At 37.8% G+C, this 72,089-nt stretch overlaps 2 protein-coding genes and 2 pseudogenes across 3 annotated transcripts; 2 read left to right on the top strand and 2 right to left on the bottom strand.

Annotated features, from left to right (window-relative positions):
- Positions 1-2,239: 2,239 nt before the first annotated feature.
- LOC114209181 (U2 spliceosomal RNA) lies at positions 2,240-2,407 on the top strand (annotated as a pseudogene).
- A 22,079-nt stretch (positions 2,408-24,486) lies between these two features.
- Positions 24,487-26,822, bottom strand: SERP1 (stress associated endoplasmic reticulum protein 1). Its single transcript, XM_028103165.2, has 3 exons — positions 26,364-26,822; positions 25,984-26,059; positions 24,487-24,771 (listed from the first exon to the last, which is right to left on the bottom strand). The coding sequence occupies exons 1-3, from the start codon at positions 26,445-26,447 to the stop codon at positions 24,731-24,733; spliced, it is 201 nt and encodes a 66-aa protein (XP_027958966.1). The 5' UTR covers positions 26,448-26,822; the 3' UTR covers positions 24,487-24,730.
- Positions 26,823-27,060: 238 nt separating this feature from the next.
- Positions 27,061-62,864, top strand: EIF2A (eukaryotic translation initiation factor 2A). 2 transcript variants are annotated; one of them, XM_028103130.1, is made up of 14 exons: positions 27,061-27,158; positions 37,155-37,224; positions 40,853-40,927; positions 44,047-44,165; positions 45,008-45,107; positions 45,455-45,537; positions 47,055-47,128; positions 47,264-47,408; positions 47,588-47,704; positions 50,588-51,159; positions 54,490-54,603; positions 60,898-61,026; positions 61,798-61,863; positions 62,468-62,864. In XM_028103130.1, the coding sequence occupies exons 1-14, from the start codon at positions 27,107-27,109 to the stop codon at positions 62,531-62,533; spliced, it is 1,782 nt and encodes a 593-aa protein (XP_027958931.1). In that variant the 5' UTR covers positions 27,061-27,106; the 3' UTR covers positions 62,534-62,864. The 2 variants fall into 2 exon arrangements, with proteins under 2 accessions (XP_027958931.1, XP_027958932.1); XM_028103131.1 differs by lacking the exon at positions 40,853-40,927.
- Positions 58,890-60,386, bottom strand: LOC114209010 (glycine cleavage system H protein, mitochondrial pseudogene; annotated as a pseudogene).
- Positions 62,865-72,089: the final 9,225 nt, after the last annotated feature.

Here is a 72,089-nt window from a genome sequence, read left to right as displayed (position 1 = left end):
GGAGTGGTGAATCAGGGCAATTCCTGCATTTGTCACTGGTTACCATTGCCCACCGCCATTGCCCACGGATGGGCATGCAGGGAGACCAGTAAGCAACGGGTTTTGATGGCAAAAGTGAAGAAGTGGTTCTCTCAGCCAGTGGTTTAATGAAGCACCATCCCACAGAGCAGTTGGAATCCTCATATAATGTTGGTGGGAGTGTTTATTAATAGAAGCACTTTCAAAAACTGTTTGACAGTGTCTATGAAAGCTAAGCTTATGCATACCCTATGACTCAGCATTTCCACTTCTTGGTATGTACACCACAGAAGTGAGCGCTTAATGTGTACCCAGGTTCAGCACAAGTAATGTGCAAGAATGTTCATAATTTCAACAGCTCTTCATGATAGAAACACTCGCTCTAGGAATGGAAGGCAACTTCCTCTACCTGATTAAGGACATCTACAGAAAATTCACAACTGTATTCTTAAGGTGAAAAACTGAATGCTTTTCTCCTAAGACCAAGAAGAGGACAAGGATGTCCACTCTCAACACTTCCATTCAATGCTTTATTGACTGGACCGCTCTAGCCAGAGCAGTTAAGCAAGAAAATGAAATAAAAGGGATACAGGTTGGAAAGCAGTAGAATTATCTCTATTTGCAGATGACATCATCTTGTATGTGGAAAATCCTAGGGACTCTACTAAACTGTAAGAATTAATAAATGAGTTCAATAAGGTACAAGATACAAAAATCAATATACAAAAAGTAATTATATTTCCATACAGCTGCAATGAGCCAACAGAAAATGAACAATTTTATTTACAATAGCATCAAAAAGAATAAAATGCTTATGAATAAATTTAACAAAAATGCAAGACTTATACTCTGAAAGCTGCAAAACACTATAGAAAGAAATGAAAGAAAACCTCATTAAACCTACCTAAAGACGTCATGTTTTCATGGATCAGAAGACTTAATATTGTTAAAATGGCAGTGTTCTCCAAATTGATCTACAGATTCAATGCAAAAAATTCAAAATATTAAGTGACTGCTTTTCAAATATTTAAAAATTCATATGGAATTCCAAGGGACCAACAATAGCCAAAGCAATCTTAAAAAAGAACAAAGTTGGACAAGTCAAACTTCTAGATTTCAAACCTTACAATGAAGCGACAGTAATCAAGACAGCGGGGTCCTGGCATAAATGAGACATGTTGGATCAATGGAACAGAGTTGGAGTCCAGAAATAAACCCTCACAGTCATAGTCAATTGGCGTTGGACAAGGGTGCCAAAAAGTCTAAGTAGGAAAAGGATAATCTTCAGTAAATGATGCCAGGGCATGTTGGTACCCACATACAAAAGAGTGAAGTCTCACCCACTACCACACAACATCAACAAAACTTAACTCAAAAATGGATCAAAGATCTAAATGTAAGAGCTGAAACTGTAAAACGCCTCAAATGAAACATAGGCATAAATCTTTCCGGCTGGTTTCTTAGACATGACCCCAAAAGCATAAGTAGCAAAGGGAAAAAATAAACAAGGTGGACACCATTAAAATGAAAAACTTTTGTGCTTCAAAGGATATTATCAAGAAAGTGAAAAGAAAAACCACAGAGTGGGACAGAATTTTGGCAAATCACCAAATCACCTGATAAGAGACTTCTATGCAGAACATACAAGAAACTATTACAGCTCTGTGATAAAAAGGCAAACCACTAATTTTTTTAAATAGGCAAAGGCTCTGAATAGACACTTCTCCAAGGAAGATACAGTAATGACAAACCAGCACATGAAATGATGCTCAATATTATTAGCCATCAGGGAAATGTCAGTTAAAACCACTGCTGTACCCAGTTACCTCTTTGTGTAGGCAAGGCCTTTATAGATGATCCAACATTTCAAACATCTGGTTTCAGCTCGAAAACACTGGACACAGACTCTCAGACTGTCACTCTCAGTGGGCCTGGGTGGGGTGGGGGGGGGGCAGTCTCAGCCTCCACCCCTTGCAAGGCGTTGGGCAATCTCCCCCAGAGGGTCCCTTCCAGCCCCAGGGAACCCAGAGAGCTGTGCCTCTGGCCTCTCCCACCCTCCTTAACCCCTGGCTCTATTGCTTCTCTAGGCTTTTACAAAAGAACAGAAGAACGTTCGACTTCTGGTTGCTTCTGCATTATCCTGAAGAGGTCCCTGAAGCCTCAAAGCCCTAAAGACCCAAAATTTAGAGAGAACAAACACAACTTTAAAATTCCGTAAGTAATCGCTTCTCGGCCTTTTGGCTAAGATCAAGTGTAGTATCTGTTCTTATCAGTTTAGATAAGAACTTTATCCGTAAGTTATCTTGCCATAGGTATTGCTCACTCTCCCTTGAATAACCTGATATTTATTATTCATTATAAGGGCAAAATGTGAAAGATTGCACTCTAAGTCCTAATTACAATAACAATAAGCAAATACATATTTTTTTCTCATGCTTTACCTTTGCTTTTTAAAAAAATTATCCAGTTATTATTATGGTCACATTGATCAAAATATAAACAATTTTTTAAAATACACAAATGACCCTATTCTGGTTAAAAAAACAAACAAACAAGGGGTACATGGGTGGCTCAGTCGGTTAAGCGTCTGCTTTCGGCTCAGGTCACGATCCCAGGGTCCTGGGATGGAGCCCCGCATCAGGTTCGCTGTTCCTCGGGGAACCTGCTTCTCCCTCTGCCCCTTCCCCATCAGTCATGCGCACTCTCTCTCTCTCTCAAATGAATAAATAGTATCCATATTTCTTTCCCATTTTAGTATGGATATATCAGTCCACGTGTTATTTTACATCCTGCTCTTCGCACTTACGATTTCCATGTTACCATATAAATGTTGTTACATTTATATGGTCTGCGTGAAACTGATGAAATTCTACACAGATCCTTCAACCTCTTAATTCCGTTCCTCAGAATTCTACTTCACACAAGTGTTCAAAGCAAACGTAACGGTCTTTCCTTCCTTGTAAGTTTTCCATCGCTCCCCACATTTAAGAAAACAGGCTGCTTCCGCCTTTCCCCCCATCCCCTTAATCCCTTCTACCTGAAACCCCAACTGCCTCTGCCAAGCGCCTCTCTGTGCAGGACATGGCTGTTGCCTCACGGACAAAGGCATAAAGTCAGAGCAAAGCAGTACCAGTTGCCTGCCATTGCTGGAGGAAGAGGTCATCTTTCCCAACTTTTATCCCAGCCCACAAAGACTTTTAATCCCTCCAACTCTTTTAGCGTTCCCAGCGCTGGGCAGGAAGGGTTGCCCCCAAAGTGCTCTCAGCCCTCTGATAATCATCCATGAGCCAAATCTGCTTAATCTTCTTTCCTAGAAACAGAAACCAGAAACCAGAAGCCAGCCCTGGAATCCAAAGGAAAATCCTGAATGTGATTTCATCTCTCAAACTCTTGTTGTGGTTTTCAAAATATGCTCCACAAGGAATGGTTTAGAGTAGTAGGTAGATGGAGAATGGCTTGTAATCCTAAAGTATTTGTACCCTGTGCATATTCTATAAATCAACAACTGCCCCCCTGCTACCTATCACCCACTCTTCTATAAATAAAGAACTCGATACATTAAGGTCCCAAGGGTGACTACAATCCAGTGTTTATTTATGGCCCCTTATATCTGCTCTGAAACTTCAGGAGAGAACATGGAGGAAATATTAATTTCTTTTCTTTCTTTCTTCCTGACTCCCACCCCCAAGTTAGGCTCCATCAACTGAGCAAGAGATTGAAGAGAAAATGCTGGGTTTTTTATTATGAAGATAAAGAAATCATTGTGAAGGCAGGGTCTTCTCTGCAAAATTACTTTAAAATCCAAGGTTGTGTTTACAAAATGTAATGTATTCATGACACTCGTTAAAGAACAATAAGGCACACTTCATTCAGGACCATATCTATAGATGTAGGGACCACTGAAATGGGGTTTTGCAGTGGGGGAGAGAGATCAGGCTCAATTCCAAATACAATAAGGAAAAGTGGGAATTTATAGCCAAGGATGGGGCGGGGGGGAGGGGGGAGTCAGTGAATGGAAAATTACTAAGAGGAAACATCAGCGGTCAGGGGGACTCTGGCTAAAATGACTTGACTGGCTGGGGAATCAGACATTACCTAGGGGATGATGGAAGCTGAGGAACCCAACCCCACATCAAGAACAGGGGACTCTCTGGGCGCCTGGGTGGCTCAGTTGGTTAAGCGACTGCCTTCGGCTCAGGTCATGATCCTGGAGTCCCGGGATCGAATCCCGCATCAGGCTCCCTGCTCAGCAGGGAGTCTGCTTCTCCCTCTGACCCTCCCCCCTCTCATGCTCTCTATCTCATTCTCTCTCTCAAATAAATAAATAAAATCTTAAAAAAAAAAAAAAAAGAACAGGGGACTCTGGCCAAACTAACTCAGCAGGATTCTTGCTAAAATTGAACAATGAAAAGGCAAACATAGAAGCCCAAAGAAGCCCAAAAGTCAGGTCCTAGTTGAAAAGAGATGCCTTAGTCTGAGCTGCTACAACAAAAATATTGTTACAGGATGTTTTCTCTGTTGGTGCCTGAGGTTCTTGGTCAGTCAACTTAGAAGAATGAAGAGGTAGACCAGCAGAGTGATAAATAGCAAAGCAAGGTTTATTGAGCGACAGCAAAGTGAGGGAGGGGACTCGAGAGGCTTGCCCCCGGAGTTTCTAAATCTAGGGAGTTTTATGGGCTTGTTGACAGGTTGTTTTTAATCTGATTAACCCTCCCTGCGCCTGTCATCCCATCAGGTTCTTGTCATCTATCTACTGCAGGGGAAAGGGTGGAGGACTCCTTCCAGCACCATGTAAAATCCTTTTAGCGGTGGTTTCCTCTTAGGGTGGGGGCCCCTTGTCCCTGCCGACTTGTCTTCCAGTTATCCTTCATCAGTATCACAGACTAGGTTCTGGAGTCTGGAAAGTCCAAGATAAAGGTGCCAACGTATTTGGTGTCTGATGAGAGCTCGTTTTCTGGTTCATAGATGGCCTCACATGGTGGAAGAGGTGAGGGGACTCTCTGGGGCCTCTTTTATAAGGGCACTAATCCCATTCACAAGAGCTCTACCCTCTTTTCCCTAATCACCTCCCAAAGGACCCACCTCCTAATATCATCACCCTGGGGGGTGGAATTTCAACATATGAATTGCAGCGGACACAACATTTAGCCCACAACGAGAGACTTGAGAGGAGGCTGATTAAAGCTTGGTCAAAGAGAGACTGGCAGTTTTAAGACTATTTGGAAATAGCAGAAAAGATTCTTGGGATTCTTCAAGGCAAAACTAGCCCTATTTAGAGCCCACTTTTGCAGGTACTCTGATTCCAGCCTTTCACTGCCTGTCAGCTATGTTACAATTCTGTAAATTTGTGGAGGAGTGATAACCAAAGTGTGTCTTGTCTATAGATGTGCAAATGTATTCTGTTGGTGGATGTTTGCGATTGACTTCCCGCCCATGGAAAAAGCCAGTTTTCCTGTTCATTTGTAAATTCATTTCAGCATTTCTTTATTCCGTATAAATTTGTGCTCCTTTGACTTCTCCTTTGAACTAGTTAACATCCTACCGACTCTTTTATTAACAATGAGTTGAATAAATCTTTAATACACATTCATATTATATCAGCATGAAAGTTCTGATTTTAACCTTGTTAAAAAAAAAAAATCACCCTGTAACAAGGTCAAGCCTCCCAATTACAATTAAGAGGACTAGAAAAATCTACACTTCCATTCAAAGAATTGCTAAATAAAATATAAAAATAATCCCCTCAAGAGAATAAATTCACAGCCAAAAGGGACCTGGTCCCACACGGGTTAAGGAGGTGGAGGTAAGTAAATTGAGCCCTTTAAAGGTCTACACCCTCAGTTAAAGAGTGGATCAGAATGAAATGTGTCCGCCAAGTCAGGAAGATGTCAAGGAAGTTTGTCTCTGTTCTGGACTCAGAAAATGCAATCCCAGCTAAAGATGAGTTTAATGTAAAAAATTGTTAAAGCATGAGAAATCATTCCACCATAAGTGACAGTCAGTGAACGCAAGTACCAGAAGTTGAAATAACTAAAAAGACAAACTGAAGCAGAGGAAAATAATTATCTTCGAAATTATTTAAAATATTATTAAATAGTCCAAAACTAAATAAAACAAGACCCTATTTTTAAAAAACAGGGAGATTGAGAAAATTTGAGAAAGAATTAAATAGAAATTTTAGAAGTGAAAAAGAGTTATTGAAATTAAAATAATTCACACAACTGATAAGTGAAAAAAACCATTAAACAAAACTAAACAGATAATTATCAAGCTAAAAGACAGATGTGGAAAAAATGATCCAAAATACTACAGAGAGATAAAGATAAATACAGAGAGATAAAGAGAAGAGATTATGACCAAAAAATGAGGAGACATAGAAGACAGTGTGAGAAGTCTAAATATAGTTGGGATAGGAATTCTAGGAAGAAAGAATGAAGAGAGAGAAATGTGAAGAAATAGATGGCAGAAAAATGTCTAGCTTTGGTAAAAGACATGAATCCAGATTCAAGGATCACTATGATGTGGAAATCGGGAAAAATAAAAATAGACCCACTGTCGCAAACATCTTAGTGAAACTGAAAAACACCAAACACACAAAGGAAGTCTTTTGAGACTTAAGATCCCTGAGAGAAAATACCTGTAACTCACAAAGAAAAAGCAATAAACTGATAGCTGTCTTTACAACAGCAATACTAGAATGGCCAGGAGATGACAGAATACTGTCCTCTGATTGCCACTGTGGACAATCAATACCCAACTCATTCAAGAGAGAAGAAAAAATTAAAAACATTTTCATATAAACAAAAAGAGAATTTATCACTCACCATTATTTGCTGAAAGAATTACTGAGGGATGTACTTCAGGAAGAAGGAAATGGAACTCAGAAGGAATGAGATACGAGAAAGAACGGTGAGCAAAGAAATTGATAAACATGGAGCAATGTAAAAACATGCTCATAAAAAAACAATAATGGCTAATTTGGGGGAAAAAAATCCACTATACAACATTAGCATACAATATGGAAGAGGGAGATGATTGAAATCAAAGCATTCTAAGGTCTTCCTTCAAGAAGGAAGATGAATTAAAGATGAATTTTAGACTTCATCAAATATACCAGTTAGGTTTTTAAAGGGTTCGCTTAGACAATAGAAAAGGAATGTTTAATTCTGAGAAACGTGGAGTGGCGCAAAAGGGAAATAGGAACCCCTAATCAGATGCTCTCCCACATGAGGGTTCCTCATGCACCAGGGAGAGAGACAGAGATCCAGACCTCCATTGCAACCATGCCCAAGAATAAAGGTACAAAGAAGTGCAGCGGTAAGGATGAGAATGAACCTGAAATAAGATAACTAGTGTTTAAGGATAGTGGACCAGTAGGCCCACGTGACCTAAATGTTGGGAAATGGGCAATTGGAAGCAATACGTTTTGACAGTGAGAAGAAATTGAGAAAGAAAGGTTAGGATAAGAACTTCAGACATGTTGGGGCGCCTGGGTGGCTCAGTTGTTGAGCGTCTGCCTTCGGCTCAGGTCATGATCCCAGGGTCCTGGGATCAAGCCCCGCATCGGGCTCCCTGTTCGGTGGGGAGCCTGCTTCTCCCTCTCCCACTCCCCTGCTTGTGTTCCCTCTCTCACTGTGTCTCGCCCTGTAAAATAAATAAATAAAATCTTTAAAAAAAAAAGAACTTCAGACATGTTATTGGGGAGTTTACAAGATTCCTAGACAGCAAAGTTACATATGTTACATTATATTGCTAATAAAGCTGGAGAGATGAACTTCCAGGACAAGCTACAATCAAAGCATGTTACATTTGTTCCTGGAGATGGTGTCAAGATCCAACCGGGATGATGATGAAGACACTGAGCATATGCAAATTGAACTCAACATTTTACATTCTGGTCTTTCTGAGAGTCAGAATTTGGATCATAGCCACAATCCATGAGGAAGCCTAAAACATTGCTAGCGTGAGTGAAGTTTGTTCAACAGATTGATTTTCGATGTTTGTTTTGAAGTATTCTGTGTCTTTAAAAATTGATACTAAATTAACTTCAATCAAACGTGAAACCTACTTTGTTCTTTTATTATAATGGAATTTACTTGGGCCCAAACCCCACAACATCTGTCATTTAGAAAAAGAAGAGAACATATATTACCAGTTTCCCTGCTGTGGCCACTTCACCTCGAGTATATGGATGTTTTGAAGAAATTCTATGCCATGTAATTATCATGGATTATGTGTAAACCTCTAGTTTTGACTAGTCTGTGCACTGATCAGAGTCCTTCTGAATATTTACTTTGATGTCTTCTTGAGACTTGGTTAAAATTTAAAGGAGGCAGAAATCTGCATTTGATATCACAATCCATGGCTCTTTCCTTCATAGTTTAGTACTTTGAGCTTTTTCTTTTTTCTAGTAATTTTGATATCACACAAATTCTTTGCGTAATCTTATGGTGCCATCGTAAAGAAATCAACAAAAGCTATTTCCAAAAACAGTTTTAAGAAATTGGGTTTCAATTTGTTAGTTTTGTAGTTGCAGAAATTGAACACTGGGTGGCACCCAATCATCAAAAGTGTTAATGTATTAGTTTTGTTTGTTTTTTTTACTTGTTATGAATGAAAAATTTCACAAAAGGAACTACCTTTTTAACCTTTTATTAAATATGAAGTTTTAAAACTCCTCATTTAGAAATAATGTCAAAGCTATAAAATATTGCAAAAATAAAAATAGTATCCAAAACATACATACATCCTTTACCCTGATTTACCTATTGTTAGCATTTTATACCATTCCCTTTTGTTTCTTTTTAAAGTAACACTTTAAAATTTTTTTTAATTAAAAAAATCATTATTATTTTAATTCCAGTATAGTTAACATACAGTGTTATATTAGTTTCAGGTGTACAATATAGTGATTCAACAATTCTATACATTACCCGATGCTCATCATGCTGAGTGTACTCTTTAAACTCCACCCCTATTTCACCCATCCCCCCCTCCCACCTCACCTCTGGCAACCATCAGTTTGTTCTGGATAGTTAAGAGTCTGGTTCTTGGTTTGCCTCTCTCTTTTTCCCTTTGCTTATTTGTTTTGTTTCTTAAATTCTACATATGAATGACATCCTATGGTATTTGTCTTTCACTGACTGACTTATTTTGCTTAGCATTATACTTTCTAGCTCTATCTGTGTTGTTGCAAATGGGGATATTTCATTCTTTTTTATGACTGAATAATGTTTCATTGTATCTATATACCACATTTTCTTTATCCATTCATCTATCAATGGACACGGGCTGCTTCCATAATTTGGCTATTGTAGATAATGCTGCTAACAACATCGGGGTGCATGTATCCCTTTGAATTAGTATTTTTGTATTCTTTAGGGAAATATGTAGTAGTGCAAATTGTATTGTACATTGTAAGGTAGTTAGTTCTGGATTGTAAGGTAGGTAGTTCTATTTTTAACTTTTTGAGGAACCTCCATACTGTTTTCCACAGTGGCTGCACAAGTTTTGCATTCCCACCAACAGTACAAGAGGGTTCCTTTCTCTCCACATTGTGGATTGTAAGGTAGTTAGTTCTATTTTTAACTTTTTGAGGAACCTCCATACTGTTTTCCACAGTGGCTGCACAAGTTTTGCATTCCCACGAACAGTACAAGAGGGTTCCTTTCTCTCCACATTCTCGCCAACATTTGTTGTTTCTTGTATACCATTCACTTTTATCATTCCCTCTCTCCCTTTCTTTCTAATAAATCTATGTATGTGTAGTTATTTTCTTGAACCATTTGCAGATATGTTACATATGTCCTGAATCTTACCCATAAGTATTTTGGTGTGTATTTCCTATAACAGGAATACTCAAAAGAGTCTGTTTTGATGGTAGTTATAGAATATTTATAGAGTATAAAAGACTAAAATAAAAATGTTATTTTTTTCCAAAAGCCTCATACACTGTAAGATGTAGGTTTGTGTGCTTTATGTACACTTAAATTATGACTTGGAAAGGAAAATAATTTCAAATTAACTTCTACAAAGTAAGTTTTTCTCAAATTTCCCTAAGCTGGAGGAGGAAGAAGGAACTAGAGCTTAATGGAAAGCTTAATGGTCTCCAATTTCAAAAACAAAAAAGTCACAGGTAAAAATTATAATAAAGAAAACGTCATGCTGCTAAGGTATATTTTACCCTTAAAAAGCCCCAGAAATCTGAAGTCCCAATCAATCCAACAGAAGGTAGGAGCGGACGTTGAAAGTAAGCAAAATAAGACAACGATGGTGGTGATAACAAAAGTTAAAACATAATCAAAATCCAAGCATATGCTATTTAAAACTAGACACGAAACATAAATGCCATAGAAAGATTGAACTTAAAGGGATAGAAAAAGATACCACAGAAACAACATCCAAAAGAAAGGTGAATATATAAAATAAAATATAATGCACTAAGTCAAGAAGCATTATTAGGATGGATACTACATAATGAAAAACAACTATCAAAAAAGATATTCCCAAGGGGCGCCTGGGTGGCTCAGTTGGTTAAGCGACTGCCTTCGGCTCAGGTCATGGTCCTGGAGTCCGGGGATCAAGTCCCGCATCAGGCTCCCTGCTCGGCAGGGAGTCTGCCTCTCCCTCTGACCCTCTTCCCTCTCATGCTCTCTATCTCTCATTCTCTCTCTCAAATAAATAAATAAAATCTTTAAAAAAAAAAAGATATTCCCAAACTAAAATACACCTAATGGGGTGCCTGGGTGGCTCAGTCAGTTAAGCGTCTGCCTTTGGCTCAGGTCATGATCCCAGGGTCCTGGGATCGAGCCCCGCATCGGGCTCCCTGCTCAGCAGGAAGCCTGCTTCTCCCTCTCCCACTCCCGCTGCTTGTGTTCCCTCTCTCATTGTGTCTCTCTCTGTCAAATAAATAAATAAAATCTTTAAAATAAAAAAATAAATAAAATTATAAAAAATAAATAAATCCCAGAAATAAACGCACAATTGTATGGTCAATTAATCTTCAACAAAGGAGGAAAGAATATATGATGGGAAAAAGTCTCTTCAACAAATGGTGTTGGGAAACTGGACAGCCACATGCAGAAGAATGAAAGTGGACCACTTTCTTACACCGTACACAAAAATAAACTCAAAATGGATTAAGACCTAAATATCAGACCTGAAACCATAAAAATCCTAGAAGAGAGCACAGGCAGTAATTTCTCTGACATCGGCTATGGCAACATTTTTCTAGATATGTCTCCTGAGGCAAGGGAAATAAAAGCAAAAATAAACATCAAAATAAAAAGCTTCTGAGCAATGAAGGAAACAATCAACAAAACTTAAAGGCAACCTACTAAATGGGAGAAGATATTTGCAAATAACATAACCAATAAAGGGTTAGTACCCAAAATATATAAAGAACTTACAAAATTCAACACCCAAAATATGAATGATCCAATTAAAAAATGGGCAGAAGCCATGAATAGGCATTTCTCCAAAGAAGACATTTCTCCAAAGAAGACATGTCCAACCAACACATGAAAAGATGCTTGACATCATCCATCATCAGGGAAATGCAAATCAAAAGTACAATGAGATATCACCTCATACCTGTGAGAAGGGGGCTAAAATCAAAGACACAAGAAACAACAAGTGTTGGCAAGGATATGGAGAAAAAGGAATCTTCTTACACTGTTGGGAGCAATGCAAACTGATAAAGCCACTGTGGAATACAGTATGGCGGTTCCTCAAAAAGTTAAAAATAGAACTACCTTACGATCCAGCATTTGCACTACTACGTATTTTTCTAAAGAATACAAAAATACTAATTCAAGGGGATACATGCACCCCGATGTTGTTAGCAGCATTATCTACAATAGCCAAATTATGGAAGCAGCCCGTGTCCATTGATAGATGAATGGATAAAGAAAATGTGGTATATAGATACAATGAAATATTATTCAGTCATAAAAAAGAATGAAATATCCCCATTTGCAACAACACAGATAGAGCTAGAAAGTATAATGCTAAGCAAAATAAGTCAGTCAGTGAAAGACAAATACCATAGGATGTCATTCATATGTAGAATTTAAGAAACAAAACAAATAAGCAAAGGGAAAAAGAGAGAGGCAAACCAAGAACCAGACTCTTAACTATCCAGAACAAACTGATGGTTGCCAGAGGTGAGGTGGGAGGGGGGGGATGGGTGAAATAAGGGTGGAGATTAAAGAGTACACTCAGCATGATGAGCATCGGGTAATGTATAGAACTGTTGTACACCTGAAACTAATATAACACTGTATGTTAACTATACTGGAATTTAAAAACTGAATAAAAATATATATTTGCAAAAGGCATACACTAGAAGGCAATTTATTCCAGTTCAATTTTTAATAGTAAGAGACTATAAAACAAATATCTATGAATAAGTTATTGGTTGAAATTGAATGAATCATGGCACATCCTGAAGAATATCTCTATATACTGATATGGCCTGATGTCCAGCATATGTACTTTTAATTTTGTTTTCCTGGATATATTTTATTTATTTTTGTAAGACTTTATTTATTAATTTGAGAGAGAGAGAGTGAGTGAGAGAGAAAACATGCAAACAGGGGCAGAGGGAGAGGGAGAAGAAGACTCCCCTGATGAGCAGGGAGCCAATGTGGAACTCAATCCCAGGACCCTGGAATCATGACCTGAAGGCAGATGCTTAACTGACTGAGCCACCCAGGTGCCACATTCCTGGGTATATTTTAAATGAAAAAAAGAAAGTGAAGAAAAGTGTCTGTCTACAATGCTACCATTTACCTAGGGAAGTGGATGTGATACATATCTAGATAGGTAGATGGTAAATAGACAGACAGAAAGATAGGTAGGTAGGATTAATGGAATAAAACAAAAACTCTTTTTAAAAAGTTGTTTATAACCAGCAATTCCCACTTCCAGACATATACCCAAGAGAAAAGAACACACATATGTTGACACAGAAACTTGAATATGAATGTTCATAGCAGAATTATTCATAATAGCCAAAAAAGGGAAACAACCCAAATGTCCATCAATTTTTGAAAGAGTAAACAAATTGTGTTATAGCCATGCAATGGAATATTACTCAGCCATGAAAAGGGAACTCTGACTACATTATGCTAACTGAAATAAGTAAGTCACAAAAGGCCACATACTCTATTATTCCACTGATATGAAAGGTCCAGAATAGACAAAATCACAAAGAAACAAAGTAGATTAGTGGTTGCCAGTGACTGGGGGCAGATGGTGATTTGGGGTAACTGCTAAAAGGGGTTTCTTTTGGGGGAAATGAAGTATTCTGAAATTAGATAGTGACTGCTGCACAACTTTTAAAAATATACTAAAACCCACTGAATTTGTACTCTTTAAAAGGGTGAATGTTAAAATATATTAATTATATCTCAAAAAAATTTGTTTTACTTTATCAGTAGGCAGAGGCAACAGAGTGGAAAGGGCAGGAATAGGAATGGATTTCTCTGAATATATCTTGTTCAATAGATTTAAGTTTAGAATTGTGTAAATATGTTACCTAGTTGTACAATCATATTAAATTTAAAAATTAAAAAGCAACCATTAAGGGTGTACTCCTGGCACGACAATATTAAGACCTCTGTGGTCCCTCTCCACAGTGAAATTGGTGGAAATCACTTTTGAAAATTCATTCTCTAGAAATGGTCTTGAGGCCACTTAGCAAATGAAGAAACATTTATTCAAGAAAACCTACTAAAGCTTAGTAAGAACAGTAAGAATCTTGAACTATGACCTTCTCCCTCTCCTTCACAACTCAGAATGTAAACTCCAGTCTAGATGGATACAGCCAAAAACACAGGGTTCTCTTCTTCCCCCCCAGGCCCACTCACAAGACAGAGACTCTACGTTGGGTTTGGCACCCCGAAAGTTGGGTTTGGGTCTGATTCCCCTTGCCCCAGCTCATTTCAAAAAAGCAGAATTTCCATGCACAGGCAAGCAAGCCAAGAATACCAGTGGCTACAGAGCAGAAATGAAATAAGTAGAGAATAGAGAAATAATAGAGAAAAATTAATAAACCAAAAAGTTGGTTCTTTTAAAAGCTCAACAAAGTTGACAAACCTTTAGCCAGATTGATCAAGAAAAGGAGAGAAAAGGCTCCGATAAAAGAGGGAACATTACAACTCACCTTCCAGAAATAAAAAGGATTAGAAAGGAATATTATGAACACTTGTATGCTAATAAATTAGATAACTTAGATAAAATGAACAAATTCCTAAGAAGACAAAAACTGAGTCAAGAAGAAATAAGAAAATTTGAATAGAAAATAGATTGAATTTGTCATTTTAAAACTATCCACAAAGAAAGGTCCAGACCAAGATGATTTCATTGGTGAATTTCCTTTTTCTCCCCCACTTTTATTGAGATATAACTGACATAGAAGATTTCCTTTTGAGGTTATGAAAATCTGACCATGGTGATCATTGCACAGTTAAAAATCATTTAAGTGCATACTTTAAATGGGTGAATTGTATAATATGTGAATTATCTCAATAAAGCTGTTTAAAAAGAAAAATCCTGAAAAGCAAAGTCAAATGGAACAAATGAACTTAACTGGATAACAAGTTAGTGACATAATCACACAGAGAAATTTCAGATGATTTAAAACCTAATAATTTGGCTCTATATCCCTCACAAAATATTGCCTAAGGACAAAAAGAACTTCAAAGACTTTTTTTCTTAAGAAAACTGCTTTCAATAGTCATATTGTTAATAAAATTGTTACATTTTGAAACTATTGCATATTTAGTGGGATGAAACAACTAAGTAATCGCGTTATTGTTGTTAGAAACCAAGGGGAAAAAAACAATTTTTTTCTTAATTTTCAAATTAAGAAAAAAAAGAATAAAATATAAAATTCAAGAAATAAGTGAAAACATGTCATCTTAAATTTGAATTGGAAATACCAATATAAAATCATGATGTACTTTCCCTTAAAAATACCAATTTTTTAGTTTCGTTCACTAAAAGTCTTAGTAACAGTGAGAACACAGTTGCAATAAGCTCCCCTAAAGTTTAGATTGTAATCTCTAAATACCATATCATGGTAAAAAGAACCATGGCTGATGGTTCCACGTCTAGGGAAGGAAAATCTCAGGTGAGTTTGGGGCATCTTGTTATGCCAGTCTCTTTTCTATGTGCTTTACCTGTATTTGCTCATTTAATTCATTTGTAATTGAAAAAATAGAATTAAAAAGATTGCCCAAGGTTCCCAAAGGAACAAAGGGGAAAAAAAAAGAAAGAAAAAGAGATAAAAATCAGGCTTCCGAGCCGGCACTTGAAAAGTTGCTCAACCTTGCTAGTAATTAGAGAAATGCATATTAAAACAATTCTGAGCCAAATTTACCCTCTTATTAGAAAGGCAAAAGTTAATGTCTGTTGAAATAAAATTTTAGTGAGCTCTCAAGGAAATAAAAACTCTTATATATTGTTGATGCAAACTTAATTTTTCAGAATCTTTTTTGGGTAGTTAATTTACCATACCTAATACATTTGAAGATGCACATACCTCGTGCTCAGAAATTCCTCTTCTAGGGGCACCAAGGTGGCTTGGTCAGTTGAGCATCTGACTCTTGATTTTTGGCTCAGGTCATGATCTCAGGGTTGTGGGATAGAGCCCTGCATTCAGCTCCACACTCAATGGGGAGTCTGCTTGGAATTCTTTCTCTCCCTCTGCCCCTCCCCCTTCTCTCTCTCTCTCTCTCTCAAATAAATAAATAAATAAAATCTTTTTTAAAAAAAGTTCCACTTCTAGACTAGAGAAATTCTCTATATATTTTATACAAGGAAACAATGTATAAACCTTCACATTCATTGCAGTCCAGAGTACAACAGTGAACAAGTAGAAACAGCCTCAGCATCTCTCAGGAGTCTGGATACATAAGTGTGGCTTATTCATAATAGGTATACTCTATGTGGCAATTAAAATGAATGAATCAGATCCACTGGAGAAACCTCAAAATTATGTTAAGTAAAAAGTAAAATTGCGTATAAAATGTACAGTTTGACACTGCCTATGTGAATCTTTTTTTTTTTTTTTGACAGAGACACAGCGAGAGAGGGAACACAAGCAGGGGGAGTGGGAGAGGGAGAAGCAGGCTTCTCGCCGAGCAGGGAGCCTGATGCGGGGCTTGATCCCGGGACCCTGGGATCCTGACCTGAGCTGAAGGCAGATGCTTAACGACTGAGCCACCCAGGCGCCCCTGCCTATGTAAATCTTAAAAGTTCACAAGAGTATGTATTGTTTATGAATTTATATATGTGTAGTGAAAGTACAAAAATGCATATGAATGGCCTACACTGACTTCATAAGGCAAAGAAGGGGTGTTTTTGTCATATCTTTAACATTTTATTTGTACTTAAAAAAAGAGATTTAAAGCAAATATGGCAAAATTTTAACAACTGTGGCATTATTGATGGCATGTAGACATCTCATGTTACTTTGTGTATATTTGACATTTTTTATAATTATAGTATTTAAAAATCCAAAGCACAATATTCTATATTAGGCACAGTTTGCTCATAAAAAAAAGGAGTGAAAGCTAAATTGCAATGTGGTAGCTTGGACTGGATTCTAAAACAGAGAAAAGACATTAGTGGAAAAACTGGTGAAATCCAAATAGAGTCCTAATCTAGTAAATAGTATCACTCCAGTGTTAAAGTCTTAATTTTGACAAGTGTACCGTGGTTACATAAGACGTTTATATTAGGGGAAGCTGAGTGAAGGTACAAAAGCACTTTCTGTACTATCTTTGCAACTTTTCTGTAAATCTAGGTTTATTTTTTTTAGTTTAAATTCAATTAGCCAACATCTAGTACATCATTAGTTTCAGATGTAGTGTTCAATAATTCATCCGTTTCGTATAACACCAGTGCTCATCACATCATGTGCCCTCCTTAATGCCTATCACCTGAGTTTATTTTAAAAACAAGTGAAGGTATCAAATCCAATTCCACATATTTTCTCTAAATGTGTTTTCTGTTTTCTTTTAACAGGGATTTGGGTGTTTTCTAAGGACAAATTTCATGAGCCTGTATATTTACCAAGTGCCCTTTTCAGGTCTGAGGTAGCATTACCTATAGTTGTGACCGCGGCACTTTCCGAGCAATGGCAATTTTGAAGTTAGGTAATAAAAGGGATGCCACAAGAGCCTCTAAAGCAGGGATAACTGTGTACAAGCAGTCTTTGAGACCAGTGTATCCCCTGGTTTCTCTTTAGCTTTCTAAATGCAATACATCTTCTTATTGCAATCCTAATTAGCTGGATAGGATTCCCCGTCCTGTAAGTTTTGAAAAGCTATTCAGAAGGCAGAACTTTGGGAAAGCAAAATTATAGTTCAAGATATATGAATAGCAAGAGACCCTAAGAAATATGTGAGTGACTTCCTGCCAAGTCAAATACAGAGGCTACTGTTACTTTCTGTTTTCAATGAGGAAAGCCCCTCACCCTACCAGAGATGTCTTGTTTTTGCAGTTCATAAAGTTAGTGGATCTTATTTATGTAGAGCATTTTAGCTTTTCAAAGTGCTTTTGCTCTCAAGATTTCATAACAGTTGCATGAAACAGGAGGGCAAGTGCTTTCTTTTCTGTAGACAAAGAGAACAAGGCCCAAGGAGGTTAGGTATTTGTTTAGGAACCAGAACTCTGAGACCTCTTCAACACTTCTCAAAGTTTAATTTGTATATGAATTACCTAAGGACTCTGTAAAAACGAAAATTCTGATTCAGTGGGCCTTGGGTGAGGCCCAAGATTCTGTATTCCTAACAGGCTTCCAGGTTAACTGTGGGTCCCCTGGCCACACTCTGAGTAAAGGATAAGACCATTGACATAGGTTGAGTATTAAACTCTGTTGGACCACATTCCCTGGGTGTACTTGTCAGTGAAGATGGGCTTTCATATAATGTTTAGCAAAGAAAGGGATCTGGCCTTGGAAAGCATTCTTTTTTTTTAAGTTTTTACTTTATTTTGTTTTATTTATTTATTTATTTGACAGAGAGAGAGAGAGAGCAAGCACAAGCAGGGGGAGCAGCAGAGAGGGAGAGGGAGAAGCAGGCTCCCTGCTGAGCAAGGAGCCCGATGCGGGACTTGATGCCAGGACCCCGGGATCATAACCTGAGCCAAAGGCAGACGCTTAATGGACTGAACCACCCAGCGCCCCTAAAGGTTTTAAGTAAGCTCTACACCCAATATGGGGCTGGAACCCACGACCCTGTGATCAAGTCGCATGCTACACTGACTGAGCCAGCCAGGCGCCCCTTGAAAAGCATTCTGATGCTGTTCTCAATCAAGCAGAAATGACTGTTAGACCTTCCTTCTTCATGTAATCCATCTGTAATTAACAGGAAGTTGTGCACAAGTAGAGGGTGGAGCTAGGCAGAAATATGCTTGGATATTGCCAGTGTTTATTTATCTTTATGATTTGGGCTTTGTCAGATCTGTCTCAATCCCAGACGCATTTGGACCTTGGCATCTACAGTTGTTCGTTAATTGGTGCCTCAAGCGTCAGAACACAAACTCGTAAACCTTGGTGATTCATCTTAGTCTCATGGCGCTCCTGGGTGTCAGGAGTTAAGTGATTTTCCAGAGCTCCACATGGCTGCCTGGATGGCATTTTCCCAGGTGGGCCCTGAGAGTTTCCTTTGCCCAAAGTATGAGATCTGGTTTGGTAACCACATGACATGATAAATGCTAGTCAGTGTGGTGTAGCCTTGCTGTAGGGAATTTCTTTGTGAAGAGAACAAGCTGTCCCTTTCAGGGACTGGATCTGGTTTGGGAGGAACAGAGCCATCTGGGTTTGCGGTCTGGTTTGGAGAAAGGTGCACCCCTGTGACATCCTTGTCCCTTCCTATGCTCTAGGATGGGGCCTGGGACAGAGGGCAGCTAACAGCCCACAGGCACCTGCTCTAACAGTGTGGTTGTCAGACTCTCCTTATAACCGGACAGACTGGTGTGGTGAGGTGTCAGCTTTCTTTATAAAGCACTTTTTATAGTTTTCTCAATGACACTTATAATGAACGGTTCTCAAATATGCCTGAAGGACAAATACCACTGTTGATATATTTCAAACTATCAAGCCTATCCTGAGAGAGTTCATTTCAAGGGTAGACTTGGGTTATGGTGCTGAGCCCAGCCATCAAGCAGAGGTTGCCAAGACTGGAAGTAGTTTGGATGGCTGTTGTATCAGGGATGGATTATTTTACAAGACATGTTCTTACTTTAAAGATTATTCTGATATGATAGCGCATTTGGTGCTCTTTTTTTTGCCATTTTTTTTTAAAGATTTTATTCATTTATTCATGAGAGAGACAGAGGGAGAGAGAGAGGGAGAGAGAAGCAGAGGGAGAAGCAGGCTCCCAAGGAGCAGGGAGCCCAATGCGGGACTCGATCCCAGGACCCTGGGATCATGACCTGAGCCGAAGGCAGACGCTTAACCATCTGAGCCACCCAGGCGCCCGCATTTGGTGCTCTCTTTATCACTCATCTAAAATGTTGAGCTCCCCTTATGTGTGTAAAGTTTCATGCTAGCCTCAAGGCCCTTGGATGGCTCAGTTGGTTAAGTACCTGCCTTCAGCTTGGGTCATGATCTTGGGGTCCTGGGATCAAGCCCCGTTATCAGGCTCCCTGCTCAATGGGGAGACTGCTTCTCCCTCTCCTCCCGCCCTGCTTGTGCTAATACATAAATAAAATTTTTAAAAAAAAGTTTCATACTAGCCTCAAGGGTGGTGAAAGTAGATGAAAAAATAATGAAAAATATGGCATTTGTTCTTAAGTATTCCATATTCTAGCTGAGAAACTGAGAAACAAAACTGATAAACATGGCAACATAATAAATGCTAACTGGTCCAGAGTCATCAATCCCAAAGAGAGCGTTTCTAATTCCCATGATATGGTAAGACTTCACAGAGGTGAAATTGAAGCTAGGCTTTGAAGGATTAGTATTGTAATGTAGGGAAAATGAGCAAAAACACTTAGAGCACAAGGTATTTGAAAAGTGAAAGTAAACTTTTTTGGGCTAACTTGGCTGCAAAGAGCAGTGGGGGACAAAGCTGAAAAGGTAGGTTGGGCCATGCTCTGAAGTCCCCTGAAAAATCAAAGCTAAAGAGGTATTTCATCCCCATGGCAGCAGGAAGCCGACTGAAGTTTAGTAAATATTCAGATTTTACCTTCACAAAACTCTTATGGGGTTTCATGAGATTAATATATAATCTAAAAAAAAGGGGGGGAGACATTCCAAAAGAATCAGAATTCCTGGGCGCCTGGGTGGCTCAGTTGTTAAGCATCTGCCTTCAGCTCAGGTCATGATCCCAGGGTCCTGGGATCGAGTCCCACAACAGGCTCCCTGCTCGGCGGGAAGCCAGCTTCTCCCTCTCCCACTCCCCCTGCTTGTGTTCCCTCTCTCGCTGTCTCTCTCTCTCTGTTGAAAAATAAATAAAATCTTAAAAAAAAAAAAGAATCAGAATTCCTTGGCACTCGACATATTAAAGAGCCAGTTTGATCACCACAAAACTAGTTTTCTAATCCTTGTTCTGCTACTGGTTCATTGGCAATGGGAAAGATCACATCTCTAGGCCATAATTTCCTCAGATGTAAAATAAAGGGGCCAATCAAGATAATTTCTAAAGTTCCTTCTGGCTCTAAAATCAATTATTTTCATTCCCCTGGTTCAAACTTCTTCAAAACAATGAGAAAAGAAAACCTGTTACTAATGCCTTTAATGACACTGAAATAATAGTTTTATTTAAATTTGCAGATTTGTTCTATCTGCATCCCAAAGTAGAAGTTCACACTGCGAATAAAAGTCACACATGATTTATTCATTGAAATTTTGTAATAAAAAGAAATTATGGAGGGCACATGACTGCATTTTTTTTTTTTGGCTACCAGACTATAAGATTTTTCAACATCACAGATGAAAAGTTTTAAAACAAAATACAGTAAGATTATATAACAAAATACTTTTTAAAAATGTACTCTTGAATATGTTACAGTGGATAACATTACTGATTTGATCTATTTTTCTGCTGTACAGGAAATATCACTAGTAAATTTGTCACTTAAATTCATTTTCAAACTTAATTGCATCTATAAAAGGACGTTTTTTTTTAATTGGCAACATGCAAAAATTTTGAAAATTATGAGTTTTTCTAAAAGCAGAAGTAACAAGCTCATGATAACAGAAGTGTTCTGTGTGGACGTTCTGCAATCATTCCTATGGTTTCTCTAGGGTACAGTTGAGTCTGGAAATCTTGGTTCTAGTTTCTGCTCTACCTCAACTAGCTCTGTGAGAGTGGACACCATTTATCTGGTTTTACTTTCCTTCTGAAATAACTGACCACAATTATCATCATTTTATGGTCTTTTCCCCCACCACTGGACTGAGAGATACTTGAGTGCTGGGACTCTATTCACAGCTGTAACTCCATATCTGGCACATAACTCAAAATCCACTGAATAAATGAATTTTTTATCTGTAAATTGGGGCAGTTAGACTAAACTGCCCATGTCCTGTCTATCTTTAGGATTCTGTACTATACATGAATTTACTTTGAATTAACTAAGCCCAGACGGTTGAGTTTTCCCCTTCAGCTTGGCTTCTAGCCTTTTATTGCTCATTAGTACTCTTTTCAAATTAGGACATTTCTGTCCTAATTCAACTTGAAGATAAAGCAGTACAAGTAGCTAGAGTGGGATGAAGTTCTGACAGGAAATGATTCTCTATGGGAGTGACATAGAATTTGCTGTTGAACCCAACTCCTGCTTCTTGAAGTTCTGGTTTGCACCTAAAACAGTAAGTTAAAAAACTAAAAAGGTAGGTAAAGACAAATCAAATGTCAAAACAATTTCTCGTGGAAAATTTGATGCTCTCAATTTTACAGATGCTGTATAAGCAATAAAATTTTGTTGATGATGAACCTCCCAAGAACACAATCCAGATCTCCATATTCCTTTGTGCCAGCAAAACCCCAGTAACCTCAGTGAGAACAGCTGTGGCCCCACAGCTGAAGATACACACTTCCTTGATGTAAGTCAAAGTCCATCACAATACATCCTCTTACAATGAAAAGCTTTCCTTATTTTGGAAGCCCAATTATTTTGAGTAACATTATATACAACCTAACAGATACAATGAAATCATTGACAACTCCTTGAAATGTTAAAGGTAAATGACAAAGAGTAATTGGATAATGTAGACAACCCCTCAATATTATCATACTGTGTTCAACATTGGATGACATAAAATTCAACTGGGAAAGGGAGACCCGAAAGAACTATTTTTCCGTGAATGAAACTTGGATAATGAGATGAGGGTAAATCCTAGGAAAGGAAGTATTTAATTCACTGTGCTTTTTTTTTTTAAAGATGTTATTTATTTATTTGAGAGAGAGAGCATGAGAGGGAAGAGGGCCAGAGGGAGAAGCAGACTCCCTGCTGAGCAGGGAGCCCGATGTGGGACTCGATCCCGGGACTCCAGGATCATGACCTGAGCCGAAGGCAGTCGCTTAACCAACTGAGCCACCCAGGCGCCCAATTCACTGCGCTTTTAATCTATTTCTTGCTATTTATTCCCAGTTATGAACTTTTAATCAGTCTCTGGGTACTATTTCTTTTAACTCAAATACAACATAACACTAGGCATTCTTTAAAATAATTTTCTATTAACTACAAAAAGTACACTCCGATAAGACATCTGTAAAATCATTTCCTTTTAGAAGGCATCAAATATTCAGGGAACTTTATTTTTAAAGGATAAATCAAATAAGACATAGCTTTCATTGACCCAAACATGCATAATCCATCCTTAATATAAAATGTTCTCAATTAGGAAATTACACATGAAATACAAAGGGAATGCAACTTTACATATGTAAAATGATTGCTAGCTATAGCAATTCAACAGTCAAATTAATACATTGTACAATCAACAAAAAAAAAAACCCGAACATCTTAAAGCCAATTATCTATAGTAAACCAGGGGAAATTCTAATATGGAATGGTTTGACTCAAAGCAAAGAATAAGGCACCTGCTATATAAATTTAGAACAGTAACTTTCATTTTTAGAGTTACAATAAAATAGAATTAGTCAACCAAGACACTGGCTTCAAAGAGGGAAACAAGTACAGCGCTGATTTCCTGGGTGAGAAAGGCAGGTAACAATGCAGATAAAAACCTGCTGGTCCAAGGTCGGCTGATGCCTTCCCTATTCTTGAGTAAATTCCTAAACCTTCTTAACTGCTCCTCTCCCTCATTCTCCTCCTACATTTAGGGGTATCAGAAGCTCTGAGGTTCACACTGTGTATTAGGTAGCAGAATTCCCTTCTGTTCCTCTTAAAAGAGCTTATTTTAAAAGAGATATCCTGAGGCAATTAACAAAGCAAACGAGCAGCTTTCATTCCAATTCATTGATACAGAGACACCTCTCAGGCTTTTTTTTTTTTTTTTAATCAAGTTATGACTAAGTATTTAAATAGCCAAAACTTAAAATTTTCAACGGTACCAGAGAACCCAAAACCTGCCTTCTCACCCTTACCATTAGTAAAAAGAAACTTTGATCAATCATAACCTATAAAATTATACAACAAAGGGAAGACTGTAAAGACTGATCCTTATCAGTAAATCCATTTACTTCCAGAGGGCACTTTAGTCTGACGTATCTAGTACCCTAACAAAATTTTAATCATAAATCTAGAAAATTATTTCCAAACACTAAGTAACTTTTTAATTGATGTGCCTTTTTTGGTATCAAAAGTGCTATTAATGTGCTCAGATGTCTTACGGCACATTGGACTCATCAGTATGTCCTGATGAGACACCCAGTTTTAGTAGTATTTTTCCCTAAAATGTTGTCTAGCACAGTAGACCCCTTTGATATATTAAAGTAATTCTGGTGAAATCAATGGTGACATAAACTGTCCCTGATTTTACTCCACCATGGTAGCTTTTAGTGAAAATGAATTGACTCATTAAGTTACAAAATGCTCAATCAAGTTGCTTTCTTATGGCATTTCAGGTTAGTATAATTACTCATGCAAAATCCAAGGTAGTGTAACAGAAATATTGTTAAAATAGATGTTGTAGCTGTAAGCATCTCCCTTTATATTAAGCATTTAGCTTTTAAAAAATTTAGGTGCTAAAGATTATGGGAAAACTAGGCTGTGTAGTTGTTCCATTATAAGCACTTTATTACATGACAGTTACATGACCCTATATGGGAGTGTGCTTTCAATTCAAGATACAGTAATAAAGTGCCTAGCTATATAAAAACCAAACTCCAAACTTTAAATTAAGCTAATTGCATTTACACATTAGGGTTAACAAAATCTAGACCCTGTCTACATAGACTTAATCTAATTATCTATACTGGATACTGTTTTAATAACCACATTAAAAAAAATTTACTCTTTACTGACTGAATAAGTAGGGTCCACTACTGTAGCTTAACAATCAAATTTTATTGCTTTGTTCATGTGGTGCTTTTGCAAGGCACTGTGGTATGGACTAGAAAACTTGGAATGACTCGTGAAGAAACCTTGGAATGACAAATGAAGGATGATATGGAAAGTCATTCTGAGGCAGGATGCTTTACTGAATTGTTTTTAACCAGGGTATCAAACATCAGGAATGAGTTCAAGTTAAAATTCACAGGAGAATGGAAACATCTTAAGGTCAGTCACTTCACATGCCCATCCTGATACTTTGAATAATCTGGAAAATTGCTGTAAAGAGAAAGAGCAAATGTTTTAGTATGCATGCTTTGAATAAAATAGGTCTGGCAACTGATACTTATTAAGGTAGTTCACAAGAATCCAAACGCACCCTTAAAATTACTTGCAAATGCTATGTAACTTCACTGAAATAAAAAATGAAGATAAGCCTACTCTAACAATTGAATGTCTAAATTTTATTTTTAAATTTGTTTCTCTGAATTTTATTTCTAAACGTCCAAGAGATTTTGCAATACGCAATCATTTTAGAAAGAACTTAAAGCGCCAAAACAAACAGGTTTTTCTAGCATAGAATTATTTTGATTTATCCCCAAAATATTAAGTGTCCTTCTAAGGCCTGGCATGTAATATAACCAGGTTTCCTCATTCTCACAAAGCTGAAATTTGATCATCTTTAGGTTAAATAAATTGCTTGGCTCTTGGCCATTTATCAAGAAAGCTTCTAACTAGTAAGTTTAGGAGGCAGGCAAAGTGAAATGTTTAAGAAAAACCTCAGTAATTTTAGAATGTCAGAATGTAAAAAACAGAAACATGTACTTCAATATCAACAACTTGTATATTAAGATAATAAATGAAGAGACGAAAGGTATTCTGTAATTTGCAGAGGCAACAATGTATAATTTAACAGTTTTATCTGCTAACTTATTTTTCCTACCATATGTCAAACGTTTCTTTAATTAATCTAAAAACATTTATCTCATACATTAAGTTGCCAATCAGGTCCGTTTCCTTTATAAAGAATCAATTCTTTGCAAGAGCTTTACTCTATAAAATATACCCAATTTTGACATAAAGACATTACATTCTGGGACACGTTAAATTAAGTTCAACATCCATATACATACATCATGTTCCTAAGCTTTTTTTTAAAAATGTATCGATAATGAGGCTGCAAAACATTCTGAATTCTCATTCCATAAGGGTTGTTTTGGTCTAAATTTCTTCCAACTTGATCATTACTAAGGACCTGACCTCCTTTTCTGATCTCCTGTGAGCACAAATCAAGCTGTGAGAAGTTTCTGGAGCACCACTCTCTGTGCATATGTGGGACAAGCAATTCGGTTCAGATGAAAGTGACTTTTGTGGGGCTCCCGGCAGGTGAGTTGAGAACTACGCTGGTAGGATTCACCACTGATGGGTCATCACGTCATCCCAAGCCCTACATCCAACGCCCTTACCCAATGGTAGCCCCCAAACACTTACCAGAACCACAAACAACAAAAATGAAGAGAGCCAATAACCAGGGTCCTACAGACGCCTTCTCTTCGGGAGCATTTCTCTGCAAAAATGAAAATTCCCTTTTCAAATGCAAAACCCCGCTCCGACCCCGGACTCCTGCAGCCTACACCTTGGCCCAGGTGGCCGGGTCCTCTCACCTCACAGGTTTCCTCTCTGTTCCCGAACCGCCAAGCTCCAGCACCCACCTTCCCGAACGCCCTCCCCCCAGCCTGCCCCCGCCAACTTAGCGTCCAGCTCGCAGCCTCGGTCCGCTAGCCTCGGGTCTCGTGGACAGCTCGACGCGGCCCTACGACCCAGGCCTGAGCCCGGGCTGCCGGACCGAGGGGCGCCTGCTCATTCCTTACCGAGGTCTTGGCGACGTTGCCGCGCTGGGTGATGTTCTTGCTGTGCTTCTCGTTGGCCATACGGATTCGCTGCTTGGCGACCATCTTCGCGGCGCCACCACCTGCCCCAGCCACCCCTTGGACGCGCTCGCTCGCCTCCCCTTGGGCCGCCGCGACGCTCTGCTCCTGGTGCCTGCGCCGCCGGAGCTTGGAGGCTCTCAGGCGGGGCGCTAGCTCCGGCCGCTGGGCCTGGGCTAGTCAAGCGCTAGCCGGGCGCGGGCCGCCGACTGACTGACGACGCCGGACTGGCCGGCGGAGAGGTGGGCGCGCGGGACGACAGCAGGCCGCCGAGATAGTCTTGCGCCGCCGCTCTGGCCGCCGCCGGGAGCGTGGAGTGAAAGAGGAAGGAAATGCAACGCAACAACCGTGCAGCGCTGTCCGTAGCCTCGAACTACTTCGGGTTCGGCTGCCAACGTCAGCACTGGACGGGCTCCGCCCCGCGGAAGTGCGGGCTCCGCCTGCTGAAGCCGACGGAGAAAGAGGACGAAGGCGGGCGCACGGGCCCTAGCCCAGCCCCCCGACGCTCTTTAAAGTGTTGCCCCGGAGCTGCGCGTGCGCGTTCGGGCTCCTTTTCCGCCGCTGTCTCCAACCGGAAGTGAATTGGCCCCGAGGTTTGTGATACCGGAAACAGCTATGCGCGGTTTCCACGCCTGAGGAGACGTGTAGGGGCCGGGTTTGGCCCTCGTGAACTCTGACCCAAGCGCATGGGTTTTTCTTTCCGGGACAAGATGGCGCCGTCCACGCCGCTCTTGACAGGTGAGTCCTGAACGAGCAAGGGATTGTTTTTCAGAGCAGTTTCTTTTTGTGTCTTTGCTCTTGGGGATAACCCGAGAAGCACTGGTGTCTTATCCATCTTTCTTTGTGGGTTGTGGAAGAGCTAGAGGGCCTTTTGGGTTTCTTGGTGTCGCGTGGCAATCGGAAGTGAGGCCCCCGCCTGTGGGCTCCTGCATTCCCCTCCCTTTTGGCCCATGCATCATTCCTCCCTGTCGCTTTAGGTTCCACTGGAATTGAGGAAGGGAGATAAGATCAGGAAGTGCAAGTTGAATTTGTTACCCCGGGTGTACAACACTGGTTTTATAAGGAACCCTTATCTGGTGACAGACCTTGTTGACAGTGAGAAATCATTTATTTCTCTAATAAGGAACAAAGATAAACAAATAACTAAGTCCCTAGAATGAGCACACATATTAAATACACCTGAACTTAAGTAATACCAAATTCTGTGTTCCTTGCTTTAATGAGATTTGTAGCGCCGAATAGAGAGAGTAGAGCTGTGGTAGAGTAGATTTAAAGTGATGAAAGTATGCTCTGGGATTGTAGCAGTGAGCATTACAGAAATGATCTAGCAACGTTTGATGTTGAAATGGTTATGAGAATTTTCGAATTTGAACATGAGAGGATTCCTGGATTTTGAAGCGGAGGCAGAGTTTATAATTTTGGAAACGATAATTAGCCTTGGACTGTGTCTGGGAAGACTGGACTACGGTAACGACTGGGATTCTCATATGAGTATCAAATAAAGAGAGGGGAATTGGGAGAGAAAAGAATAGAGGCCTTTTGAAAGTCACGAATAGTTTATATAGAAAAGAAAAAGTCATTAACAAAAAGGTTGTCTTTTTTTTTAAGATTTTATTTATTTATTTGACACAGAAAGAGACACAGTGAGAGAGGGAACACAAGCAGCGGGAGCGGGAGAGGGAGAAGCAGGCTTCCCGCTGAGCAGGGAGCCTGATGTGGGGCCCGATCCCAGGACCCTGGGATCATGACCTGAGCCGAAGGCAGATGCTTAACGACTGAGCCACCCAGGCGCCCCAAGGTTGTCTACTTTTGAGGAAGGGGATTATGTCCCCGGAGACTTGAACCTTAAAAAACTTTTGCACTTTTTCCTGTTCTGCATTTTAAAATCTTTATTGTTAAGCATGACATCCTCTCATATTAATCTGGCCACTGCAGTTCCTTCATCAGATATTTATCAAATACTGACTATAACTTGTTAAATGATTATGCCAGGCACATTACTGTTTAAAAGGCATAATTACATAATTAAATGAATTTTTTTCTCTGGTTTCGTAAAGATAACTAGTATGTTATTCACAATGCTTATTTGAACTCTAATAAAAAACAGTACATTAAAATTATCTGATAAATTTTCTCACGTTAAAAAAAAATCCTTACAGGGTCGCCTCAGTGCTTACAGAATAAATTCCATCTTGTTTAGCATAGCATGTGGAATCCTTCATAATCCGTGAAAAGCTCTTTGCATTTCCTTGGCTGCACCCCCCCATTTTGTGCTCCGTCAATATTGAACTGCTTATAAAACCCTCGAAAAATCTACTTTTTCAGTCTAGCACTATCCTGTTCCTCTTGATTTGGCTTACTTCTTTTCATCGTTTAAAATTCATTTCAAACATCATTGCTCTTTGAAGCTTTTCTTTACTCTTCCCAGATGATCAGTCAGTCCCAGGCTATTTTTGTACTTCATATATACTTGAAATTTTTTTTTCCCCTTTTTCACGTAGGTTAATTATCTGGTTATTTAGATGCCTTTCTGCCTTGTTAGACTGTGAACTCCTTGGTGGCGGGGGCAGAGTTTTACTCATCCCTGTCTTCTCAGTACCAGTTACGGTGCATGGTAAACAATAGACACTCTAAATGTTTGATGGAGGAATAAATTAATAAAGGGTAATCATTTATAGTCAAATTAACTAAGAATGATAATTTTCTTACAATGCTTAAAATCCAGGACTTTGTAAGAGCTTCAGGGTTAGATAATCATTCTATTTCTCATATTCATAGAGGCCTAGAGAGATTCACATTGCAAGTTGGCAGAATCAGGATTATTAGTCATTCAACGTCCATTTTTCTTTTACTTGAACACATTGATTAATTTTTTAAACATTGTTAGTATAGATATTTCAGCCAATAATAGATTCTTTTACTTCCAAAATCTTTTTTTAAAACTTAGACTCATGGAATTTTGGAGTTTAAAATAATTTACACATTGCCCAGTAAATTTTGTTAGTCACAACTTTTAATTGGAAATGACAAAAAGCCAAAGCACGCCTGGGTGGCTCAATCCATTGAGCATCCGACTCGATTTCAGCTCAGGTCATGGTCTCGGGGTCAGGGTCGCAAGATTAAGCCTCTCGAGTTGTGCTCTGCACTCTGGGGGGGATCTGCTTGGGATTCTTTCCATCTCTCTCTCCCTCTGCCCCTCCTCCTGCTTGCATGTGTGCCCTCTCTCTCTAAAATAAATAAATGTTTAAAACAAAATTCATTCTCAGGCTAACGTTCTCCATGTTTACATTCAACCAGCTTAGCAGCCCCAAAGGAAAGCACATTTTTTGCCAGTCTCAATGCTAGCTGTCTTTGGCCTGACTTGGCTTGGCTGGATCTTGCTTATCTTTGAATCAGTCAATTTTTAATCAAATCACCAATTCTAACCCTTGGATAGTTTCCCTTGGAAAATTAGAGTCTTCTAAAAGGTGAGGCCTAGATTCCAGGCATGTAAAACAGTGGCCCTTACGTGAAACCCATATTTCTAATTAACTTGCCTGGTTGAGGCCACTGAGATAATTTATTCAAAATGGAGTCATTGTCCTACATTGATAGGTACTGCACTGGATGTAAGGGTTGGAAAAAGTATCCCATTATAATGATCACCATATCCCTGGCATAGAACACTTGTTTGTTGAAGCCTAATAGTTTTCTCATACTAACTCAGGCTTAGAGCAATAGATGGTATATGAGTATCCAGAAAGGCTCCTAATTTTTAGAAAGATATTATTTAAGTACAGTATTTATTATTCTTGTTTTTAAACAGTTTTTCTGTGTGAAACTCTGGCATTTATTTGTTGCTTTACTGAAAAGAGCCGTTCACATTCTAGGTTTTTCTTCCTAATAGAGCATGTTTCCAGATCCCCTTTAATTAAAGGAGAAAATCATTAAAAACAAGGGATCATATCAACTCTCAGTACACTATATTAAACTGTCTACATTGTATTCAGTGTTTCACATTCAGTCATACTTCTAATTAAAATGAATTCCTCATTAGAAAGTCATATATAGAAAAGTTGTTTTCGTTATTGAAAAGAACTTTTGAATCCATATTTATTTTTGCTTTTATTAACTTGTAATATGGTTTATGTTCTGTTATGAATCTGATTTTGTGTGTCTTCGAATGCACTTTGTATATCCATTTATTCTTGTATAAGTTACTCAAACTGATTAAATCCAGTAAAGTATCTTAGTGGTTCCAAAATGTTTTACAGCACTTTTTCATAGATATGCTTCTGTGTAAGGAGATGTGAAGTAAAATATTTGCTTTAAATAGTGATTTATATGTATGAAGGAGACTGTAGTGACTCAGTATGATTTTTATGATGAATTCAATTGATAATTAGTTCCCCTAAAGTAGACGTATCTGTTATAAAGAATATAACCAACAGTATCACCAGTTTTAAAGTAGCTCTGGTTTACACTTTTGTCTCATGGACTTTGTTTTTACCTTAGTACAAAAATCTTGATCTATTCAATTTTTTATTTTAATGAAGCACTTTGTTCGGTATTCCCAAGCAAATCTATTCTTGGGAAATGTTGAAAAAAATTTTTTCCAGGGACACCTGGGTGGCCCAGTTGGTTAAGCATCTGCTTTCGGCTCGGGTCATAATCTCAGGGTCCTAGGATCGAGCCCCATGTCGGGCTCCCTGCTCAGCGGGCAGTCTCCTTTTCCCTCTCCCTCTCCCTCTGTGTGTCTCTCTCAAATAAATAAAACCTTAAAAAAAAAAAAACAACTTTTCCCCAAACTTTTGATTGATTTAATTTCTTGCCATATTGTGAACAATCATTATCAAAAATGTTTTTGTTTTTTTTTAAGATTTTATTTATTTATTTGTCAGAGAGAGCAAGGGAGCAGGAGTGAGTAGCACAAGCAGGGGGAGTGGCAGGCAAAGGGAGAAGCAGGCTCCCCCATGCGGGACTCCATCCCAGGATCTTGGGATCATGACCTGAGCCAAAGACAGAGGTTTAACTGACTGAGCCGGGCGTCCCAGTGATGGTCTTTTAAAAAAGCCTTATAGGGGCGCCTGGGTGGCTCAGTTGTTAAGCATCTGCCTTTGGCTCAGGTCATGATCCCAGGGTCCTGGGATCGAGCCCCGCATTGGGCTCTCTGCTTGGCAGGAGGCCTGCTTCTCCCTCTCCCACCCCCCCTGCTTGTGTTCCTGCTCTTGCTGTCTCTCTCTCTCTCTGTCAAATAAATAAAGTTTTAAAAAGAAAAAGAAAAAAGCCTTATATTTTGATATAATTTAATACTTACAAGAAGTTGCAAAAACAATAAAGGGAGTTTCCTATGTACCCTTCACCTAGCTTTCTCCAATGATAATATATAACCATAGTACATTATTAAAACTAGGAAATTGATACTTGTACTGTAGTATTTACTAAACTATAATCCTTGTTTGGATTTCACCAGTTTGTGTGTGTATAGGGTACTATGAAATTTTATCACATGTAGATTCATGTAGCCACCATTGTCAGAATATAGAACTGCTCCATCATCACAAAGAAGATGCTACCCTGGGGCGCCTGGGGGGCTCATCCAGTTAAGCATCCAACTCTTGATTTCGGCTCAGGTCATGATCTCAGGGGTGGTGAGGTCAAGCCCCGTGTCGGGCTCTGCCCTGGGTGTGGAGCCTTCTTAAGATTCTCTCTCTGCACCCACCCCACCCCACCCCCCACTGTATGTGCGCGCTTTTTCTCTCTCTAAAAAAAGAAGAAAAAGATGCTGCCCTTTTATAGTCAGATCCTCCTTCCAACTCTAATCATGGGCAGCCACTGATCTGTCCCTCAATAATTTTGTCATTTCTAGAGTGTTCTATAAATGGAATCAGAACATACAACTTTTGGATTTTTGTTTTAAAACTGTTATTTAGAATGTGAACATATGCATGTTGAAAAGCAGTTGATCAATTTGACTCAAGATTTTGCTTCTCCAGAAACATACTAAAACCAGGAAGTGAAAACCACATGAGACTGAATGCTACTTGAGTGACACTCAAGAGTGACACTTTTCACACTAACTTTTCTGTCAAGTGTTGCCTTTTAAGATTTTGAGTTAACAATCTGTATGAGCGAGTGTGGGTTAAGTAGTTTTTGTTCCTCACTCCTGTTCTGTTTTAGTCCATTGAGTCTCCAGTAACAAAAATATCGTTGAGTGGGTGGCTTAAACAACATTTATTTCCCATACTTCTGGAGTCTGGGAAAGTCTACTTCAAGGTACTGGCAGATTTGGTGTCTGGTGAGAGCCTACTTCCTGTTCAAAGACAGCCATTGTTTGCTGTGTCTTCATAGGGCAGAGGGGCAAGGGAGCTTCCTGGAATCTCTTTCATAAAGGTGCTAATCCCATTCCTGAGGGCTCTGCTTTCCTCATCTAATTACTTCCCAAAGGCCTATCTTCAAATACCATCACATTAGGGATTAAGTTTCAACGTATGAATGAGGGGGGTGGTAAACAGTCTATAGTAGATCCTTTGGAGTTTTCCACCTGTCTTAGTTTGGTATGTAGTCAAATAGAAATTTTGGAAAAGGAAAACCTTGTACTGGTTGCCCTGAATAGTCTGAAAGTTCCCACTGCTGTGGTCAGAAGGCTTCATGGGTTCTGCAGTATAGCTGCCACTTTAGTCCAGTTGACCCTTGAACAACAACATGGGTTTGAAATATGCAGGTCCACTTACATACTTTTTTTAAATACAGTACAACACTGTAAATGTGTTTTCCTTGTGATTTCCTTAATAACTCTTTTCTGTAGCTTATTTTATTGTAAGAATATAATATATAATACATGTACAAAATATGTATTAATTGACCATTTATGTTACCGATACAGGTGGTCAGCTGTAGGCTATTAGTAGTTAAATGTTTGGGGGAGTCAAGTTAGTCACGCATTTTTGGTTGTACAGGATTCAGCACCCCTAACTCCTGTGTTCAAGAGTCAGCTGTATAATGTACAAAAACTTTGAATTTCACCTCAAGTAAACATTGTGGTTGGTGATAACAGCAAAATGAACAAACATAGAGGACCAAGGTCACTAGTTACAAGTTCATCAGAACACAAGCTGAGATCAGGTCGATAAAGCTTGTTTTACTTTGTTTTTTAAAGATTTTATTTATTTGAGAGAAAATGAGAGAGAGAGCATGAGAAGGGGAGGGTCAGAGGGAGAAGCAGACTCCCTGCTGATCAGGGAGCCTGATGCTGACTGGATCCTGGGACTCCAGGATCATGACCTGAGCTGAAGCCAGTTGCTTAACCAACTGAGCCACCCAAGCGCCCAAGCTTGTTTTTTCTTTTTTGCCAGTCACTTTAGGCCTATGTTCTCAGGGCCAGCAGTTAAGACAACAGAATGTGGTTTGATTGCATCATCTTATGGCACATTTTCTAATTACACTGCAGCTTCATTGGGGCTTCACTGACAATACGCTGTTTTATTTTCCTAGGCCTGTATGTAAATTCTGTAAGAGAGCCCTTCATGTGTTAAATTGCTGTAGCAGCTTGTGGGAGGGACCTCATTAGGCTGACACAATTTTATGTAACCTAGTAATAAAGTGTAATCTGGTAACTAAAATCCTTACTTTGGTAAATTCACTTTTTATGAATCTCTCAAATAAATGTTTGTTAAAACCATTATTATAGTATTAAGAAATGAATGGCCTATTCTAAATGCTAATGTGTCGTACATGATATTACAGCAAATGATTTGGTGATGAGAAATAGCACTGTTTTGCCTGTGTAGTAAGAGAATTTTGATGCTACACTTGATCTTAGCCAAAAAACTGAAAAGCAGTTGAGAATTTTGATGCTAGAGAATTATAGTTCATAGTTTTAAAATATTGTAGGAAAACATTTTTTGGCACAAAATGTTTTCTAATGTCATTAGAGATTCTTAAAATAGATAACTTCAGTGTTTCATTCAAGACGTAGCAATAGACTGAGCTCCTTTGAAATTATTGCCTTGAGTGCAGTTATGGATTCATTTTTTTATTATTATTTTTTAAGATTTTATTTATTTATTTGACAGAGAGAGAGACAGCGAGAGAGGGAACACAAGCAGGGGGAGTGGGAAAGAGAGAAGCAGGCTTCCCACCAAGCAGGGAGCCCGATGCGGGGCTCCATCCCAGGACCCTGAGATCATGACCCAAGCCAAAGGCAGTCGCTCAACCAGCTGAGCCACCCAGGTGCCCCTGGATTCATTTTTTTAAATCCCTAATGCCTAGGACATAGAGCTGTGCAGCGACCAGATCAAATAGAGCCTTGTAAGCCATGTAGTGTTAGGAGTTTAGAACTTGATATATGCAGAACACTTTGCTAGGCTTCATTCTTTTCAAGGCCAAATGACCTGTAACAGTTTGACAATTCAGTTTAGTGCTCTGCATGTGAGGAAACATGGTATTGACTTGGGTACTTGTGGATATCTAACAAGAAACTCATCATTTACTTATGTGTTTATTTATCTTCCGTCCCTCCACTAGAATGGAAGCTCCATGAGGGCATAGATTTTTGTCTTGTTCATCAGTGGTTCCTTTCCTTAGTAACTTTATAACTTTAAATTACTTACTTTGGGACTGTAAGTTATATTACTTTCAATATCTGAAAATTGAGCTAGTTAATTCTCAGGTAGAAAATCAGTATTATGAGAACTGTCCCTTGAGAAGGGAAATGGAGCCAAGAGCGGCCCCCTGTTTGTCAGTTCTGCTGCTTTCTCAGTAAAGGGAAGAGTAGATTTGTGAACAGTTGGCAGAAAAGGAAGCAGATCGAAATATAACCATGAACCTTAGTATAAGTTTTTCTTCTATTCAGCACTTAAACTTTTGCTGCTAGCAAGAATTTTAGCTGATAAAATAGTAACTCATCAACAAGTTCTGCCAGTTTTATCTCCTAAATATTGAACACTTATTCACCATTTCCCCTGCCCCCCATCAGTCCAAGTTTCCATACTCTCCTGTGGGACCACTGCAGAACTGTCTTGAATAGTCTTATCCACTCTTACTCTCTTCCAGTTTATTCTCTACACTGGACCAGATTGACCTTTTCAAAATGCAAATCTGGTTCTAGAACTTCACCTAAAACCCTTTTGAAGTTTCCCACTTTAGGCCACAGACCAACGTTGCCTGACTTCGGCCACAAGATCGTGCTTGGTGTGAGCCCTGTTTTCTTCTCCACCTCCAGTTACTTCCATAAAGGCCTCTGATGCTCTGTCATCTCTCTTGCCATGGAATTTTTGCACTTGTTCCTGTTCTCTTTGCTTGTTAACTGTACCCATCCTCCAGATCTCAGTACACAAATCCTGTACTCAAGGGCACTTTCCCTCATCTTTCATTTTTAGATCAAAACTCCCTATTCACTGGATTGGCCCCATAGATCTTTAGTTTGTAGCACTAAGCACACTTACAGAATTCCATGTATTTGACTAATTATGTGATTAATGAGGTCAGGGACAAGACTGATTTTCCTCCCTATTGTATCTCCAGTACTCAACATAGGGTCTGGGAGGTAGTTTTTATTTTTTACTCAGTAAGCCTTTTTCAAATGAACGAATCAATTTCCTTGATTCAGCTTTAGAAACTTCTAATTGAGCCATTTAAAAATATATAATTAATCTGGAGCGCCTGAGTGGCTCAGTCATCAAGCATCTGCCTTCGGCTCAGGTCATGATCCCAGGGTTCTGGGATGTAGCCCCACATCAGGCTCCCCGCTCAGTGAGGAGCCTGCTTCTCCCTCTCTCTCTGCCTGTCGCTCTCCCTGCTTGTGCTCACTCTCTGTCAAATAAATAATCTTTAAAAAATATATAAATATATATAATTAATTCTATCGATGGTTTTGCTTAATCTTGAACTCTGTTCCCACTTTATTTTTTAGGATATTACTGTTATTGGGAACTTAGTAAATGAATGTGTGTCATCCCACTTGTTCTCTTAGTTTGAGAAATTGTAAATATATTACTAATGCCTTACATTTTTTAAGAACTTTGGATGTATTCTGTATTTTCCTGTTATTTTTTTTGTATAAAGCACACAGCCACCCTGTTTTCTAATATCTCCTCTTCTTCCAGGTTGCAGACTGCCAACTTTTTATTGTATCCTTATGTGGCAGAAAGAGAGCTAGCTAGCTCTCTGGGGCTCTTCTTAGAAGGGCACTAATCCCATTCATAAGGTCTCTACCCTTATAATCAAATTATTTCCAAAAGGCCCCAATTCCAAATACCATCACATTGGGATTAGGGTTTCAACATGAGAATTGGGGGGGGGGGGATATAAACATTCGTTCCATTGCATTATGTATTGATTTCCCAGCAGTTGCATGATTTCATGCAATAGGGTTAAGAAAAATGCACCCTTTTGTATATTTAATGAAAAATGTACTCATTTAATGCTAACATTCTGTAGCTATGAAATGTTTAATAATTTCATTGATACTTTGAAACCTTTTTCTTTTTAAGATTTTATTTATTAGGGAGAGAGATAATGATAGTGCACAAGGCAGTGGGGGTAGGGGTAGGAGAAGCAGGCTCCTCGCTGAGCAGGGAGCCCGATGCAGCGCTTGATCCCAGGTCCCTGGGATCATGACCTGAACCAAAGGCAGACGCTTAACCAACTGCGCTACCTAGGCACGCCTGAAAGCTTTTTGTTTTTTAAAATATTTGTGATTACTTAGTATTCATTAACAAACTAAAGGTGGTTCTTTCCACTTTGTTTCTTTAGTCCGAGGATCAGAAGGACTGTACATGGTAAATGGACCACCACATTTTACAGAAAGCACTTTGTTTTCAAGGTATGGTTTATATTGTTGACTGATGTTATAGGGAACTATACAATACATCCTAAATTATTTTTGTTGTTATATTCTGAACAAGAAAGAACAGATAGGCTGGTTTCTTGGGGTGTGTTATATAATATTAACAGAAGACGGAAAGAATGCATATTCTTTATCAAGAAAAATGATTGATCTTTAGATTTGAAAATAATAGCTTCAGCATTTTTAAAAGAAAAAGCGTAGACCTTAGTATATTTGAGTTCAAGCCTTAAGATTCGAAGAATCTTATCTTGGAGGATGAAGAAAAACTTGCAAATGTGATAGCCAAACCACTGCCTATAGTCTTCATGAAATCGGACAATGAAAAAGATATAGGAAAGGAAGGAAATAGAAAATATATATTTAACTAGATAGATACAAATATATTTTTTCTAAAAAGAAACAATGGGTAAACAGAAAATTATAATAAAAGTATTAAGTTGGTGGCATAACCTTATGATGACATGCAAAATTCTGAAATGCATTCAGTCATTTTATTGGAACAGAAAATTGATATTGTCATTTTAAATCCATTGTATGATAAAACAAATAATTATATTAACATCATTAGAAACCAGGATTTTTCAGCATAAGATTGAAAGGATAGACGCATATATTGATATGAACTCATGATTTCTTTTCATAAAAACATTTGTATTTTCTAGTTCTGTCCGCTGAAAAAGGTTGAGAAGCAGTGATAAGCTAGTAGTAGTGAATACCCCTGCCTCACAGATTGTGATCTTTAAACACCATTCTTTACTAATAGGAACTAGTTCCTTGCAGAAGTGACTGACTTCAGATCTACAACAGTAGATACAAGAATTGAGCTAGAGACATCTTGGGCCAGAAAGCAAGGAAGCTATAAAAGACTAACAGGGCTTTGTTAAAGGGTCACAGGAGTCAACTTTAGGGGGTTCTCACTAACTTAAGATGGGTTAGTTTGAGAATTGGGAAGAATCATGACTGAAAGGATTAAGACATTCAAGGATATAAACACTGTCCCCAAAACTCCTCTCTCCAGATCTTATTGGTCAGCTTTGGAGGTTGATGGGGTGGGTCCTCGCTCATTATTTTGAAAACTGATAAATCAAGAGAAGGAGTCAAGCATTTATTTTGCCTTTCCCGTACAGTTTTTCAGAGTAAACAAATTATTGATGAGGAAAACTTATTTATAGGAGAATTCCAGTTAATACAAAAGGAATGATGGGATTAGATAATCATTGTAATCTTAAAGAAATCATGTGTCAGTGGTTCTCAAACTTTAACATGCATCAGAATTCTCTGAAGAGCTCGTTAAAACACAGATTGCTGCTCCCTCCCCAGATTTCCTGATTCATTGGATCTGGGGTGGGACCCAAGAATTGGAATTTTTAACAAGTTCCCCAGTAATGCCAAAGCTGTAAGTCTGGGGAGCCTGCTTTCAGAACTATTGATCTGGGCAAATGATCATCAAAAGATGCTGAAACTGTTAGATGAAGTATCGATGGGGAACTTTATAATCAGGCTGACATCACCTGAATCTATTGCCCAGTTTTTTACTAGACCCCAGTTCTCTAGAACCATGATACGGGAAGTGTGGGCTCAAGAACAACTATATTATATTGGCTTCACCTTGAGCCAGTGCAGAAATACAACATCTCAGTCCCTGATCCAGCTTAGTGAATCAGCATCTGTGTTTTAACCAGATCCTCAGGTGATTTGTATGCATATTGATATTTGAAAAGCACTGCTCTAGTAAACAAGTCTGTGTCAAAGCTTTTGGGCTGCATGCACTTCACTGGGGTGTATAATCCCAAGGCAGCAGGAATATGGGCGGGGGAGGGTAATGTGGAATGAAGAGAAGGAAATAAGTCAAGGAAGAAGTGAAAACAAATATAATGTGAGGTGCACTGAGCTGACCACAAATGCACAAAATATAGCCAGGCTGCTTGGTGATGCAAAATGTCTCTGGAGAGGCTATAAGGCACCATGGTGCCTCAGAACATTCAGTTGTGGAGAGGAAGCATAAGAAATGTTATCTGCAGCCAGAGCCTCTTTTGGTCTATTCACGTTGAGTTTGAGTGTCAGAACTCCTCTTCCTGCTGCTGCAATAGGCGTAGTGGAAGCCATGCTAAAATGTGGCCCTCACTCCTAGGGAGTCTGAGACAGCCAGTGGTGTTAGGAGATGAGGTGGCCAGGTCTCTTCATTGAATAACTGAGTCCTGGAAGCAGGAAAGGTAAGGTGAATCTGAGGAGGCACATACATAATGAGTCCAGGACAGTCTCAGCATCACTAAGAGTAGAACGAGGAGACAGTATGTGTCTCCTGGTGGGTAGTAATGGGAACTCCATGACACTTACCTTCTATGCAGGTTGAAATAAAAAACAGCCTGATTCTAGTCAAGCTTTTAGATGAGTGGTTCTCAAATTTGGCTGCATGCTAGAATGACATGGGGAGCTTTTAAAAACCTGGGTATCCAAGGACTGGGTATTATATGAAATAGGTCGCAGCACAATTGTGGAATGGAGGACCTCTTGGTGATAGTTGTTTAGTGAGAAGAGGACAAAAAATGTGTCAGTAACTATAAGCTGAGGCTAAACTACCATTATTATGTGATTGCAGAAACACGAGTATCATCTTCAGATGAATTAATAATGTAAAGATAGTATCCAGTTTAAGGGGGATGTACTGCTCAGTTCTCAGTGCTTGTTATTTAGTAATTCAAATGGCTGTGGACTTCTACATGTGCCCACATACACATTTTTGTTTGTGTGTTCCTTAGCACTGGGAGATGTCCTCCTAGTAGCCATCTCCAGTTGAGAGCTAGAGTACTTAAGATTTTTTTTTTTTAAAGATTTTATTTATTTATTTGACAGAGAGAGAGACAGTGAGAGAGGGAACACAAGCAGGGGGAGAGGGAGAGGGAGAAGCAGGCTTCCCACATAGCAGGGAGCCTGATGCGGGCTCAGTCCCAGGACCCTGGGATCATGACCTGAGCCGAAGGCAGACGCATAATGACTGAGCCACCCAGGCGCCCCAGGTTTTGATCACTGGATTGAATATTGCCAAGAAGTCTGATTTCCTAGGTCTGTTTTTATAGAGAATCTGGCATCCACACTTACTTAGTGTGAGGATCCTCTTACTGTTGTTACACTTCCTGTCTCTATACATCAGAAACTGATGGAAGATCTTTGTCCTTCAAATCCGGGGGCACTTCTTGGCGACTTGAGGATATTCTAGCCATAGTTATGTTGTTATGTAGGTGATCTGGAGAATTCTTCACAAAGTCTCCATATTGAAATCCTTGAGCCCTCAAGGTTAGTCCTGACAGCTAGTGACTTCCACGTTCACTTACATTTTTGAGTTTTCATACAAACTGGTTATTCACCCAAAAGGGCTCCGTTTTCTGATCTGTTGATGTAACATCAATTTCCACCTTACTTTACAGTGGTTGTTGGCACTGCATTGTAAGAGATAAGGCATTTGGTAGACTTAAGCATTTTGGAATTACTTCTTAAATTTATGTAAGTTCATAATCATTAAATTAGTAGTAAGAGTGTAAATTTTTAATCACAGTTTTTTGAAAAGTATTAATGCTTATTAAACTTTCTTTCTTGTCATTTTCAGGGAATCTGGGAAAAATTGCAAAGTCTATACCTTTAGTAAGGATGGCACCTTGTTTGCCTGGGGAAACGGAGAAAAGTTAGTGTTTCTTTATATAACATGTTTTATGTGTGTATCATCAGTATAAAACATAAGTGGCATTATTTGAATTACATGTGTTTGGGTGTCATTAATAAAGTCCATCTTTTAATGTCATGATGTACTTAGGTATTATCTCCAACGCAACTCCCACAGAACTCTAAAGTTATTAGCTTCTATTTATGTGCCATGACTTGACTTACCTAGTTTCTTAGGATTAAAAAGTAATATATGAAAAGGGGCAATTAATTTAATGCGGAGAAGCTGAGAAGTTGTTTTAAATAGTGCTCTAGTTATTGGTTAGGGTTTCTTAAGCTCTGTACTAACACTTAGAGAGGAACTCTCTTTGCCTGTTTACCTTAGACTAAGATACGTATAATAACAAAGATTTGCTATTAAATTAGTAACAACTGTCTACAGTTATTTCAGTGAGTTTTATTATATATAAAAGTATGTCATTTTAGTATTTTATAAATTATTCAAAAGTATATTAGTACAGTCTGTATTATATAAAATAATCAGATTACAGAATTGGTTTTGTAAAAAAAAAATTCTGATTAAATACTCATAATTTTGCTAAGAAAATCACTCTTAATTTTTCCGTAGTCACTACAGCATTTCAGTTCAAAGAACCAGGAAAATGCCTAAATATTTGTTGCTTGATTTAAGTTATTTTTGTTGTTGTTAACCAGATGTAATACCTTAGGGTGTTTTGGGTTTTTTTTTTTTTTTTTTTAGATTTTTAGAAAAGATTTTATTTATTTATTTATTTATTTGACAGAGACAGCAAGAGAGGGAACACAAGCAGGGGGAGTAGGAGAGGGGGAAGCAGGCTTCCTGCGGAGCAGAGAGCCCGATGTGGGGCTCGATCCCAGGACCCTGGGACCGTGACCTGAGCCGAAGGCAGACGCTTAACCGACTAAGCCACCCAGGTGCCCCTACCTCAGGTTTTTTAAAAAGGAGAAAATGTATGCATTTGTATGAGAAGTACATTTTAAATGTTGTTTGTTACACAGTGGTGATGGATTCTGAAGTCAGATTGGATTAAACACACGATTTTTAAAAATTAATGCTAAAAAGATTGTGTTGCATTAGATGATTCACTTTTTTTTAGATGATTCACTTTTTATGACTATGAGTAGCTGGCAAAATTAGTTTTTGTAATTAAAAATGTTAATCACTTATAATTTTTTTAAGTTACTGAATCCAGCCAGTACACCACTACTCATAAATTATTAAGAATATAATCATATTGGGGGTGCCTGGGTGGGTCAGTCAGTTGAGCATTTGGCTCTTGATTTCGGCTCAAGTCATGATCTCAGGGTCCTGGATCGAGCCCCGCGTTGGGGTCTGCACGTGATGCAGAGTGTGCTTGTCCCTCTCCCTCTACTCCTCCCTCCCCCGTTCGCTCTCCCTCTCTCAAAGAATGAATGCAGTCTTTAAAAAAAAAAAGAATATAATCATATTGGGCCTTATCCACAATGTTAACAGATAGTCTTAACCTCAGTCTCGAAGAATGTACTCTCAAATTTTCTTATTTTTGGTATAACCTATTGTTGGTGTTTGAGTTTTAATTTTTAAAATCTGTATTTTAGTTTATGAGTAATGAGTTAATAGAAATTTACTCTCAACTCTAATGGGACATACCATACTTCCTCTCATTGTCTATTATCTTTTTGAGGTATCCCTTATTCTACTAGCTTAGAGTTGGTTGAATAAGTCTGTTTTCACCTTCACAATTATTATTTTATATATTTCATATCCCCATTGGCTTTCTGTTGGATTCAACTTTGAACCCTTTTAATATGTGCCCATTTGTTCTGTCCATCTTTTTAATAGATGTTTTCTATCCCTGGTTCTAGCATTTACTTCCTTAAAGTGCTGTGGCCACAACAACATATGATGTTCCTGGGGGCAAGAGAAACAGATGTAGTGTATTGATTGTGGTCTCTGCTGAGGTCATAGTTAATTAATCAGAAACTATTAACTGATTTTTCCTTCAATATCTGGGGTTTTTTAGTGTAAATAAATACTCTTTATTAAACTAAGAATAGCTCTTAAAAGCTCTCAACAACAACAACAAAAGTTTCATGTAATTCTAAAATTTGTAATTTATAATAACTTGTAAAGAATCCTGTGTGTGTGTGTGTGTGTGTGTGTGTGTGTGTGTGTGTGTGTGTGTGTGTGTGTGTGTGTAAACAGTACACAGTAATCTTTCTGTAATGGAAATCTTTTACCAATTTCTGCTTACCCTAAACCAGTGGCACAAACTTGAGTAGGCCAAAGTAACTTTAAGCAATTTCTAAAGTAAGATGGAGCGTCTTTTTTTTTTTTTTTTTTTACCCCAAAGAGTACATAAGATAAGTCAAGCCAAACTGGTTTTAAAACTTGACTCTGGTATTTATCAGTAGAATGATCTTGGAGAAATCATCAAATCATTTATTTTTCTAAGCCTCACTTTTACCATTTGTAAAATGGGGATGACAATACCTATCTTATAAGTCTCTTGTGAGGATTAAATGTGAAAACGTTTGTACATAAAGTGGTTAGATCAGAACCTGGTTCACAGAAAGCATCCACAAAATGGAACTGCTTTTATTATACAATTATTATAATTTTTATCATTATCATATCATAGTAATTCTTAGTCTTATCTTTTGGAAATTGCTTCTGAGATTTTAATAGACAGCAAAAGTCTCCTTGATTTCACGGCTGCTACAACTTCCATTTAGTTAAATTAAAAAATATATTTTTGGTTTAGCACCTCTATTTTCCCTTGGTTTGATATACCTCAGCTTATCTCTAGGTTAGTTCTGTGTCCACTTAAAGGCCTGTTGTTTTCTTTTCAGCTAAAAATGGAATCATCTATTATATACTTCTGCTAAGTCTGTATTTCCCAATACCAACTTTATATAGGGGCATTTTGGTAAAATGTACACTTGGTTTTTGTTGTTGTTAAGGTGTTTATTGGATATTTTCTAGAATTAACTGAAAATTGATTTTTATGAAAATGACCACTTTATAGCAATCTGTATTTGAAAAGAGGCATGAATGTTTTGGATAGTGCTGGCTATTTTAAAATAGTATTTCATTGCTGAAGTAATTTCTTTTGAAACCAGAATAAATGTTATCAATGTCACTAACAAGGGATTGCTGCACTCCTTCGACCTCCCAAAGGCAGTTTGCCTTGAGTTCTCACCAAAAAACACTGTCCTGGCAACGTGGCAGCCTTATACTAGTAAGTATTTTCCAATTGTAAAAATATTGACAGGACCAATTCAATTCAGTGGGGAAAAAAAGAGAAGCCTTATAACCTTATATGAAAGTAATTAATCATTAGATAGTAGTGTTTGTGAATATCTTTACTGAACAGTGACTCTTGTATTGCCCCAATATAATGTACTTTAAGTAATTTCAAGTTAGTGAAAAGATCCATCATGGGATAGAGAAAAAGAAAAAGCTCAAGTGAATAAGTGTGCCATTTTTTAACACATTTAAAGATGAGATAGTATGTTATATGGCTGTGCTTCGTAGATGAGTAATAATTTAGAACTGGTATATGGGCTTTTTAAACATGTTTTAATAATGTGGGCATTGTTGAGTTAAATATATAGTAGTCCATTGTTGGGTTACAAACCCTCTAGGTTTGTTCTTCCAAGAGGCATAGACTTGAATGAATCTTCACTTCCAAGTAAATAAAAGGGAAATTGAGAATCATGAGTAGATTATATAACTTCGTGTGTTTGTGTGTTTGACTTACAGACATGAGATTTCATAATAAGAGAATTTAATCCATTTAACTGCAAACCATGTCAAACTTAGTAAACAAGTCTCTTAAGTATTCTTAAAATCTATAGTAATTAACTCATTTCAGAATGCTGAACTTGCTCAAACAGCTGTCATGTTGTCATGGCTTTAGGAATGGATGATTAAATCCATAATTAAAGCTAAAAGGGAAAGTTGATTTAAAGCAACTCTTTTACTTGATCTTTATAATCTTGTTCAAAGTTGTTCTAAGAATGAATTCTTTTTACTAGTGTTAGGAGACAATTACTGCAAAAAAATTTGTTTTTATTTTAGCTTCTAAAGATGGCACAGCTGGAATGCCCAACCTACAACTTTATGATGTGAAAACTGGTACATGTTTTAAGTCTTTCACCCAGAAAAAAATGCAAAATTGGTAAACAAATGTTTTAAAATACTAATTCTTTACAAAATATTTTAAATATCTTCATTGTATAATATTTTTTCTCAGGTACTCATATAGAAAATAACTTGTCAGACCAAAATCTAGATCTTTAGGGATTTTGTATGTGGGAATGTAATAGAGGAAAAACTTGACCTTTCTTTTGTTTAGTATTTGAATGAAAAAGAATATCTTTCTAGTACAAATTCTATTAGGATCTGACTTGACATCATATTTATAAGTATTTTTCCTTAAATAGTAAGCAATATCACAAACTTCAACATGTTAATGTGAGGTTACACCTGTCTAAATTTTGTTCACATTCTTTCTTTTCAACATAGGTGTCCATCTTGGTCAGAAGATGAAACTATCTGTGCCCGAAATGTTAACAATGAAGTTCACTTCTTTGAAAACAACAATTTTAGTATGAAAAGATATATGAAATAAATTTATTATGTACTATAAATGTATATAGTTTTATTGCCTTATATGGTATCATAGGGTTCTCCTAAATACTGTTAATATTTTAATAATTGCTGTTACATTAATTCATTTGAATAACTTTTGTAAGTCTAAGTGCTAACTAAAATTCTATAACAAAGATTTTCTTTTAAAATAAGCTTTTATTATCTAATAATTGCTATTAAATTGAGATATTGCATAAAGACATTGCATTAACTCTTTCTGAGATTAGTTGCTGTTGAAATTCTGTGATACAAATTTTTTTTAAATGTTTTATTATATAGAATTTGAAACATAAAAGTAGACACCTAGTCCCAATAACCTTCAACCCATTGCCAGTCCTACCTCATCCATACATCTCTCTACCTAACAGCTCTCTTACTCTGCTAAGCAGATCCTAGACATAGCATGATTTTTCCTATAAATATCCAGTATGTATCTTTGAAGATTAGGGCTCTTTAATTTTTTAAAACTTAGCCACAATACCATTATCACAGATTATAAAATATCTGGTCAGTGTTCAAATTCTGATAATTGCAAATATTATAATTTTTTTAAACGTGGCCTCCAAATAAGGTTCCTCACATTGCAAATTGATATATATATATATATCTTTTAAGCTTCTTTTAAGCTATAGGTTCCCTTTCCATCTCTTCCACACTCTGTGTGGGAACAACACAGACCTACACTTGAATTCCTACCCAGTCACTTACTAGCTGGGTGACCTTGGTAAGTAATGGGACTGCACAGCTAACTCTCATTGATTTTTATCAGTGGGAGTGCCCCCCCCTTGAGATTTATTATTAAAGAAACAAGGTTATTTTTCATATACCTTCTCATAGTTAAATTGTACTACTCTAACCTATCCTATAGTTTAACATGTTCATCTGTCCCCTAAATAGCTACTTGGATCTAGAACTGCTCAGCTTCAGATTCTTCTTTTTTGGGGAGATGAGGGCAAGTCTACCTCATAAGCGGTGCTCAATTCTTTTATCAAGAAGCACATAACATCTTATGGTCTTTAATTTCGTAGGATTAGCTGACATTAATGTTCAATGCCTAGATCCATTATTTCATGAGTGGTTGCCAAATCGGTGATTTTCCAAGTCTCCCCACCTCCCCTATCATTTATAAGCTATATTACTTCTATAGAGAAATTCCCCCACCTACTACTTGGTTACCTAGTGGTACTATTTATATAGGAAAGAGCACTGTTCTCTTAAAATCAGTCAGTGGGAGTTAGATGTGCAGTCTCGTTACTTACCAAGGTCTCCCTGCTTGTAAGTGACTGGGTAGGAATTCAAGTGTAGGGCTGTGTTGTCCCCACTCCACCTTCTCTCCACCATGCTGCCTTACCTACATGAGACTACAATGAGTAGTATCCATGTATATTTACATTAATCTTTTATAATGCATTCAGAATTGATCATGTTCCTATTAGCTTCTCTCTTCCATCTAACACTATTTTGTTTTTTTTAGACACAATTGCAAATAAATTGCATTTGCAAAAAATTAATGATTTTGTGTTATCACCTGGACCCCAACCATACAAGGTAATTTCTGTTTTTGTTCATGTGGAATGTTATTAGATTAAACCTTTTCCTGCTTCTTAGTGACTGTAAAAGCATGTCCATCTTAGTTTATATGCCTCAAAAAATGAAGTGATGATTTATATGTCTGTATTTCAGGTGGCTGTCTATGTTCCAGGAAGTAAGGGTGCACCTTCATTTGTTAGATTGTATCAGTACCCCAATTTTGATGGACCTCATGCAGCTTTAGCTAATAAAAGTTTCTTTAAAGCTGATAAGGTTACAATGCTATGGAATAAAAAAGGTATGATAATTATATTTTATCTCATTTAGCAAGTATTGAGACATACTCCTGTATGTTTAGAAAAAAAGTATCAATGCTTATTTAATGAAAATGTGCTGTTATATTTTTTAATTTTTTTTTCTTATCAGCATTAGGTTAATTTGTGTTTTAATTCTTAACTAAAGTTTTTACTGTTACAGCTACTGCTGTGTTAGTAATAGCTAGCACAGATGTTGACAAGACAGGAGCATCCTACTATGGAGAACAAACACTGCACTACATTGCAGCGAATGGAGAAAGTGCTGTTGTGCAATTGCGTGAGTATTCCATTCATCTTGTGATAAAACAATAGAGCACTATGCCATAAAGAGGATCTAATCAAATTCTTGATCACATGATAAAGCTCAAATATTTTAATAGCCTTTAAGGTAAAATTTCTCTTAGTTAATAAACTTACAGTCATCCCCACACATAGATTATTTTGACAAAATCCAGTTAATTTAGTTCTGGGGAACTTGATAAATGAAATAATTTCATTGTAGCAACTCTGGGGACTTACTTATGACAGTAAGTTGGTCTAGTGGGTTTAGCATTGCCTTCAGAACTGAGGAATGTTACCATTTCATCTTTTGTTTTGATGAGCTAAATTGCTATAGAATAATACAGTTCTAAAATTCTGGCAACTTCTTGATTTTTCATTTTGAATTGAACATGTAAAAGTAAGATAAACTTCATTATAAAAAACCTATGTATTCCCTTTGAAGTCAGAAAGGAAACAAGGATGACTCCTCTTTCTACTATAATTTAACATTCTGAAAGACCTAGTCAGTGTAACTGATCAAAAGAATAAATATACAATTTTGAAAGGAGGAAACAGAATCATATCTGTGCACGTACATGAAGTCACAGTATAAACAGCCACTTAAAAAACATAATGGAAGGAAGGGTCCCATATAGACTAACATAAAGGCGAGAAATAAATAGGACTAATGGGAAGAAAACTTCAAAACTTCTAAGGGACAGAATGTGACCTTTATTAAGAAGAGTTTTATAGGGGCGCCTGAGTGGCTCAGTTGGTTAAGCATCTGCCTTCAGGTCAGGTTGTGATCCCAGGGTCCTGGAATCGAGTCCCACATCAGGCTCCCTGCTCAGCGGGGAGTCTGCTTCTCCCTCTGCCACTCCCTCTGTTTGTACTCTCTCTATCAAATAAATAAGTAAAATCTTTAAAAAAAAAAAAAGTCTTTTATAAAGATGTCATTTCTCTCCAAATTAACCTAAAAATTAAAATTTAGCTGGTAGGTGTTTTTTTTTTGAACTAGATAAACTGGTTCTAAAGTTGATTTTTTTCCTTTTTTTCTAATCTTTTTTCTTTAATTTATTTGAGAGAGAGAGAGAGAGAATAAGCAAGCATGAGTAGGGGGAGGGGCAGAGGGAGAGGGACAAGCAGACGCCCCGCTAAGCGGGGAGTCCAAACACAGGGCTCAATCCCAGGACCCTGAGATCATGACGTGAGCTAAAGTCAGATGCTTAACTGACTGAGCCACTCCCTACCCCAACCATTTTTTCTAATCTTAAAAGTGAAAAAAAGATTTTCTAACAAGGCAGAATAATAAAGGAAAAGTGAATATATAAAATATAGATTTCTAGGGGCACCTGGGTGGCTCAGTCAGTTAAGCCTCTGCCTTTGGCTCAGGTCATGATCCCAGGGTCTTGGGATCGAGTCCCGCATCGGGCTCCCTGCTCAGTGAGGAGTCTGCTTCTCCCTCTCCCCCTACACATCTGTAGGAGTGAACCTGGCTGCTCAAAGGTGTGTACATTTACTCGATAAGGCCAAAATGCCCCTCAGAGAAGTTATACCATTTTATACTATCAAAAGGTTTTTTTTTTTAAATATTCTTTTTTTGGTTTTATTTTTTTGTTTTTTTTTTTTAAGCAATCTCTACCCCCAGCATGGGGTTTGAACTCACAACCCAAGATTGAGTCACATGCTCCTCTGCTGAGCCACCCAGGTGCCCCATCAGCAGTTCTTGAGTACATATTTTCCCCTCACTTGCTCTCTCTCTCTCTCTCTCTCAAATAAATCTTAAAAAAAATATATAGATTTCTACATTGGTGGGAAGAAAAGCCCATAAATTAAGCAAGACAAACAAAAAATTGGGGAATAAATTTTTTAGATGGACAAGGGATGAATATGAGAAAGGTGAATTTTGTTAATCTATCAAGTAAATCAGTAAGACCAGAGAAAAATAAGCATAGGACAGTAAGAGTCCACAGAAACAGAAACAAGATTATGTATAAATATATTAAAAGGTGCTTAGTTAGAAATAGGAAGACAAGTGAACAGTTTTTCTTAGTAGCTTGGCACAGATAAAGCATGAGGGAGAGTGAGGGGAAAATATGTACTCAAGAACTGCTGATGGGGCACCTGGGTGGCTCAGCAGAGGAGCATGTGACTCGATCTTGGGTTGTGAGTTCAAACCCCATGCTGGGGGTAGAGATTGCTTAAAAAAAAAAAACAAAAAAATAAAACCAAAAAAAGAATATTTAAAAAAAAAAACCTTTTGATAGTATAAAATGGTATAACTTCTCTGAGGGGCATTTTGGCCTTATCGAGTAAATGTACACACCTTTGAGCAGCCAGGTTCACTCCTACAGATGTGTTTGTATACACTCACCATTGAGAATATACAGGAATACAGTACCAGTGGAAGAGCGAGGCAGATCTTAATGTGCTTATGTGGAAAAATCTCTAAGATAGGGTACTAAATGAAACAGCAAAGAACTTTAGTGTGAGTGTGTATGTGTGTTTAAGAGAGATGCTTAATTTCAACAAAAATATTCTGAAAACACAAGGAATAAAATAGAGGGTTGCCTTTTTGTAGAGGGTCTTAATTTGTGGTATATCATTTTATTACTATGTGCCTACATTACCTCTTCTGATGAAAACTAGTTTATTAATAGGACTAATAATGTATGTTTCTATGAGCCTACATTGCCAAAATGTTTAAAAGAAATTAAGATAAAGCATTTATCTCCATAGTATGTCATATAAAAATATTGTAATTGTAAAATATCTTCTAATTTTTGGATTTTTTTTTAACTGTTTGACATGTTTATGAGTATTATACACTTATAACTTGGCTACTATTGTATTCATGTAATGATTTATTGCTAATTTGGGTTTTGTATTCTTTTTCTAGCAAAAAGTGGTCCCATTTATGATGTCGTTTGGAATTCTAGTTCTACTGAGTTTTGTGCTGTTTATGGTTTTATGCCTGCCAAAGCGACGATTTTCAACTTGAAATGTGATCCTGTGTTTGACTTTGGAACTGGTCCTCGTAATGCAGCCTACTATAGCCCACATGGACATATATTAGTACTAGCTGGATTTGGAAATCTGAGGGGACAAATGGAAGTGTGGGATGTTAAAAACTACAAACTTATTTCTAAACCAGTGGCCTCTGATTCTACCTATTTTGCTTGGTGCCCTGACGGTGAGCATATTTTAACAGCCACGTGTGCTCCCAGGTTACGTGTTAATAATGGGTACAAGATTTGGCATTATACTGGCTCTGTCTTACACAAGTATGATGTGCCGTCAAATGGAGAATTATGGCAGGTTTCTTGGCAGCCATTTTTAGATGGAATATTTCCAGTAAAAACAATAACTTACCAAGCGGTTCCAAGTGATGTACCCAGTGAAGAACCTAAAGTTGCAACAGCTTATAGACCCCCAGCTTTAAGAAATAAGCCAATCACCAATTCCAAACTGGTAAGTAAAGTTTTACTACTTTGGTGGGAAAAGACTTCAGTGTATGGAGTTCTCTAGACCTTTTTCTCATGCATGTTCTTGCATTACTTAGCACCTGATAAGAATATAAACTCTAGAGTAGAAACCATGGAGGACCTACTGCTGAAGATGGTGAACACCTCACATTGTCAAGTTGACAAAGTAGTCAATTTAAAACAGTTTACATTTTACATCTGTGGGAAAGAGAACAGAGTATGACATACTGGTTTTATAGAGATCACGGACTCAAATTCAGATGCCTGTCAGGCTAGGCTGGTAATGCAAGGCTTTGGTGACTGGGAGAGAATGGTGAAAGGGAGACACCATGCCCTCTTTAAAGACCATAGTAACTGCACAGCAGCAGCCGATTGTTTCCATAGGAGATTTAGGCCCAGTTTGCCAAAATGTTTGATTTTCCAAGACAAAACAAGTCTGGATGCTTACGTAAAATTTCTCAATTTTTAAAACACTATTGGTCAAACAAAACATACTTGTTTTCCTTAGGCTGTCCGTTCCCATCTGTATTGTAAAGTTAGGACCAGAGCATTGGTCAAATTCTCATCCGCTTTAAAATGTTAGCATTTCGGAGCTCAGGGGAAGCATTTATTAATGACCTGAGTCTCTGGGATGATGTTAAGGAATAAAGTTGCTCTGTAAGAATGAACAACAATATTATTGGTGTCATAAAGGTGGCCATACAATAGGTGTAAACTGGAACCAAGTAAACAGGGACATATAGTCACTTAAATATTAGGCACTCAGGGAAGTAGATACTTTTTCAGAGGATAAATATTCCTATGCCTCCCTCATGCCACTCCTAGCCTTCTCAAAAACAAAAACAAAAGAATAACCCTTCTTCCTCCACAAAATCTAGCAGTGGTCTGCAACTTCTTAACTTCACTGAAATGTTCTGTTTAAACATTTTTGTTGTATTATTTACTAAAAACATAAAAGTTATGAACAAATTAAGCCCCATTTATGATACTTGGCATTTAGATTAAAATTTGTCTTCTCTCTATATTAAAATTTTCCTTACCTAAGATAAAAACAGAAGTAACCTAAACATATCCTGCTTTCTAAATATCTATAAGGTAGCACAAGAGGAATAAATTCTGAATCAGTATATATTTTTATTCTCTGATTCATAAAACTAATTTGTTTTGATAGGGAGAGGAAGAGAAATATACTTTGAAAATAGTGATAAAACTTGGTAAGAAAGTCTTAAAGCCAACATTGTTTTAAGATTTCCACTAAATTTTTGTTTTTGTATGTGACACGGTGATTATGTGATCCTGTCAAATCATTTTAGTTGAAGGAATTACATGCCCAGTGAGAAATTTTTGTTTGTGTCAAATTCCAGAAATGAGCTAAGTGGCAAAAAAATACTGTCAAGAAATTACCAGAAACAAAGACATTCTAGTAAATAACCTCACAAAGGAGGAGGGTTATATAGTAAAAGGGAAAAAAAAAAAAAAGATGGGATTCTCTCTCAAGAAAAAGCTTACTTTTTTTACAAATAAAAATTCACATATGAATTACACTGAAGTATTTCTTGGCTTTCCAAAAAAACCCCTTCACTTTTATAATGTATTCATCAAAACAGTCCCATAATAATTGACATAAATGAAAAAACAAATTTTATTAATAGGGATGAAATTATGTACAGTGGGCACAGTACTAAAGCCAGAAAAGCTCATGATCCCTAGTAGCCATGTGGATTTTTTGTGTGTGTCTGAAATGAAAGTCTGTCAGTGACTACATCATGTTCACAGTGTAGAAGACCTTATAATGCATCCTTCCTTACTTCATTTTTAATTGCTTTGTCATTTTTTTGAAGTTCTTTTGACTAGAAACTTCTCACCCAAAGCAAGGTACTGTAGGAGAGCCCACTATGGAAAGAATTTTGATGTATAAAACAAATGTTCAGCAAATACTGCTATGTCTTAACTAACGTTGTATGCAGTGTGGATAACAAAGAAGTGAAAGAGACTTGCCGTCAAGTTGTCTGTTCTACAGGTGTGGGTTCTCAAATACTCAATTACTTCAGGTAGAGCATGTACACACACAGAACTTTGATGACCTGAAGTAGTTGATGCGGCTAAGATAGTCACAGTATGGTTTCTTATTTCTTCCTCTGTATCTTCAGTGTTTGAGCCCTGCCCATTTCCTCATAGCACTTATAAGTACCCCGTGCATCTGAGGTCTAGTACTTAAGAAGCTTCATGGAGATCTGGTTCTTTTGATGTGCTGAGTATGATAGAGTCTAAGAGAGAGTTAACACTGAGATAGCAGTTTGGAGGGAAATCAGTAAGTAAACATGAACCTGTTAAGAAGCTGTACTTCCATCACACGTGCTCCCTGTTGCCTCAGGCAACTGTGGAGATGACTTAAACCTGTGTATGTGTATTTTTTTATTGAAATATAACTGATACGTAAAATTGCAAGTTATTTAAAGTGTACATTATGGTGTTTTGATATAGGTTTACATTATGAGAGGATTCCTCCCATCTAGTTAGTTAATGAATCTATCACCTCGCCTTTTTTTTTTTTGTGGCGAAAATATTTGAGTTCTCAGCAAATTTCAATTATACGATAGTGTTATCCACCATAGTCACCATGTTTTATACCACCACCTCCTTGATCCTATCCTTAATTCACCCTTTCTGTTGTGGAATATAGTTGATGGGTGGTTATATAAATATCTCATGATGGAAATGATTATCTGTTTTTATTATTATAGTCTGAAATTTTTTGTGGGCCTCTTCATTATGTTAATCCTGGATTTACAGATACGCAGTTACCACTTCCTATTTGGTATTTTTTCTTCTGGTCTGTTTTAGTTTTTAATTTGCTTTTATTTTTAAGCTTCTAATCTCTGATTTTGCATGTAAAGACCTAGAAGTAATTCTTTGTGCAAAGAAAGCAGATGAGGCAATTGGGTTTCTGTTGGCAGTAGTCAGATCCCGAAAGATCCGGGAAGAAGCTGTTGTTAGTATCTAATTTCATATGAAGCATGTGTCAGTAATAGTACTAAGAAAAGTTCCATTATTTAACACAGCTATACAGTATTTTGCCAGCACTTGTATAACTGAAAGACATCATATATCAACTAATAGGAAGATACTCATTAAATCCATCCTTGACAGTTTGGAGTGTGTCTACTACTGATAGGAGTTTTGAAATATTCTTTGCCAGTGATCTTAAATTTAATAAAATGTTTATCCCACACCAACAAAATTGTATAATTTGTGATAACATGTTTTTAAAAGCATGGATTCCATTTCACAATCGTTTGTTTCACATTTTCCACAGCATGAAGAGGAACCACCTCAGAATATGAAACCACAAGCAGGAAATGATAAGCCATTATCAAAAACAGCCCTTAAAAATCAAAGGAAGCATGAGGCTAAGAAAGCTGCAAAACAGGTATTTGGGACACTAATCTTTTTGAAACAAAATATGCAAAATCGGTTAAATTAGCTTAATTTAAGCCTCAGAGTTTAAAGATTGTAGTCCTAAAGATTTGACTATTATGGGTTTTTTTTTTTTTTTTAAGATTTATTTATTTAGGGGCACCTGGGTGGCTCAGATGGTTAAGCCTTCGGCCCAGGTGATGATCCCAGTGTCCTGGGATCAAGCTCCACATCGGGCTCCTGGCTCAGTGGGGAGTCTGCTTCTCCCACTCCCCCTGCCTCTCCCCCTGCTCATGGTCTCTCTCTCTGTATCTCTCGGTCTGAAATAAATAAATAAAATCCTTAAAAAAAATTGTTTAAAAAAGGATTTATTTATTTGAAAGAGAGTACATGCATGTGCACATGAGTAGGGGCAAGGGCAGAGGGAGAGGGAGAGAGAGAATCCTCAAGCAGACTCCCATGCTGAGCACAGAGCTCGACAATGCAGACAATGTGGAGCTTAATCCCAGGACCCTGAGATCACGATCTGAGCCCAGATCAGGAGTCAGCCAGCCGCTTAACCAGCTGAACCACCCAGGCACCCCAAGATTTGACCACTGTGTTATAAAATGTAGTTGGAATTAGACTTAAATAGCCAGAATACCTTTCTTTTGTGTTTGCCTATGAATTTCTGAGTAGTTCTCTTTGTATAATGAGGAAGTGAGGAAAGTGGATCTGGCCTTAAAACCTGAAACCCTAATGGGATTGTGTAGTGTGTTACTTGTTATAGACCCTTCTGTTGAAGCTAGTGTGAAGTGGTATGGTTTGCTCTCTGAAAGCATATGTTTGTTAAGAGAGATCAGAAATTACATGACCGTAAAGCCATTTTGTTACTCAGTATTACATTACTATAGGAAATTGTTCAACTGGGAGTCTAAACACCAGAAATACCCAAAACAATGGAATTGTTCTAAAATAATTTTTATGGGATTTTATAGTTGAAAAACCATACCAGTGTAATAAGTGAGAAATTATGATTGTGTATGGCTTATGGTGATAGTACAATCAGCGAGGCTAGGAGTATCTGGTTAGTGAAGTTATTATGATCACATTTTTAAGATTCAGATAATGCAGACTTGCTGGTAATGCTTGAATTTTGACAATTCTAGGTTGTTTATGTGTTTTGGTAGGCAATTACTATTTTAAGGCATAGAATTGCATTATGCAACCATAGTCTACTGAAATCTGAGCTTTAAAAAAAATCAGTGTGCTTTTTTTTTTTTTTTTTTTTTTATTCATGAGAGACAGAGAGAGAGAGGCAGAGGGAGAAGTAGGTTCCCAAGGAGCAGGGAGCCTGATGCGGGACTCGATCCCAGGACTCTGGGATCATGACCCAAGCCGAAGGCAGATGCTTAACCATCTGAGCCACCTAGGCGCCCCAGTGTGCTCTTTTGTAGTTAATATATTTCATCTTCAGAAATATCTTTTTTTTTATTAAGATTTTATTTATTTATTTCACAGAAACACAGCGAGAGAGGGAACACAAGCAGGGCGAGAGGGAGAAGCAGGCTTCCCGCAGAGCAGGGAGCCCGATGCGGGACTTGATCCCAGGACCCTGGGATCATGACCTGAGCTGAAGGCAGACGCTTGACGACTGAGCCACCCAGGCGCCCCTCCAGAAATATCTTTAAATAGGTCAGGTTTAGATCATTCTAAGCATAATGATCTATTCCATGTATTTGATTTGTATAAAAGCAGGAATTGTCCTTTCATCAGTGTGAGTAGAGATCTCTTACTGGCCCTGAATATTACAAGTTAGTAGTATCCTTTTAAGTACTGGTAGATAAGATTTCTTCTTTTTTTTTTCCTAGCTATAATATTTTCGGGCATAATTGACAAAAATTGTTAAGTGTACAACGTGTTAAGTTGTTATAGGTAAACATTGTGAAAAGATGCCCACAGTTGAGTTAATTAACACATCCATCACTTTACACATTTACTTTTTGAGAGGTGAGGACACTGAAAGTTCTACTCTTTAGCAAACTTCAGTTATACAGTACAGTATTATCAGCTGTGGTCACCATGTTATGTATTAGGTCCTCAGACTTTATTCATCTTATAACTGGAAGTTTGTACCCTTTTACCAGTCTGTCCCCATTCCCCCCACTCCATAGCTCCTGGCAACCACCATTCTACTCTTTGTTTCTAAGAGTTTGACTTTATTTTTAATAGATTCCACATATAAGTGATACCATCCAGTGTTTTCTTTCATAGTCTGTCTTATTTCACTTAGCATAATCCCTCCAGGTTCATTCATGTTGTTGCAAATGGTAAGATTTCCCTTTTTTTTTCTCAAATATTTCATTTATTATTTATTTGAGAGAGAGAGAGAGTGCATTCGAGAGAATACAAGCAGGGGGAGTAGCAGAGGGAGAGGGAGAAGCAGGCTCCCCACTAAGCAAGGAGCCCAATGTGGGGCTGGATCCCAGGACCCAGGATCATGACCTGAGCTGAAGGCAGATGCTTAACCAACTGAGCCACCCAGGCGCCCCTGAATAATAGTCCTTTTTATATATATATTCCACATTTTCTTTATCCATTCATCCATTGATGAATACTTTAGATTATTTCCACCTTGGCTATTGTGAGTAATGCTGCAATGAACACAAGAATATGGTATCTCTTTGAGATAATGATTTTGTTTCCTTTGGTATATCTCCAGAAGTGGGATTATTGGATCATATGGTAGCTCTCTTTTTAGTTTTCTGAGGAACCTCCATACTGTTTTCCATAGTGGCAGTATAAGATTCCTTCTCATTGAGATTTAAGGGCCTTTGAAACCCACTCAGCGTAAGAATATTATCTTTATAAGTGCTGTTTCTTCCTCTTTATTAGAAGATTATTTATTTATTTTAGAAGATTTTTTTAAAAGTTTTTATTTGAATTCCAGTTAGTTAACATACAGTGTAATATTAGTTTCAGGTGTACAGTACAGTGACTCCACACTTCCATACAATACCCAGTGCTCATCACAACAAGTGCACTCCTTAACCCCCATCACCTATTTAACCCATCCTCCACCACCCACCTTCCCTCTGGTAGCCATCAATTTGTTCTCTATAGTTAAGAGTCCGTTTCTTGGTTTGCCTCTCTCTCTCTTTCTTTTTCCCTTTGCTTGTTTGTTTTGTTTCTTAAATTCCACATCTGAGTGAAATCATATGGTATTTGTCTCTCTCTGACTTATCTTGCTTAGCATAATGCTCTCTGGCTCCATCCATGTCATTGCAAATGGCAAGATTCATTCCTTTTTATGGCTAATAATTCCATTGTATGTATATACCACATCTTCTTTATCCATTCATCAGTCGATGGACACCGTCTATTGCCATAATTTGGCTCTTGTAGATAATGGTGCTATAAGCATCGGGGTGTATGTATCCCTTTATTAGTATTTTTATATTCTTTGGGTAAATACCTAGTAGTGTGATTGCTGGCTCGTAGGGTAGTTCTATTTTTAACTTTTTGAGGAACCTCCATACTGTTTTCCAGAGTGGCTACATTAGTTTACACTCCCACCAATAATGCAAGAGTGTTCCCCTTTATCCACATCCTCGCCAACACCTGTTGTTTCCTGTGTTGTTGATTTTAACCATTCTAACAGGTGTGAGGTGATACCTCCTTGTGGTTTTGATTTGTTTCCCTGATGATGAGTGATGTTGAGCATCTTTTCATGTGTCTGTTGACCATCTTTGTGTCTTTGAAAAAATGTCTATTGAGATGACTGGTTGGAGTTAGTTATGGTTGTGATAGAACAAAGGAAAATGGTCCATGACAAGATCCACTTTCTCAGCCCTCTGAGTTAAGTAATCAAAGATGAAGGAGTCAGAGGTACATGATCTAAACAAGTACTTTTTTAAACTGGTGATGACTATAAGCTTATGAACTTTACCAAAAGGAACTGAAACTAAGAACTTAATCTTACCATATATACATCATTTTCAGAGAATGACCAGAATTTTAAGTATAATAATACAGACATTTTAACTTACTCTTGGTTATTTAAAATGTGGTAGAAAGTTAAATTTCATATTTCACTTAACTTTAATAGATTTTCAAATGTATTGACATTAACCTTTCCTAGAAGAAAATTTTCTCAACTGTTTGCAAAGTGAATTTTGATAGGCAGAGTATCTCTCTTCTCCTTTTACCCACTCTTCTCCTTTAGTTTTCTATTATGAAAATACCGAACTACATATTATTAGAACTTGTAGGCTTTTTTTTTTAAGTTGTTTCATACTAGTTTATTTAGGGTTTCCATTTTCACTCCTCAGTAGATTTTATGTATTTCTCATATTAATTCTTCACTCATTAATTCATCCAGTTCTGAAGGATTACTGAGTGCTGTCTTGATCAGCCAACCATCTTCCTAACAAGATTTGTTGACAAGTCCTGGATTTTCTGCAAGAGCTTCATTAATTTCAATTACTTCTCCTGATAGAGGAGAATAGAGTTCACTAGCAGCTTTCACACTTTCCAAAGCACCAAACTCATCTTGTTTGTTCAGTTTTGTCCCAACTTCAGGCAGACTACTGTAAACAACATCTCCCAAAGCTTCCTGTGCAAAACTGCTGATTCCCACTGTTCCAATACCATTTTCTGTTAACCATTCATGTGTCTGTGAATTTACGCACGGAGAGCAGAGCAGAGCCCGTGCGCAGTGTCTGGACGGCGCCCGCTCTTAGCCCCCAGAGCCGCGGCGGGCGCGGAGGCGATGCGCGGACTACAGGCCGCAGGCCGCAGCCCGCACACTCCGCACCACTCGCAGCGCCCTGTTCACAGAGGTGCGGGGGTCGGTGTGTAAGCGGCTTGGGAATCCCAGCCAGCAGGGGCGGGGCGGGGCGGGGGCGGGGCCAGAACTTGTACACTTCTTAAGAGTAGAATCTAAACAGTTTCTTTCTGACCACTTTGTTAAGTGCTTGCTCAGTAATGCGTTTTTACATAGAGGGTTAGAAATCAGTATTTGTTGAATTGGAATGTACAAAAAGTACAACTAACATGACTTTAAAAAGAAAAAGTGACTCCAATTCTGTACTTTCCAAAAACTCTCAGGCAGACATTCCTAGATATGAAGATATAGGAGTGATACTGTGTTTCATGTCCCCCTGGGATGCTTTGGTATTCAAAGCATTTTACCCAGAACTCTGAGTAAGAGTTTTGGCCTTGGGGCTTTATGTATTCCACTGGGAACTCTATAAGGAAGAAATAGAAATCCTATCTTAGGGCCAATAAAGCCTTACATAACTTCCCCCCCCCTTGTCAAAATGTATGTCTTGTCATAATTACAAAAGGAGAGTAGTTCTTTGACTACTTTATTTATTTAGCATGTGCAGTAAAGCAGGTCTTATGCTGGGGGCACAAACAGAACAATGAACAAAGAAACCTCTGGTACAGCCTAATGGGGGATAGTACAATACACTGTTACAGTAGGAATACATACCATGTATTGTGCAACTAATCCAGTCTTTTGGGTTGGGAGAGAATTTTCCAAAAGGCCTAAAGGATAAGCAGGGTCAGCCAGGTAACCTGAAGTTGTTTTAGCACACACAAAGGCCAGGAAACAAGTATATGGCGCCTGAGGGGGAATCGAAGTGGTTCAGAATCAGAGGTCTGATCACACTGAGAGCAACCTCGCTTTGAGTTTTCCTTGGAAGAGCTGAACTGATCTGATTATAAATAAATCTCTGTAGGACTTAATCCGGTAACATTATCCATTACATGTACTTGATCATACATACTCATTAGAGTTTTGGACGACATCACGAAAGTGAAACTTCAGACACCTTAAATTAGAAGAGCCCTCTCACATTTCTAAACCATTCATATAGTGGTACATCCCAAAATATCCGAAAATTTGGAATGCTTGTTGGCTGATAGAGAAACCTCCTGGTTTTTTCTGCTAAGGTCATTTCATTTCTTTTCATTTGTCCTTTTATTACTTAATATAGTATTATTTTTTATTTTATTATTATGCTACTTTAAATTTTAGATCTAGCAAAGTGTTCCCTCTGATGATGACAGAGGAAAAACCTTTTGGGTGTCTCCTTATACTTTGATTTTCTTTTTTTTTTTTTAAAGTTGTATTGTATCTTTGTTATGGGACAATGTGGCTACTTCATGAGACCTTCAATTCAGATCATTTATATAAAATGTAGTATAAAAGATAAAATCACGTTTTGGTTTCTGCATTTTATATACGAAGGCTATGTTGGTTGAAATACTTTAGTGTTTTCATTTGAGAAAATTGAATTTTTGAAAATATTTCCTGCAGGAAGCAAGGAATGAGAAGAGTCCAGATTTGGCACCTACTCCTGCCCCACAGAGCACACCACGAAATACTATCCCGCAGTCAACCTCTGGAGACCCTGAAATAGACAAAAAAATCAAGAACCTAAAGAAGGTGAGACACAAATAAAAGCTAGATGTGTTTATTGAAAGAAATCCATGAGAAATGTATAAAGATGGCATCTAAGAAGTTTGTGTCAGTTCTGCTTATCGCTTTCTCACTATGAAATACTATAATTTGGGAATGGCACTGATTTTAGTTCTATTCCTAGATATCTAATGGCTCTTAGGCTTTATTATTGATTTTTGGAGTAATAAGAAATGGACCTTTGTACAGAAATATGCTGAACACTTTTATACTCAGTATTTCATCAGACAATTTGTGAGATAGGTAGGAACAGATATTTATCCCAGTTTTGAAGATGAAGAAACAGAAAAAGAAATTTATTAATTTGTCGTATTGCCACTAGTTTGTGATGATGGCCCTGGGGTAAAACCAGGTTTCTAGAGTCTTCCCAGGCTGCTTGACAAAGTATCTCTTAAAGCCAAAGACATTGTCGGGGTACAATGAAGTGCTAGAATAAATGGTAAAGTTGGTGATATATTTACATACTTATACATGTACACATATACCATTACTTGAAAGCTTGAAAATTTTTTTTGCCAAATCCCATGTTCTTAACATACTTAATTTTACATCTAAGTTAAAAAAAAAATTTTACCTTGGCATTTTAATAGACTATCCTTGATCCAAAGGTAAGATAACTTTTTCCTTATTCATTTTTCCCATTCATGTGATTGAGTTGTTACTAAGAAAATTTGCATTCTGAAATACTGAAATTACTTATTCTTCCTTCTCTTGACTCATTATATTTGATGTTCGCAGAAACTGAAAGCAATCGAACAACTGAAAGAACAAGCAGCAGCTGGAAAACAGCTGGAAAAAAATCAGGTCATTTTTACATGTTTCATTTGTGCATGTAGTCACTACCACTCTTCCCCCTTTTTATTATAAACAATTTTTTAATCAAGTGGGAGAGCATATAAATTTAAAAACTTATTTTGAAAACATATGCCATATATTTGGTAAAATGTTTTTACACTTAAACAGAAGGGATAGAGGAAGATAAGATGTAGATCATGGTGAATGAGAGAATCACTATTCCCGAGAGGCATACTGAAGCCATTGCTATTAAAAATAAAGGCAATTTATTAAAATAAACATAAGATTCTCTTCCTTCCTATATTTCAGATTGCACTGCCCTGTTTGCTCCTTTCTCTCCTTCTGAGGGAAGCCCAAGTGTAGAATGGGAAATTTCTTGGACCTTCAGTGTTGCAATAAGACAGCACCTGTCCTTTGCCCCCTTGATTCATACCAAGAAACAAATTAGAGCTTGTTTCTTTGTATTTTTAAATCTGTATTTTCCAGTAGATCTGTTAAAGTGTAAATACTCTTTTTATAAATTTTTTCTCCTTTGCTGTTTTGGCTGTAGATCCAATAATTATTTTATTTCATTTCCTATTTAATAACTTTGTTCTTTTAAACTTATTTCTAGTTGGAGAAAATTCAAAAAGAGAAAGCCCTTCTCCAGGAGCTGGAAGATCTGGAATTGGGTATTTAAAGATTCACAGAGAGCAAGTTGTTACCAGAAATCAGTGCAAACACATTTTCTGTTAAACCCATTGGTGGACATGAAATATCCATGTGCCCACATTTAATGTTCATCTATAATTTTAACCATTTATCCAAGATTCTGCATATGTGTGAAGTTATTTAATAATGTCTGTTAAATTGATTTTTACATCCTGCATCCTATACCATGTCAACACGTGATAAAGAAAAGAAACACATGAATTTTTTAGTAAGTTTGACAGATTGAAAGACAGTGTCATTGGTTTTTTTATTAGGGGACAGTATTTACCATACATGTGAATAAAAGCATTTAAATTTAATCATTGTTTGCTTTGTTATAAGTTCCTAAGTTAACATGTCCGCTATTAATCAGACAAGCTTGGGAAATTTTTCCTTTGAATATGTAATATGGCTTTTTTTTATCCTAAAGAATTATTATATTGTCCAAATTTTAAAGAAAAGCCTTAAAAATCTGAAGGTACTAAATATATTAAATTAATTATATTTTTTTGAAGTATTTGAAATAGTTTTTCTGCTTAATTCTAAAGTAAATATACTTTAAAAATAGAAAATAGTAAAACATTTTATTTTGATATTTCAAATAATCTAGTGATTAAGGATGAAGTAAATATTTTCGAAACATGAACTATGATTATTTTGCTATAGTTGAGTCTTGATTATTTTGATTGTTTATTCATATGATGAAAAAAAGATGTGATAATGCAAGACACCTATGAAAACAAATATATATATAGTTTTAGAGTCTGTTACAATTATTTTTTTTTATCAGGTTTACATTTAAAGTCACTTTAAAAGTTTGATTAATTTAAGCAATCTCTACACCCAGCTTCGGGCTTGAAATCACAACCCTGAGATCAAGAGTCACACTCTGTCCTGACTGTGCCAGCCAGGCACCCTAATATTTGAAACTGCTTTTATTTCATTTGCATTAATACAGGTTTTCATTTTCCAGAGGTAATCTTTAAACTGATAGGTAAAAGAATACAGAAACAGCTTGAGAGACAAAAATAGATAACTGAGATTATTGACACCCCAGAGCTTCTACTAAGATTTGGTAATTCATTACAGTTGAGTGGTATTTTGACATGGAGGGATAGTCCGAGATGGCGGAGGAGTAGGAGACCTTAGTTTCATCTGGTCCTAGGAATTCAGCTACAGAGCTATCAAATCATTCCGAATACCTGCGAATACAACCAAAGATCTAAAAGAATAGCTGCAACTCTACAAATAGAAAAGTGACCACTTTCTACAAGGTAGAAGGTGCAGAGAAGTGAATCTGAGGCAATAAATGGGAAGATAAACCATGGGAGGAGGGAGCCTCTGTCAGCAGCCCCAGAAAGTGATATAGCAGAGTGCAAAATCAGAACTTTTTAAAAGTCTGCTCCAGGGGCACCTGGGTGGCACAGTTGGTTAAGCATCTGCCTTTGGCTCAGGTCATGATCCAGGGTCCTGGGATCAAGCCCCACATTGGGCTCTCTGCTCAGCAGGGAGTCTGCTTCTTCTGCCCGTCGTGTCCCCCCCACCCCTGCTTGTGCTCTCTCTCTCTCTCTCTTTCTCTGTCAAATAAAATAAAAAGTCTGCTCCAGTGAGGAATGTCCCTGCCTGAAAGGTGCTCAGGTGGTGGAGTGGGGCGGAATCCTAGGTGGGACATTGTGGTCTCAGGATCCTTGGGGTCACAGGAAGAGGGGCGTTGCCTGCAAATGGCAAAGTTCCCAGGCATTGGAGCAGGGAAGCCGGCTGCAATCAGTGATCCCAGAAGTGGGTTCTCAGCTCAGGGTTGCCATAAACCAGGAACTGTGGCACAGTCCGGTGACCGCTCTCCAGGCAGGGGCCCAGCAAGCCACAGAATCATGGCGAAACCATCGCTCTTCCTCCCCTGGGAGGAGCTGCGTGGGTGCGCACCATAGGAGTCTACGGGGTTTGGAACATGGTCATGTGCCTGAGATAGAAACTCTTGGTCACAGGCTGGGTGAGCACACTGTGGATGGAGACCAGGGAGAAGTTTTTCTTTAGAATTTTGGGATCTAGTTTTCTAACAGACCAAAATACACACGGGATCCAGTCTATTGCTCTCTTCTGTTCACCTATCTGATCATATTCCTTTTTTTCCCCCCTGGATTCAGGTCCCTTCTGATTTGTTTAGTGTATATTTCTCTGGGGTTGTTGTTTTGTTCTCTTGTTCATCTGTTCTTCTCTGGACAGAATGACGAGGTGGAAAACCTCACCTCAAAAAAGAGAACAAGAGACAGTATGGGACCTAATCAGTATGGATATAAGTAAGATGTCAGAACTAGAGTTCAGAATAACGATTTTAAAGATACCAGCTGGGCTTGAAAAAGGCATGGAAGACACAAGAATCCCTTTCTGGAGAAATGAACTAAAATCTAATCAAGTTGAAATAAAGGCTATTAATGATATGCAATAAAAAATGGAGGCTCTAACTCCTAGGATAAATGAGGCAGAAGAGAGAATTAGTGATATAGAAGACAAAATGATGGAGAATAAAGCTGAGAAAAAGATAACTACTGGACCACAAGAGGAGAATTTCAGAGAGAAGTGATCCATAAAGTGAAACAGTATTAGAATAATTGAGATCCCAGAAGAAGAGGAAAGGGTGGGTGGGCAGAAGGTATATCAGAGTGAATTATAGCAGAGAACTAACCTAATCTGGGAAAGGAAACAAGCATCCAAGTCCAGAGAATCCCTCTCAAAATCAATAAAAACAGGTCACACCCCAAGCTATAATAGTGAAACTTGGAAATCTCAGAGACAGAAAATCTTGAAAGCAGCCCAGGACAAGAAGTCTGTAACCTACAAGGATAAAAACATTAGACTGGCAGCACACTTATCCACAGAAACCTGGCAGGCCAGAAAGGACTGGCATGATGTATTCAGGGTGCTAAATCAGAAAAATATGTAGCCAAGAATACTTTATCCAACTAGGATGTCGCTCAAAATAGAAGGAGAGATAAAAAAGCTTCCAGCACAAACAGAAACTAAAAGAATTTGATCACCAAACCAGCCGTACAAGAAATATTAAAAGGGATCCTTTAAGCGAAGAGAGAACCCAAAAGTAACATAGATCAGAAAGGAATAGAGACAATATACAGAAATAGTCATTTTATAGGTAATAATATGGCATTAATTCATATCTTTCAATAGTTACTCTGCATGTAAATGGGCTAATTGCCCCTAATGAAAAGACACAGGGTATCAGATTGGATAAAAAAGCAAGACCCATCAATCTGCTGTCTGCAAGAGACTCAGACCCAAAGACACCTCCAGATTTAAAGTGAAGGGGTGGAAAACCATTTGTCATGCTAATGGACATCAAAAGAAAGCTGGGGTAGCCATCCTTACATCAGACAAATTAGATTTTAAACCAAAAACTGTAATAAAATATAAGAAAGGACAGTATATCAAAGTTAAAGGGTCTATCCAACAAGAAGATCTAAAAATTATAAATATGCCCCTAACATGGGAGCAGCCAATTACAGAAACCAATTAATAACAAAATTAAAGAAACACATTGATAATAATACAAAAATAGTAGGGGACTTGAACACCCCACTCACTACAATGGACAAATCATCTAAACAGAAGATCAGCAAGGAAGGGCTTTGAATGACACACTGGACAATATGGACTTCAAAATATATTCAGAGCATTCCAGCCTAAAGCAACAGAATACACATTCTCGAGTGCACCTGGAACATTCTCCAGAATAGATCACATCCTGGGTCATAAATCAGATCTCAACTGGTACCAAAAGATTGGGATCATTCCCTGCATATTTTCAGACCACAATGCTCTGAAAATTGAACTCATTCATAAGAGGAAATTTGGAAAAAACTCAAATATATGGAGGCAAAGGAACATCCTACTAAATGAATGGGTCAACCAGGAAATTAAAGATGAATTTAAAAAAATTCGGAAACAAATGAAAATGAAAACATAACTGTTCAAAACCTTTGGGATGCACCAAAGGCAGTCCTAAGAGGGAAGTATACAGCAGTACAAGCCTTTCTCAAGAAACAAGGTCTCAAATACACAATCTAACCTTACACCTAAAGGAGCTGGAGAAAGAACAGCAAATAAAGCCAAAACCCAGCAGGAGAAGAGCATTAATAAAGATTAGAGCAGAAATCAATGAAATAGAAACCAAAAAACAGTAGAACAGATCAATGAAACTAGGAGCTGGTTCTTTGAAAGAATTAATAAGATTGATAAACCCCCGGTCAGGCTTAACAGAAAAGAGAAAGGACCCAAATAAATAAAATCAGGAATGACAGAGGAGAGATCACAACCCAACACTGAAGAAATAGAATTATAAGAACATATTATGAGCAACTATATGCCAACAAATTAGGCAATCTGGAAGAAATGGATGCATTCCTAGAGACATATAAGCTACCAAAACTGAACCAGGAAGAAATAGAAAACCTGAACAAACACATAACTAGCAAGGAAATTGATGGAGTAATCAAAAATCTCCCAAAAAACTAGAGTCCAGGGCTGGATGGCTTCCCAGGGGAATTCTACCAAACATTTAAAGAAGAATTAATACCTATTCTTGTGAAACTTTCAAAGAATAGAAATGGAAGGAAAACTTCCAAACTCTTTCTATGAGGCCAGCATTACCTTGATCCCAAAACCAGACAAAGACCCGACCAAAAAAGAATCGCAGACCAACATCCCTGATGAATGTGGATACAAAAATTCTCACCAAGATACTAACCAATAGGATCCAACAGTACATTAAAAGGATTATTCACCACAACCAAGTGGGATTTATTCCTGGGCTGCAAGGGTGGTTCAACATCCACAAATCAATCAATGTGGTACACTACATTAATAAGGGACAAGAACCATATGATCCTCTCAATAGATGCAGAAAAAGCATTTGACAAAGTATGGCATCCTTTCTTGATTAAAACCCTTCTCAGTGTAGGGATAGAGGGAACATGCCTCAATATCATAAAAACCATACACAAAAAGCCCACAGTGAATATCATTCTCAATGGGGAAAAACAGAGCTTTTCCTCAAGGTCAGGAACATGGCAGGGATGTCCACTATCGCCACTGTTGTTCAACATAGTACTAGACGTCCTAGCCTCAGCAATCAGACAACAAAAAGAAATAAAAGGCATCCAAATTGGCAAAGAAGTCAAACTCTCACTCTTCTCAGATGATATGATACTCTATGTGGAAAACCCAAAAGACTCCACCCCAAAATTGCTAGAACTCACAGGAATTCAGTAAAGTGGCAGGATATAAAATCAATGCACAGAAATCAGTTGTGTTTATATACACCTACAAGACAGAAGAAAGAGAAATTAAGGAGTCCATCCCATTTACAATTGCACCCAAAACCATAAGATACTTAGGAATAAATCTAACCAAAGAGGCAAAGAATCTGTACTCAGAAAACTATAGAACACTCATGAAAGAATTTGAGGAAGACACAAAGAAATGGAAAAACGTCCCATGCTCGTGGATGTGCCGAACAAATCTTGCTTAAATATCTATGCTACCCAAAGCAATCTACACATTCAAATGCAATCCTTATCAAAATACTATCAACTTTCTTCACAGCTGGAACAAATAATCCTAAAATTTGTATGGAACCAGAAAAGACTCCAAATAGCCAAAGGAATGTTGAAAAAGAAAACCAAAGCTGGTGGCATCACAATTCCGGACTTCAAGCTCTATGACAAAGCTGTAATCATCAAGACAGTATGGTACTGGCACAAAAACAGACACATAGATCAATGGAACAGAATAGAGAGCCCAGAAATGGACCCTCAACCTTGTGGTCAACCATTCTTCGACAAAGCAGGAAAGAATATCCAATGGAAAAAAGACAGTCTCTTCTACAAATGCTGTTGGGAAAATTGGATAGCCACATGCAGAAGAATGAAACTGGACCATTTCCTTACACCATACATAAAAATAGACTCAAAATGGATGAAAGACCTAAATGTGAGATAGGAATCCATTAAATCCTAGAGAACAACCTCTGTGACCTTGTTTGCAGCAACTTCTTGCTAGACACATCTCCAAAGGCAAGGGAAACAAAGGCAAAAATGAACTATCGGAACTTCGTCAGGATAAAAAGCTTTTGCACAGCAAAGAAAACAGTCGACAAAACCAAGAGACAACCAATAGAATGGGAAAAGATATATGCAAATGTCTTATCAGATAAAGGGTTAATATCCAAAATCTGTAAAGAACTTATCAAACCAAACAACCAAAGAATAATCCAATCAAGAAATTGGCAGAAGACATGAACAGACATTTCTCCAAAGAAGACATGCCAATGGCCAACAGACACATGAAAAAGTGCTCAACATTACTTGGCTTCAGGGAAATACAAATCAAAACCACAATGAGATACCACCTCACACCAGTCAGAATGGCTAAAATTAACAAGTCAGGAAAGGACAGATGTTGGCAAGGATGAAGAGAAAGGGGAACCCTCCTACACTGTTGGTGGGAATGCAAGCTGGTGCAGCCACTCTGGAAAACAGTATGGAGGTTCCTCAAAAAGTTGAAAATAGAGATACCCTATGACCCAGCAATTGCACTAGTAGGGATTTACCCCAAAGATATAAACGTAGTGATCCAAAGGGGCACCTGCACCCCAATGTTTGTATCAGCAGTGTCCACAATAGCCCAACTATGGAAAGAGCCTAGATGTCCACCGACAGATGAATGGATAAAGAAGATGTGGTATATATATATATACACACAGTGGAATACTACTGAGACATTAAAAAAAAAAAATCTTGCCACTTGTAACTACATGGATGGAACTAGAGGGTATTATGGTAAGCAAAATAAGTCAATCAGAGAAAGACAATTATCATATGATCTCACTCATGTGGAATTTAAGAAACAAAACGGAATCATAGGGGACGAGAGAAAAAAAGAAAACAAAGCAAAATCAGAGAGGGAGACAAACCATAAGAGACTCTTAATCATAGGAAACATACTGAGGATTGCTGGAGGGGAGGGAGTTGGGGATGGGGTAACTGGGTGATGGACATTAAGGAGGACATGTGATGTAAGGAGCACTGGGTATTATATAGGACTGATGAGTCACTGACCTCTACCTCTGGAACCAATAATACATTATATGTTAACTAATTGAATTTAAATTAAAAAAATTTAAAAAAACAATTATATTTTAAATGTTTTTTGTGTAGAGGGTGGGGGTGGGTGGGAGTGTGTGTGTGTGTGCTTGCACACATATAATTGCTTTCAATATTCATTTCTGATAATAGAAACTTAGATAGATTACTTTTACAATGTATTACCTTAAAAATTGTTTTTCTGGGGCACCTGGATGGCTCAGTTGGTTAAGCGTCTGCCTTCAGCTGAGGTCATGATCCCAGGGTCCTGGGATCAAGCCTGGCATCCAGCTCCCTGCTCAGTGGGGAGTCTGCTTCTCCCTCTGTCTCTCCCCCTGAGAGAGGCCCTGACTTGGGCTCTCTCAGTCTCTCTCTCAAATAAATAAAATCTTTTTTAAAAGTTTTTTTAAATAAAATATTAAATAATGCATCCTAAGATAGTGTAATGTTTTTTGGCCTGGCAGCCTAACAGTTTTTTAAAAATTACTCATTTATAGCAGAGTTTACAGTAAACATTAATTATCTTCAAAATGTTTATCTCAAAGAGAGTATCATTGACTTTTTTTTAAAAGATTTTATTTATTTATTCATGAGAGACAGAGAGAGAGGGAGAGAGAGAGAGAGAGAAGCAGAGGGAGAAGCAGGCTCCCAAGGAGCAGGGAGCCCAATGCGGGACTTGATCCCAGGACTCTGGGATCATGACCTGAGCCGAAGGCAGATGCTTAACCATCTGAGCCACCCAGGTGCCCTATCATTGACTTTTGTTTTAGTCAGATGCATTTAAATTGTTCCAGGCTAACTGTTCCTACCAAAATTCTTGGGCTCATATTTTCAGAATTGTCTTTATTTCTGTAATCATTTAATCCATTCAACTCTTAAAAAAATGTTTCATTTCTGAGCACATGTCAATATAAAAATCACTGATGTGTTCTTTGACTACATATTTTGTTTGATTTTTATTTTAAGCATATTATCCTCTGAGAGTAAGGTGATAGAAGAAAGAGGGTAAGGTGATGAAAGTGTGCTTGAGCATGAAATTTTAAATACATTGCTGTATTCATTAGAAAAGAAAATCTATAAATCCTGGATTTTCATAAAAATCTCCCTTGCTCAACTATCCCAAAAATGTTTTTGGTATTTACCATAAGCATCTCTGAAGGGCATTATAGTCTTGAGGAGAGGCACTTCAGTAGACACAAAGGCTCTCCTTTCATGAGTTAAGCAAGCTTCCCAGTGAGGGAAGAGAAAAAGACCAAAACCCAATTCTATCATTTGAAAAAAAGGAATTCTTTTCTTGGAAAAGAAATAAAGAGATCATTTGTGTCAAAAAATGCTATGTATGTTGCCAAAAATATAAAATACTGAATATTTTCAAACTAACACTATAGTTTCTATGGGTACATTTTTTTTTAAAGATTTTACTTATTTTATTTATTTATTGAACACAAGCAAGGGGAGTGGGAGAGGGAGAAGCAGGCTTCCAGCCGAGCAGGGAGCCTGATGCGGGGTTCGATCCCAGGACCCCGGGATCATGACCTGAGCCGAAGGCAGTCACTTAACCAACTGAGCCACCCAGGTGCCCCTCTATGGGTACATTTAAGTGTGCAAACTTAATAGGAAAAGTTTGGTGAGGGTATATACTAAATGGATGACATTGACTAGGGTGGAGGGTGGTCAAAAGGAACGTTAGCCTTATTTGTTATGTTTAATTTTTTATATAAGGTAGATTATAGTTTTGTAAAGTTTAAAAATCATAATCAACTGAGACTAGACTTCAGAATAAGAAATTGTCTTCTTGCAGTTCAATATATGACTACCATACACCTTTCATTTCTAAGATAAGGACTCAGTGTTATGGAGATTGGGTGGAATTCATTTACTCTTCAGAGTGTATCTCTTGATGTTTGAGGTAGCATGAAAGGGAAGTAAATGTCTGCAAAAATGTGTGATTATAACAGTGAAAAATTTTAATAATAGGATGGAGTACTGTGCAGCCTTAAAAAAAAAAATGCTGTAGACCATGCTTAGCAGCGACAGCCCTTGGGCTAAATCCTGTGCAGCACAGTATAGTTTTTGCATTTTTTAAAAAAGATTTTACTTATTTATTTGTCAGAGAAAGAACACAAGCAGGGACAGAGGGAGAGGGAGAAGCAGACTTCCCACTGAGCAGGGAGCCAGATGCGGGGCTCGGTCCCAGGACTCTGGGATCATGACCTGAGATGAAGGCAGACGCTTAACCAACTGAGCCACCCAGGGGGCCCTAGTTTTTGCATTTTTAAAATGTTTGAGTAATCAAAAGATTATTTGATGACACATGAAAATTATATGAAATTCAGCTTTCTGTGTCTTTAAAGTTTTATTGGAATACAGCCATACCTGCTTTCATGCTAC

Source organism: Eumetopias jubatus, unplaced genomic scaffold, assembly GCF_037043125.1.
Source record: "Eumetopias jubatus isolate StellerSeaLion01/CBP00866 unplaced genomic scaffold, mEumJub1_p1.0 scaffold_1, whole genome shotgun sequence".
NCBI lineage: Eukaryota > Metazoa > Chordata > Mammalia > Carnivora > Otariidae > Eumetopias > Eumetopias jubatus.
The sequence above is the reverse complement of the archived record's forward strand: the minus strand, read 5'-3'. Positions and strand labels throughout refer to the sequence as shown.

Bases quoted from the DNA above. Each gene is read 5' to 3' on its own strand.
- SERP1 (XM_028103165.2), bottom strand. From the start codon at position 26,447: ATGGTCGCCAAGCAGCGAATCCGTATGGCCAACGAGAAGCACAGCAAG. The intron at 26,060-26,363 runs GTAAGGAATGAG...TCATTTTTGCAG, and splicing joins GCAACGTCGCCAAGACCTCG to AGAAATGCTCCCGAAGAGAA. The intron at 24,772-25,983 runs GTAAGTGTTTGG...TTCTCTTTACAG, and splicing joins TTTTGTTGTTTGTGGTTCTG to CAATTTTCCAGATTATTCAA.
- EIF2A (XM_028103130.1), top strand. From the start codon at position 27,107: ATGGGTTTTTCTTTCCGGGACAAGATGGCGCCGTCCACGCCGCTCTTG. The intron at 47,129-47,263 runs GTAATTTCTGTT...TCTGTATTTCAG, and splicing joins CTGGACCCCAACCATACAAG to GTGGCTGTCTATGTTCCAGG. The intron at 61,864-62,467 runs GTCATTTTTACA...ACTTATTTCTAG, and splicing joins AACAGCTGGAAAAAAATCAG to TTGGAGAAAATTCAAAAAGA.